This window comes from Diadema antillarum, unplaced genomic scaffold, assembly GCF_040938485.1.
Source record: "Diadema antillarum isolate AM-2024a unplaced genomic scaffold, OU_Dant_1.0 scf00000033, whole genome shotgun sequence".
Taxonomy (NCBI): domain Eukaryota; kingdom Metazoa; phylum Echinodermata; class Echinoidea; order Diadematoida; family Diadematidae; genus Diadema; species Diadema antillarum.
The window spans coordinates 1,032,810-1,093,757 of NW_027270922.1; the positions used below are offsets into that span (position 1 = coordinate 1,032,810).

A 60,948-nucleotide genomic window follows, 5' to 3' on the forward strand; every position below is an offset into this window, starting at 1 on the left:
TGATCTGTGATGTTATTAGGTAATGATAAACATGATTAAGATGTGCAAAACAAGCTATCTGTTTTACAATGAAACTGTCTTCATATTCCAAAGAGCAAAGACAGGTTTCTACCTCTGACCTCTGGAGACCTTTAGAGGTCAATGACCTCAAAATATCATAATATTGATCTGTGGTGGCATTAATTAATGATAAACATGGTTAAGATGTACAAAACAAGCATATCTGTTTTACAAGAAATTGTCTTCATATTCCGAAGAGCACAGACAGGGCTCTACCTTTGACCTCTGGTGATCTTTAAAGAATGTACAAAGCAAACACAATTGTAGCCCAGATGGCTACTAGCACATGTTTATAATAAAGGATAAAATAGAATAGAATAGAATAAAATAGAATAGGATAGAGAGTAAAAGAAAACAGATCACTGCAGTCGTTTTCCTAGACACCCTGTGACACCAATATGCTAAGTATTCTCCTCTTCTAGGAGTTTTTAAAACCGTTTACTAGTATCTTCCTTCCAGCTGTTCGCTTTTTTTTCAAACCCCCCTCTTCCAAGAAAATTCTATGGTGAAAGGAATTTATGAGTTTGACATTGGCTACTTTCCCCGCTAGTGGTCAGCACTCTCCATCCCCAAAGCCCCGCGCCAAATTACGGGAAATAACGTGATGACGTGTTTTTGCCCTCTGATCCCCAAACATAAATGACCCTCTGAGCTGGAAGGTGGCCCTCCTACCAGAATGTATTCCTCTATTCTAGCATTTATTGTTCAGTGGAGTGGGTCAAACAGGAACTCCAAAGACAAATTCAGGGACAACGACCCAGAACAATGATGACGTTGGTTGTTATAAGGACACTAATATCCATTTGGTTTATCATTTTGATATACAAGAAACAATAAGGTCTTTACCAGTGGTAACATAGAAGAAGTGAATGAAGAAACTAACAGACAGTGGGCGAATTAATCAGAAATTGAGATGAATCATTACAAAATTGAATTCTCACAGAAACGAATAGGAGGAGCAAATTGAACATTTTGACCAATAAGGAATTAATTTCTAGTGAACACCACGCCCCAATATAAGATTGAGCCAATGACATGCTCTAGAGAAAGGAAGTTTGTTAGTAAATTAGTTATAAAAAAACATGTCTGAGCCGAGAAATCAGTTATAGTGGCAAGCACAATGGGAGTGGCTTCACACTATATAGTGAAACAAAGGCTGCAGAGCATTTTGGAACTTTGAGGAACTTTGAGAATAGTTGGAGACCACAGAGATAAAGACAGGAGTTCCCCTTCCTTGGTACATCATGCCCTCTCCAAGTCAATCAACTAATCTTTATCGACGCTGTGAATGTGATGAGGATCTGACTGTCGTAACTGAATCCGCGAGCAGCAGCACATGAGGAGAAACTGTGCGTCACGATAAGACAAAACTTTGGTTTACGCCAATTTGGAGTGCAATTACAAACTCCAAATAGTCAACTGGTGTCATCGGAGATGTTAAAGCGCCCTGTCAGATTGATACAAAGTGGACAGTGATGGTGACGAAGAGTCTAATGAGAGCGCGACAGCATACCACTCAACGGACGGCCCAGCCACACTGACGAGATCGACAATGACATGCAGACGAGGACCTCATTCGTCGACCGTACCGATGTCGAGATAAGTGACCACACCTACTAGCATCATTTCTCCCTACTAAATCCCTCCATTTCCCATAGAATAAGACGGTATATGAAATGGTCTCAAAAGCCGTAAAGACGTTCCTAAGTGATGAGTGGAATGCTGAACTAAGTTGTGAGGAAAGAAACTTGTTTGTGAAGAAGTTTTTTGTTTCAGACCTACAGGAAGGCGGGTCGTTGGAATAAATATGCCGTTAGTAGCATTGGTGTTATCCATGTAAATTTTATCATTCTAACGCATTTTGCATTTGGTGTTGTGGAACAATATTTAGTTTCTTCTACTTTTGGAATTTTGGTGATGATTGATGTCTATGTGAGTATTTAACCCCCGACCAGTACAGAGAGAAGGTGACAGACCAATCCAATATCTATCCGCCTCTGTACAATAATTGGTCGCCGGCTTGGAGAAAGTAGTAAGGAGTTTTAGGGAACTTACACAATAATGACGTTGTCTTCAAATATTCCAAAGAGCACATGCAGTTCCACCTTTGACCTCTGATGACCTCGACACTTAAATGACCTCAAATTATCAGAATATTGATGTTTGACATCATGATTAATGGTAAACATGATGATGTTCTATAGAGAGCATTGGATGGTCCTATTTATTAATCTGGTCTGGTGCATACTGAAAACGGAAAAAGCATAATTAAAAAATCGACCATTGACCCTTGTCAAAAACGCTGCCCCGGAGCCCTACCCCACCCCCACACTTAAAACACACACACACACACACACACACACACACACAATTCCGCCGCCCCACTTAAGGTGTACTCTTTAGGAAAATTGAACATGAAATTGTAAAGTGCACATCACCATGTCCCCGGTGAAGAAATATTAATTGCACTGTATAATGCTCTCGCAGATCTGTCAAACCTGTACCGCCCCACCCTGGCAAAAGGCAGCAAGTGACAAATGCGATTTATTTCTTATAAATGAACAAAATAATATTGCGCTGGCGATTCCAATGACATATCTCACAGGATTGATTTCTAAGCCATATTTTTTTTCCAGGAAAATATCACTAAATCGGATTTGAGCAATTTGTGGAACCCCGCCCCCCCCCCCAATAAAGTAGGACATTATGTGTATTATATGTATATATATATATATATATATATAGATAGATAGATAGATAGATAAGAGAGTAATCATTTAAGAGGAATTAATTTAATTTACGTTTGAAGACATTTCAAGAGATGTAGTCTGATTTGTTAAGGGGCAAATCATTCTAATGTTTGCAGTCTTGTAAACATACTTGTATCTTTAGCGAAAACTGTTCGAGTACGTGGACGGTGATAACTAGGCCCCTATGAATCACTCCGTAGAGTAAATTATATATGAACCAAATGGTTTCTTTTGAACATGTGTTGCGTTGAAAAGTTCTTGGTAATTCTTTTCCAGGCAAAATGTGTAAATTACATGAAAATTCCGATTTAAAAGCATGTGATGGGAAATGTAAACAGTATGTGCGAATGCTTCTATGTTTCCTGCTAAACTTATTTGTTAGTGGGGAAAAGAAAACAAAAGAAAAGAGAAGTCTCGCTCTACCACGTCTACATACCACAACGCCTACGGATATCTTTGTTTCACATTGTTAGTGGGGAAAAGAAAAGAAAACAGAAGTCTCGCTTCATGAGAGATGTTCAGATCCCCCTCTACACCACAACGCCTACGAATGTCTAGGCTGAAGGTGGGTTTGATTGTCTTATAGGGCCTATAGAGCACCAACAATAAGTGCTGATTAATTGGCACGCTATCTTTTGAATAGAAACAATACTTTGTTTCACACAAGATGATAGCAGAAAGACAACTGATAATCATCCGCTCATGTGAAATCAGGCAGAACTTTTTTCAAAACATTTCAAGAGGCATCTTGGTGAGTTACAGTCTGTTACACATGCCAATATAATGTGAAAAACAAATTGAAGGCCACGTGCAATACAGCCTCGCATTTTCCGACATCACAAAAACTTTGATCAACACGTTCCATATGTACCCGTGATGGAGAGGGAAAATAATAAACAACAGCATCGCAAGATTGGTGCATTTCTGCCAAGACAACAGACAGGAACTGATTCCACGTAAAATACATAAACATGTATTTGGATTTTTCCATGCATTTTTCCCATATCATTACACACAATCATTATACACGCATACTTGATATGGTGTTCAGCTCACTGTGTGCAGACTGAGCACGACCCGATAATTCAGAACCTCTACCTGAGAAAGGATTGTAGCCTATCCCGCGAATCAAAAAGAAGCTTTCTTATATCATCTCGTGCATCCTGTACTCTATGTGCAATGCACTCATCATAGAGACAAGGTTGCCTTCACCCAAACTGTTTAGATATTGCCACTGGAAGACTCTGATGACTGATCGCATTCAGTGGCTGTGCACCTATAAGAACGCTGGGCTGACCTCAGGATGTCTATCCAGTTAAGTCGTGGAGGAGATCCTGGTGTGCCGATCGCGTGCTTCACTGAAGACGCAGATGCTGCCCTGTCTTGAAAGAGATCAAGGGTATAGATCTAGACCAATTTCAGCAGGTTACACTGAATCATCACTTGCTGGCAGAGAGTCTTAACCGGATCATGCAGGTGATATTACCCGCTGTCAGCGTACCCTGATTCACACATTGGATGCAAACCGGATGGCGGCATATTGGAAACAACCAATATTTGGGCATGGGGGCACAACTCTTGGCCAGGCCCAAGTGTTAAGGAGTATCGAGCATAAAGAAGACAATTAGAGTAAATACTAGTTCCACTTCTATTTTGAATTGAGGGTACCTAAAGAGGTCATTAAAAAAATGCCCAAAATTGCCTGACGTAATGACCCAAACTCAATTGGATGACAATAGCAAGTTGCAAGACACAGGGTTGCTTCATGTGGAATGCATGTTATGCCTCACAGTATGTCGCTTTCCAAATGGTCCATGACGTCACTTATATGCTCCAGGACCATGAGTTATTCATCGGAACCATGCAGCCCACGAGCTTGACACTGACCGACACAGGCCCGCCAGCTCGAAACTAGGTAGCATTGCCCATGAGCTTGACACTTATAGCAGGGCTCCACACTAACTTTTATTTTTGGTGGCCCAAAGGCAAACATCCGACATTTTTTGGTGGCCCGATCAGGCCACCAAAGTCTTCATTTCTGAAATTTTGGTGGCCCGATGTGCGTTTTTAGTGGCCCCGGGCCACCGGGCCACCGTTAGTGTCGAGCCCTGCTTATAGTATAGGCAAACCAGGCCCATAAGGGTGCGACACATGGGGGGAGGGGGAGGTCCACAAGACCTACACTGAATAGATTAAGCTTTCTGATGTAATACATATATTAATCTCGTGGGCCTTGTTTTCGTCGAGTGTCGAGTTCGCGGACCGCTCAGCTTTTGGGCCTATTATATTTGATGTCGAGCTCATTGACCTTGTTCATCTAGTGTTTAGGTCACGGGATGTATGACTCGTGGGCTGCGTAACTCATGTGCTGTACGACTCGGGTTGTTTGGCTTGTGACGTACACCTGATGAGGTGGGCCTGTTGTTTTCTAGTTAGCATCTGTCATCCTTTCATCCAGTTCAAGGGACTTAGTTTGCCATATGCCTTTTTACAAACCATTAAGCATCAACCCAAAATATGGTACTCCTCTCCCCACCTTCCATGTTTAAGCGTACAAATTTTGTCCAGTGCAAATTGGATAATGTTGCACATAATTTCATGCAAGCTAGTCTGCATAACTAACCCTAACATAGATATTATATTTGAGGTCACTGCCATCACTGATGAAGACACGTAAGCTTCATTTCTGAAGTAATTGACCGCTCACATTCCTGAGACCTGTTACTATGAACCAATGCTTTGTGGAATATGCATACATATACTTTGATTATAACGTCAAGGCGTGATTTGTACATGATTAAACATTCAGGATTAAACCAATGAAGCCAAACATCAATATTTGCAGTCCTACACAAATTTTGATATTCTAAAAGTCTGACCTCACATTGTCCTTGGAGGTCAAAGTTGGATATACATAGGGTACCGTAATGGCCAATGTTCTGTGGGATGAGAAGACACTTCTTGTAGCATAAATGCTAATAGCATAATGCATAATAGCACACCAGGTATACAGTTAACCATTGAACATATATCAAATATCAATATTTTGATATTTTGAGGTCATTGACCTGTCACAGTCCTCAGCGGTCAAAGGCAGAGACGTGTAAATAATTTCCCTTGATCTGAGGAATAGGAAAACGATTCAGTTGTAACACAAATGAATGTTTAGGACATCGTTATCATGTTTATCATCAACCAATTGCACCAAATATCAAAATTCTGATAATTTGAGGTGATTGACCTCTGGAGTCATTAGAGGTCAAAGCTAAAAACCTGTCAAGGATCTGCGGAACATTGAGGCAATTCCACTGTTAAAAAACGGTTTTAGTACATCATTGCCGTGTTTATCATTAATCAATGACAAAATATCAATATTCTGATATTTTGAGGTCATTTAACTCTGCAGGTCATCATAGGTCAAAAGTAAACCTGTCAGGGTTCTATGGAACATGAAGACAATTCCACTGTAAGAAAAATGAGTCTTTAGTACATCATTACCATATTTAACATTAATTAATGACGCAAAATATCAATGTTTATCAAATTTTGAGGTCATTGACCTTTGGAGGTAATCAGAGGTCAATTCAGACTTACCTCCCGATCTTAAAATGAATCTTATAACATGTACTAACACTGGTGAAAGTTTCATGCTTTAGTCAAATTTTGCACAATTTTTCGGCTTATCTGCTCTACTAATTTGGCAGCATGCGCAGCTAGGGTTTCTGCAATACCACAACCGTCATTTAGTCTGCAGATGTTTATCCCGCCAGGCAAGGCATCTAAATGATTCAATGTCTTGAGGTTTCGAGCTAGAGTCTCATAGACATCTCTACTTGACTGATTGCTCGCTCTACTTGCATCTCTTAGTGGTTCAGTCTCGGAACGTTCCTGACAAAGAGCGCAAATGTTCCAGTCTATAGGACTTGCCATTGTTGACGATGTCTTCTTCGAGTCCAGTAATTGATAATGAAGAGAAAGAATGTGAAATAAAGAAATTATTGGAATGACAACAGTAATGCTAGATTCTGTTTCTGTTACGGTCTTTATCTTCTCAGTGCCTTTTACAGAATAACAAGTCTTGCGGAATATTTCAACGTGCTTACTGGTACATCAAATATACCCTACGTCTAGAAGACGTACTGAAAATCATGTGTTTATATAAGTATAGATGGACAAGAACATACATGTAGAATATGTAACAGCGTCAAGAGGAATGAATGTCGCAAGACTATTTTGATAAGAAAATCAAAGCATTTCATAGTTATACATTTACAAACTTCATGAAGCAGCTAACAAATAAAAATACAAAATACAAATATAGCTAACATATTCCATCAAAAACTTCGAAATTTTGCAGCGTGCAAACTGCCAGTAACTGACCTTATGTCAACCTTTTAGAGACAAAGTTTGTCTTTATCATGATCATTCTCAATTCATTCTGATATCAAACAAATAATGCAGAAATGCAAATGTGTCAGTAGAGATGCATCACGTACAGGGGTATTTTATATGGTGCAACATGCACAAGGCACAAACGACTGCATGTTCCAGGACATTTGTACCCCTATAAGAACAAGCTGCATCTGACTGAAAACGTCACGACCTTAAACCTAAGTATTATTTTCTTTATATAATACGGTTTAATGAACAAATCTCATTTACCTTTATTTGGTATTATTATCCATACAGAGGATTTTTAGAGCCCAAATAAAAGTGTTATTTTGTCGACGCACCTCATAACCTCCGACCCACTTAGAAGGTTTGTTGTACTCGACCAATAATTTTGGCCGAGGCGACCAATATTTAAAATATTGGAGGGCAAGAGGGGATTCCCCAAAGTTTTTTATAAACTGCACCGTGATTGGTTGAGATATATACGAGATGACCTGAAATATGAAGTAAAAACGTCTGTGATTGGTCAATCATGAATTAACTAGAATATCGTTTCTTCTAAAATTCCGTGTTTATACAAACAAATTTCCTATATCAATTAGTTGAAATTGTTTTTCACACAATTTTTCAAAATATCACTTTCATAACAGGAAGTTAAATTTAGGTTTGATGAAAACAAGTTGCATTTTTTTTTTTTGTGCATGCAGGCGCAAGGCGACGATTGATCTGCAGCTCTGCATGCTCAGCGCTACTGCTAGATAGCCCGCGCGCGATATAATGTAGCCGGCCGCCGCCGCTGCGCTTGCATTTGCATGCGCGATATGCATATTACAGTTACTGTACATTTAGTACGTGTGTACAAGTACGTTATATACAGCACAGTAGGACTAGTTGTGGTAGTAGTAGCCTAATTCGATCTTTCACGATCTACGGTAGATGTGACGTGAATTGTTTCTCAGATCTCGGATACAAATACATCTAATTCTGGTCTAAATTAGCTAGATATCGGTCTAAGAGTAACATGACGGCTACCTTGGATAATAGATCACTGTTTTATCAGAGACTGAAGTGGATTAACTTGCACTGAAGAGTGTACATGTACCATACCCCATGTCAGGATCACTACACAGTAGGAACAACACTCGGAGTCGGAGACAGAAAGGGTAGGCCTAAGTGAAAACTTCCTTTGCTAAAATCCTCTGTAGGATAATAATGATGATATTGAATGTCCTATTTTCGATTAATACAAGGAAATATTGGACTCGCTAAGCAAAATATTGGACTCGTCTTCGACTCGTCCAATATTTGTGCATAGCTCGTCCAATATTTCCTTGTATTAATCTCAAGGCCATCCAATATCATATAAATATCAGTCAACTACATGACGTAGGCGAGTTCCCACGATGACCACGATGTCCGTAGGAATGTATTCCAAATACGGTACACAAGACTTGGACATTGTTTACAATGAATAAGTGATTGAGCGCGCATTTGTAAGTGATTAAGCGCGCATTTGTAATTTCATTGGGTGCGCACTGCTGGAGTATGTAGGCCTACATTATGACGTCAGTGAACGTGAATGACGGCTTTTTGCTGCACTTTTTTTTTTGCACCCCGTGCATGCGGGATCTAATTAAGTCCCGATGTTTGCTTGGGCGGCCATAATGGAATTCAAAATGGCGGCCATGCAGCTTGTCTGGCATGACAAATTTATCTTTTATTTACTTTTATATGTTCACGTACCTTGGAGCACCAAATTTGAGCTCCGTTTGTCATTTAGAACTCAAAATAGGGCTTTTTCAACGTTTCGTCTTGGCGGCCATCTTGGATTTCAAAATGGCGGCCATGAAGTTTGATAGACTTCTAATATCAATCCATTATTGAATTGAGAATGTAGAAATACCCTTCTGTAGCAAATTATCAGTGTACAGGTCACGTGGAACCAAAGATATAGGGATTTCGTCGTTTCGTCATGGCGGCCATATTGGAATTCAAAATGGCGGCCGACCCAGTAGTCAGATCTCTTGGATCCAGCAATTTTTGAAATCAGCGCCCCAAAATACCCCTCTATGCAAAATTTCACAATTTCCGCCGGATGTGAGCAAATTTTTCACATATCTGCCCCACTACATGTGTTATTTTGTATTTTACAGTCACGCTTAATCTTTGGAAATCCCCATTGTTCTATCATTATCATGAGACAACAGAATTATGGTGGGTTTTTTTTATAGATACCAAAGTACATTGTAATACAGTAAGAACACCGATACCTAACAAGTTATAAATGTTACTTAGGTCCTCATTATAGCAATGTCACCTTCTCTCTCTCTCTCTCTGCATAGAGCATACAGACATTCAAAGAGAATGAACACTACATCTGTTTTTTATCTTATTATCACGCCAACACATGGAAAGGTATATATATATAAATATATATATATATTATATATGTATGTATATATATATAATTATACAGTATATATATATATGTGTATATATATATATATATATATATATACAAACATATACATTAGTAGCATGATAGATGCACATACACAAATGTATGCACATAAAGAGATTGCTAGACAAATGAATAGATTGACACAACATGCAAATGAGACTCATGTACACTTTGGTATGTAAAGCATGGTCAATAATTTATTAATCAAATAATGTATATATAACCTAGACATCATGACTAAAAGGGATTCCTCTTTCAAGCGAGACATAGGAAGCTAGAAAAACCTCTGCATGTGCCTGTTGTGGTTATCGTCAAGATTATACTGTAGTATATGAATATTGGAAATTAAACATGTCTGCGACCCCTGGGCGACATCAATTAGTTTCCATGCCTTCACGCTGTAATTTCTTGTCGGTGTTTTGAAGCTTCCATACATTCATGACCACAGACCATAAGTTCTGTATTAAAGTTCTCTGTGAAGCACACCATCTGCTCCATTCCTCCCCTAGGTTCCTCTTTGAGGTGGTTGAGTTTTAACAGCACAAGCACTGAAATAGGACCCTTAAAAAAGACCGAAAAAACCCCCAAACCCACAACAACCTTCCTATAAAAGAACATCTTTCCAATAGACTAATGGAAAACTGAGAGGGAGAGAGGTTACAGTTTTCTTCTTACAAGTCAACATGGACTATATAAACACCAACATTGCCAGTTGTCTTAGCGGAAATAGAAGGCTATGCTAGTACAACAATATGCACACAAAAAAAAAGAGAGGGAGGAATAATGGATCACAGGGGCAATCGCTCCTTTGAGATCCTTTGATTATGCCCAGTGAACAAGATATCTATCACATTCTAACAGAGAATTGCATAAAATTGCAATAATATTGGGCTCAAGAGGCATAGGGTATCACTATTGTCCTCCCCTCCCCCTCAATATACATATATAAAGAAAAAGAAAAAACAAGAATCATTCCTACATAGTGTTATATGACATTAAAGTAGTGAACAGGAACATCTTTTTAATGGTAAAACAGTACTAGTATTTAATATACTTTTTAATCCTCCAATTTTCCTTATCAAAGAAATGTTCATATGCTTTACCAATATGATACAACTGACTCAATTTTCAACACATTTCCCTTCAAAGATTAGTGAACTTGCAATCTTATGAAACACTATAAAAACTTAGTTTCCTTAAACAATCTACAACAACAACAACAACAAAGGGTTCTGGACAATAGATCATGATTAGACATAGCCAAGGTGGACATTTAAGTATAATATTGGAAAAAAGGTGCAAGATTTTATATAAGTAATATGTCTTCTAAATATTTAAAGTACCAAGAACTATGGTAGAAAATTAGGGGGGAATACCATTTCTTTTTCTACCACAAATACTAGTGCCACTATAATTTGAATGTGGAATTTCAGTATTTTGCACACAAAAAAACCCAGGAGTTTGTAAACTGGAGATCTGTTTGTGAGTCACTGTGGTGACAGGAAAAAAGAGTTTCACCTAGTCGGCTTTCAAGAAATGTGAATTCTGATGCAGATTTACACGTTCACTCAATGATGGATACACCTGATCAAACCTGCATTTCAGGGCGGCAATATCACATACTATAAAACAGAATGATGCATTTCAGATAATCGTGAAGCTATTCATTAATACTTCTTAGACACATTTTTCCACTTTATACAGTGCATAATCATTGATCTATGAAAATAGTTTTTTTTTTTTTTCATATTTACAAAATTCTGAAGCAAGTTTATACACACAGGTCCATCAATCCTGATTTGTCAAAACCTATTTCTGTGCCAGCTCTTCAAAGCAACGATTCTGCCTACATACTAGACTATTTGGGCCTACATTCTGAAGTCTGGTTCGACATCAAATGGAATCCAAAGTTCAGAAAAAAGTGCTCATTGCAGTTTTTTGTGAATTTTCTCAGTTTCCTTGTACTGATGATCCATTGATTCAGAAGTAATTTCAGTGCATTTTCAATTTCCCTAATCAAATGTGGGCTTCACCCACCCCTTCACAATTAAAGTGCTGCCCAAAGTTCCATGCCCATGACGGGAAATTATTGGCACAATATTCTGTTGTCTACTTTTGATGTTTGTTGGTTGGCTTGTTTGTTTGTTTGTTTGTTCTCCAGTGAGCTCTCCTGTACTCAAACACAGTATACCCAAATGGATTTAAGTCAAACCAGACATCACAATATAATAAACCTCTGCCTATTTTCGAAGATAGGTATGACGCAAGAAACGCGAGACTCGTCATTAAACATGTTCATCGTACAATCGATTTTTACCAAATCACTACCAAACCTGTTCAACTGAACGTCGAGCATGAACGCTTTTCCAACAAATAAACAACAACAAAAACAACATTTCCTTCTAGTTCTATTCCCAAAACACAGCTGAAGACTTGCATTCATCCATTACGGATGGTTACAGTCGAGAACTACCTCTCCCCATTTTGATTTTCAGACATATTCAGCCACCTACAACTTCTTGATGGTAAAAGGAAAAGTCTGTTTTGAGATCAGAACGATGATAACTTGAATGATGGATATTCCAATAGTCGTATATCTGTGTATCTAATCTACTCTTCCCTCTACATATCTAACATGAGACTAGCTATCTAATTTCTACTTATGGTACATGTACATAATACCATCTGCCGATGAGAAATATATGACGAGTATTTGAGATGAAAGACAGAATTAATCTATGATGGACTATGCTTCTTGCGTTTAATCACCATGTATCAATCGCAAGCCAACAATTCACCTTGATAGCAGAATACTGTATGCAAACTTGACCATTTTTTGAATAATGAGGTGCTTCACTGATATGTTTTTTTTTTTTACATTTTGAAGTTCTGATTGTTTGAAAATTGTATCAAATAAACTTGGAACATTTCTGGTGCACAGACTGTGGGTGCAAAGCTGAGAAAAATGTGGGAGGCATACTTCTTCCGCTTTCGTGAGATCTCTCGCAAAAGTGACAAGCAAAGAGAGGAAAAAATAATAATTTTGTGCAGATACTGAAAATATCTCATCTCAGCTACAAAAAAAATCCCCATGAATATATCACACGTCTCTCATAAAAATCATAATGCATTCACTGTCAGTACTTTGAACACACAATCAATGGTACAACCAGCAAAAATAAAAAGAACCAAAACAAACAAGTAAAAAGTACAGAGTTATCCAAGATGATATGAGCTGGCAAAAGGTGTGAGTATGAACTTTAGTCACTAATCATTTCTGGACTCCGTGCAGGCTGAAACGATAGCTTACCTACCATTTCTTTATGCGCATCAGATAGAGAGTTGCTCCACACATAAACACAAAAACTTTATTTTCCTTTTTTTTAAAGAACACTTTATCTACAAACCATCCACAATTGTAGCTGATCAATACTGCTGGGCTCCCTTTGATAGAAATGCTGCTTCAATAGAAACTCTTGCTGCAGCGGCAAGCGTCATGGTAATGACAAGAATCTTGCTTCCTGATTGGCTGTTGATACAGGAAGCTGCCATTCTAGCATTAACCACTATCTTGATATCTTGTACGCAATGAGGCTCTGGTTATTTGTTGTCTGTGTTGTTGTCACTGCAGTTGTTTGTCTCGTTTCAGTTTGTTTTGCACTGTTTTCAAATTTTTTATTTTTTTTTTAAATAAGCACATATAGTTAATCACCGTAAAAAGAATACGGCTGTTGCTATTAGTGAGATTTAGATCTGTAATGCAAACACAAAGGGTGCGTTCGAGCACTCTAAAGCGAACCAAAGCGTACCGTACCGAACTGTGCCAGTTTTGGAGCGATCGAGCGCTCTGTGGAGAAAGCGTACCTCACACGTTATTCTTAGAAAAGGTCACGCATTTTGTAGCAAGAATGTCATCCACCTGGCGCTTGAACTACTTGCACCTGTCCCGAAGAGAGAGAATGATGTCTTTGCATTGTGACGTATGCGCATGATACGCGCATGCTTTACAACGAACTTTTGGTACGCTTTGGTACGCTTTTGGAGCACATCGGGAAGTGGTCCACTTTTGGCTCGGTACAGTACGGTACGGTACACTTTAGGAGCGTTCGAGCACTCCTCTGGCGCGGTTACGGTACGTACAGTTCGCTTTAGGAGAGCGCTGGAATGCACCCTAAGATGACACTAATTAGGCAAAAGATGGTGTTCTGCACATGCACAACACATCTGTTTCCACTGACCAACCCGGGAGGCTGTGTCGTCTTAGCGTTCGCGTCACATTTTATCTAAAGAGCTCGCTATTCTACACGACTGGGAAGACTTGCTTTCAATGCACACCGAGACAATACGACAGTCCAGGAAGGAAAGGTAAATAGGGACAAAACAAAACACAATACAGACAAGAGACCCGCGGGTCTAGCGCTCACCTGAGTATCGCAAGTTCACCTTTCACGCAGTCACTAATCTAAATTATTCACAGCTCTACCAAAATTTGACGAGGCATTCTCAAGTGGAAGATGAAAATGTACAATAAGGGCCCAATTTTTTCAAGATTCCTTAATTTGGGGGAATTGGGGCCCCCTGGGGCCCTCTGGGTGGGGCATGGTGCCCAGTTTGATAAATTGAGATCCTGACCACCTAGGGATGCTACCTGCCAAGTTTGACAAAAATCCATCATGAGGTTTTCAGGAAGAAGATGAAAATGTACAATTCAGGCCCCCATTTGGACCCTTCCAACCACCCCCCCCCCTACCCCCAAGAGGGGCACCCCTGGATCTCCTATGAACAAACTTGAAACTACAGTCATTAATGTACTCACTCATAGTATTATCTCAGCTCTATAACTTCTGATTCTAGAGAAGATTTTTAAAGATTCCTTCATTTGGGGGGTTTGGGCCCCCTGGGGGCCCCCTGGGCGGGGCATGGTGCCCATTTTAACAAATTGAGATCCTAACCCCCTAGGGATGCTACCTGCCAAGTTTGGTGAAAATGGGTCATGGGGTTCTCAAGAAGAAGATAAAAATGTACAATTTAGGCCCCATTAGGACCCCTCCTCACCCCCCCCCCCCCCCCCCTGGGTCCCAAGGGGGGCACCCCTGATTCTGCCATGAACAAACTTGAAACTACAGTCATCAATGTGCTAACTCATAGTATTAACCTAGCTCTATCACTTCTGGTTCTAGAGAAGAAGATTTTTGCGGATTCCTTAATTTTGGGGGGTTTGGGCCCCCTGGGGGCCCCCTGGGTGGGTCATGGTGCCCATTTTAACAAATGGAGTTCCTAACCCCCTAGGGATGCTACCTGCCAAGTTTGGTGAAAATGGGTCATGGAGTTCTCAAGAAGAAGATGAAAATGTACAATTTAGGCCCCATTAGAACCCTTCCCCACCCCCCTCCCCTGGGTCCCAAGGGGGGCACCCCTGATTCTGCCATGAACAAACTTGAAACTACAGTCATCAATGTACTAACTCATAGTATTAACTTAGCTCTATCACTTCTGGTTCTAGAGAAGAAGATTTTTACAGATTCCTTAATTTTGGGGGGTTTGGGCCCCCCTGGGGGCCCCCTGGGTAGGGCATGGTGCCCATTTTAACAAATTGAGTTCCTAACCCCCTAGGGATGCTACCTGCCAGGTTTGATGAAAATCGGTCATGGGGTTTTCAAGAAGAAGATGAAAATGTAAAAAGTTTACGCACGACGCACGACGGACGACGGACGACGGACGACGGACGACGGACGACGGACGACGGACGCCGGACGAAGGGCGATCGCAATAGCTCACTTGAGCCTTTGGCTCAGGTGAGCTAAAAATTGACTGCTAAGTCTTGAAGCATTTGGAATATACTGTATACGCCAAATATCTCGCGAGGTTTTTATTTTCGCGAATTTCTCGAGTCAGGTGCTATTCGCGAAATTGAAGAAACGCGAAAATATTGATTCTGATCCCGATGTGGATGTGACGTACGCATGTACATTTTCTGTTCAGTACAGGACTCCACGATCGCAAATTTAACCACTCGCGAAATCGTTGGGAATTCCCGATTCGTGAAAATTTAGACTTGCGAAATATATGGCGTTTACAGTAGCACGCCGGGCAGCAGAGTGCAAAACAAAGTTTTTGCCACATTGACCAGATCCTTGCAAACAACAGAAATTGCTGCAATCATAATAACCATAACTTTGCAATATAGTTCTGATAATATCAATGGTAATGATGATTGAAATGATAATTCCGATAATATCGATACTGATCATCATCATCATCATCATAAAAATGACAATTATGATGATGATAACAAAAACATTGTGGATTTCATTGCATCAATCATCATGTCCATAACAGTCATTTACTGTAAAAGTGGAAATTTTCGCGGTGTTGAAATTTTCGCGCATTTCGCGCAACCAGAAACTAGCGCGAAAATAAAAGCCCGCGAATATTTTTGCTTGCCATATGTTCCTGTGCGTGCCGTCTTGATTCCGCGGAATTAAAAACACGCGAAACTCTTCTGACCCGGCCAATCGCGAAAAATTAGTCGCGCGAAAATATCCACTTTTACAGTACATGGTGTAGAGTAATCAGTGTATGGTTAGCAACGAAGTTGGAAAACAGAACTTCTTACAACTTTTCAGTTACGCTGTTTTCTACTACAGTCAGTCATTACTAGAAAAAGGAAAAGTAACTCTAAATTACCCTTCTCCCCATCTTTCTTTTATACATTCTCCTCAACCCCCCCTCCCGCTTTCTTTTTCTTACTCTTTCTGTTAGCCCTTCTGTCTATTTCATCTTTTTTTTGGTTTTATTTTCCATCTGAAAAGATGACTGGATGGCCCATATTCAGCTGCACTAGCTGGTCTTCCCTGGGGTCCAGTTGGCTGTGAGATGGGACCACTTCACCGTGTAATATGCATCATGCTCTTTACGAATGAATGAATGAAGCAGGATCTTTTACACCCATGAGTTGTGACTCTCTCACATAAGGGACCTCCATTTTATGTCCTATCCGAGGGACAGAGTGTTTTGCCTGGGGGGGGGGGGGGGGGGATGGTATGATTACACACAACATTGCTCATCTAGACTCAGATCCGGGTCCTTTGGATCTGGAGACCTGCGCTCTACTGACAGAGTCAAATCCATGCACTCTTTCTACCTCAAGGAAATCATAATGTGTCCACCAATGGGTTTGGTGATATTTCAGTACACTGTGCAAAGCACACAAGATTAGGGATACCAACTCTTGCCTATTCAGATGATATGTATACAGTGCATTACCACAAAATCGGTCTTTTTTATTGCTGTGTAGATTAAGTCTCAACCTAGTAAGCATGGATAAGTTTGCCTATGACAAGTTGTATTAAAAAGACTATTCTCAGAATAATTGAGTTTTTGAAAGATTTGTGAGGATGCGTTTATTGCTAGAACATCACTATGTTTCATTTCTATACCATCAATTGCCATTTCCCACCATACATTGTGACACAATCTTAAACGTTCTTAATTCTTGGTCCTATATACTCCTTTTTTTTGTTGGTTTCATCTTTCAGTTACAATATGGTCACTCTTTCCCTTTCTCTTTGTTAATAGCGGGGTGGTCCACAACTCGAAATTTGAGCATGTTGCAGGCTCTGACTGTGAAAATATTGCGGAAATTGTATGTGCGTGGAGTACACATCACGAGCACATAGCATGTAGTATCTGGTGACTTATTTCTCGTTGTGCTGCAAGCTAACGTTAGATGTTCTGTCTCATATTTTGTTCACAGATTTTCTGAATGGTTTGATGTTTCTCAAATTTTGCACATGTTTTTCTCATGTTTGATTACATCTTATTTTCAGCAAGTCCTCAATTCTCAAGGATGCTGCATAGCATGACACTGGCTTTTGAGGATGCTGCAGAAAAATTCAATCACGTTGCAGCGACATGCTAAAACCCCTCTTGCACCACCCTGTAGTAGGATTTGGTAATCTTGATTCAATGACATTCTGTTCCAAACGTCTGTGTAGATCTGCGAATAAACCGCTGGAAGGGCTAAGGGACATACGCTCACACTTGATACAAGTGCGGGTGAATTACTTGCGATAAATACTGGTAGCAAGGTGATGATCGAGAACATTTCAGATCAAGAGTGGTCATCTTTTTTTTCCCCCCTCAGGTTTAAAGTCAAATCCTGCTGTTTCCTTCTATCATGCAAGGTTCATGCTTCATTTTCTTGTCCAGACACCCCCCCTAAAAAAATAAATAAATAAATAGAAAGTTTGATGCGAAATACACAAATCTTGATGGTGAAGTATGGTGTGATAAGTAAACTTTTGAATGGAAAAGTAGACTTACAGGGTAAGTAGAATCTGCTTGCTATTAAGACACAGCATTGTTGCATGTACACATGTTATGTGAAGGTGCAAGATATCACACACATTCCTTCACACCAAAGAGATTGTTTGACTTCTGTATAATACTGAGCGATCCAAACAGATAAAACGGTTATTAGCTCTGATGATGACGAAGTATGGACGATCAATATTGCATGATCACAGCAGATGATTTGCTGTGTTTCGCAAGGACTTTGAATATTGTTCGACAGAAAGCTAAAAACTTCTCTGCACTAGGCTGATGGGGAGACATAGGACATACCGGCATCATCATCATCATCAATCATCAACTGTGCCCCCTCCCCCCCCCCAAAAAAAAAAAAAAAAAGAGAAGAAACAGGTACCTCCAAGGAATATGGAAAAATACCAGCGACACGTCCTAAATGCAGTATTGCAGCCATTGCCAATATGGAGAGTTTTCTTTGGTTGGCTTTCTTTTTCTTCTTTTTCTTTTTTTTTTTGTGTATTTTTTTAAAAGCAAAATTGCAAGCATCTTTCTTAGAATACCAGGCCACAGCCTTTCCAAATCTTTGTTTGCATTCAGAATCACAGAGAGCCTGGCCTGAAGTTTATAGTTTGTGCAATTAAAGAGCAAGTGTAAAGCGACTTCTTACACTTTTCAAGTAGCACAGTTCATCACAAAAACAGTGTTCCTGTTTAATATAAACATGAGTGACACTGGCTTCCAACTACCAGTTGGTTACAGTTACTCCAGACTTCCAAGACTTTTGACCATCACCATAAAGTGAAAAAAAACAACAACTTTTGACTGCGAGATTAAGAATCACTGCACAATTCCATGGTCATTGATCAGTCTGATTGGAAATGCACTATAAAAAAAACGACTACTTGATTATTATTATCAATATTATTGATACAAATAAAAGATTATACACATGAGATGAGTGTTTTAGACAGTACTTTTGAAGATGTGAGGTGAGCACTGCTTTTCTGTGGGCCAGAGGAGAGGGATGTGAGAGGTGGGTGAGAAAGCCAGCCAAGTGTCGCTTTCACAGCAGTATTAACCCGTTGAGGACGAGTCCGAGTATACTCGGGCAGGTGTCTATGGGAAATGAGTGTTGTAGCAAAATCAGTCCGTCCTCAATGGGTTAAAGGAGATCCACCACTCTCTATCCCTCAGGGTGATATAACATCAACGAAAGTGTACAGAAGTATGCTTGCTGAGAGAGGGAAAGAGGAGTACAGTCTTATGTGGGAAGGGTTGTGTGGGTGGGGGAGGAATGGTACAAGTACTGTGCAGTATAAACGTGACTGACACTATGCACGTTTCACATGTGTCACGAGTGGGGCACTCTCCCTGGATTTAATATACCATTGTTAAATCCTGGAGAAAATGCGATCAAACATTAAAGCAAATGTCCTTCCTCTTGCATCTCTGAAGTAAAACATCTAAAGAATAGAAATAAGTTTTTAGCTGCTTTTTTTTTTTTTTTTTTAGAAGGAAGTGTAATTCTTCTGTCTATTAAGTGTTCATGCATTAATTTTTCCCAATTTCAAATCAATGGAACAAGAGTCTGGAGGAAACTTTATCTCTTTTTCCTGTAACTTTGAATAGCATATCCCACTACCACGATGTCAAATGATCTATTTGAAAAGGTCAAGTGGGAGAAACCTGGGCTTTAGAAGATAACATTTCCAAACAATTTTTGTGAAAATATTTTGTGCTGAGCCCATGGAAGGGGGGGGGGGGGGGGGGGGGGTCAATGCATTTTAATTTCCTCCTTTCATGCCAAAACTAAGGGATATCTATATAATTCCCCTCTAATTGTGAAAGTGGGACAGCTAATGTCAAACATCAAATGAGACTTTAACACCACACCTCAGCTCTTCTGCAACCCTACAACAGCCATGTGTTTTACAGTACCTCTCTGAATTTTATTCATTACATGTTATGTCTGTGCATGGACGTGCTGTGTGTTGAAACAAGCAAGTGTTCTGTTCTGTTAATGCAAAGAGCATGAATTTTATATGCCACAACAGTTAATAAGACTATTAGGGTTAAGATTAGAGAGAAAAAGGAGTGAAACTATGAGAGAGGGGGACGGACAAGAAGGGGAGGGGGAGAACGAGACCAGATGAGATAAACTCAACTGAGTATTTTTGTTATGTCAAATGACTCTTAAATGTCCTGGTAAAACTAGAGTTAACATATGAATATGAGGTATGTTGTTCTTATGCATTTATGATCCTTTAGAGACACTTTCTGTGAATACATGACACTGCGAGAGGTGTGTACATATTATTTGATTTTTCCATGTACGGATTGATATCTAGGTAGATGACAGCTTATTTCGTTACCATCATCTACGACTTGGTTCTACTGTTTGGAACCTCTTTCAGTGACCACACTGTGGGGACAGTTGCCATCGACGAAAACTCTCAACTTTGGAGGAGATTTCCGAGACAGTAATCATACTCTAAGTGGTGGCGTCTGTTTCGAGAGGACTGCTCACTGAAATAACAGACTGAGGAGGTTTTTCCTATTTCTCCTTCCTTGTTTCATTAGGTTCACTCGGAGGAAGAGAACACTTTTACTGGTAAATCTTTTTCGCAAGTATCATGTGTTCTCTTTCGTGGAGGGAGAAGTACGTATGGGGGGTTTGTGTTTTTGTTATCTGGCCATTCATTTTGTTTGTAGTGATTTATAATACTATAACAGTGAAAATTATCGCACGAGTAATCTATCGTGCTCAACCGGGTAAAATGAATTTCTCGTTTTTAGTTCTGTAAAATCAAAGAGATGTAACATCATTACACATGAGGGAAAATATTTGGGGATTTTATATTTGCACTAGTTTCGTGCCGTGCGAATGCCGGAAAATTTCCACACTGCAAAAATGTCAACTTTAACAGTAGATTGATTCATGCAACACTGATAAAACCTTTTAGAAAGTCTGTCTTCAGTTCATTGCAATCTTGGTGTCCGTATTGAAATGATTTGACAGGGAGAGGATAGCCTTTCCGTCATATCTCGTTTGGTATTTGGTTGAAATCCGATGAGCCTTAGGGTTGGTAAGAGCATGGCTTGGATGTAATGGGTTTGACCAAAAGCTTACCAAGGGCTGGGTCAGGCTCCTCAGCTCAAAAAAATCAACAGATCTGCATGATATCACTAATGCAACCTGACACCGCTTCTGGCTACTGTGTCTGAATTAGGCACACACTGAAGAAATCACATGCAGTGTACATCTCGAAAGAGGTCGCATATATATCTCCCATAAAGTAAATAACAAGCAGCATGGATTTTGAATCAGGATTTTTGTTTTACGTGACTGCTAAGAGAGCAATGGCGGCTCGTGTGCAAGCAACCACGGGACTGATCAACCCCGAGGCCACTCATCGTGGCCTCAAGTACCCCATGAAGGACCAGGCTATGAGGAAATTTGCCAAAGAGCACAACTACTGCTGCTAGAGGACTTGACTTAGGGATCCTGCGACTGAGTGATCTCAAAATCTCCCTCAACCAGCATACTCTGCATTAAAGCAAGCCCACAAAATGGAGAATGTTAAAAATATTTGCTGCTGTGCATTGAATCATTTGGAGTGTGAGGATCCAGTCTTCGTTCTTGAGGAGGTTGAATTAATACCTTTGGCTTTTGCGCAAGTTTTCACTTGCAAAGTGTCATGTTACTATGGATAAAATCTTCAGAGAAGGAGACACCACTGAGTTTATGCAGCAGGAGCACCATTACAGAATGCTTTTTGTTTTTTGGTAGATTTCAAAAGCAAAAAGAAAAAAATAACTACAATTTTGTTTCTCATCACAAGTGAGATAGTACATTCAAAGTGCCTACGGTGATCAGAAAATTGCATCTTTTTTCATCAAGCAACCACAGAAAGAAGCATGCTAGGAAAATACTGCCAGTATCATGACTTTGCATTAGATATCTGCCTCCAAATAATTCCCTTGATGTCGTTGATCACCAGTGAGTGCTCCATGTCCATTTTGCGCCCGCTGTGCCGCAGGTCGCGGCACCGCTTGAAGGTTTTCCGCAGCTGCTCCTCGATGGCGGAGGGTACACCTCGGAATAGTACTGGTTCCAGGAGGTTGCACATCTTGTACAGGTTGGGGTAGGTGACCTCGCCGAAGCACTTGCGGTTGACAGTGCCGCACGGCGTCTGGCAGTTGAGGCCGTAGAGACAGTCCTCGTCCACCTGGCACTCACGGTCCTGGAGGTGCCCCTCGACGATGACCTCGGGGTAGAGATCCTCTAGGTGCAGGAGCTTGGCATCGTGTGCCTTGGTGTAGCCGATGCTCTGCGCAGTGACACTGCACATCAGGAAGTTCCCCAGCGGGTTGTCGATGATCTCCTCCACGAACTCGATGACGCCGAGGACGATGTGCGCCCGCTGGGTCCACTGCAGCCTCTCCCTGCTCAGAAGGCTGCTCAGCCCCAGCGGAAAGGCGGGGCCGACGCCCTGCCGGCTCAGGCTGTACCCCTGCACACCCTCGGTGACGAAGACGTCCCCGCAGAAGCCCTCCAGCTTGGGGATCATCTCGCTCTTGGAGAGTGCCATCAGGAGCAGGAACTTGTTACCTCGTAGAAGTGCCCACATGGTCTTTGCTTCGGCCAATGACACTTTGCCGTCGTTGTTGATGTCGGCCACGTCAAGGAGCCGCGACTGGAGGTCCGCATGCTCGGTCTCCCCGAGCCGCAACTGCAGGAAGGCCGAAAGCATGTGGCGCAGGTCCTCCATGGATGAACCCTCCTTGGGTCTGTCGTAATCGCCATCCTTGGGGTCGTGTGCCCAGTGGACGAGGAAACGGTCATGTGCCAAGCTCTTGGGATCCTTGACTTCAACCTCATAAACCTGTTCACACACAAAAAAAAAAGTGCAAAAAGAAGATTGATTACCACATCAGAATGATGTAACATGCGACGGCAAAAGTGGATTTGAAGCGCTATTAATTTCTTGCACTTGGTCAAGGGAGACTAAGTTGGCATGTTTTGCAGCAACAAAATGTCAAGGTATGATGTAAGCAGAACACAAGCACTGAAGAACAAATATGGCTTTAAAAAAATCAAGTGCAACAGCATACTTTTAAGGACAAGACCATGCGTTGCAACAAGACGTAAAACAAAATGGACTCACACAAAGTACTGTTTAGTATTCTTCTGAGTCAATTTAGCATGATGTTAACATTCATGAGCAAACAATTAAATGAATTGAATCTTTCCCCTGGTTCCATACAACACAAAGATAGTGCATGAAATTTTCTGAAGTCAGGAAATGGCCCACATTTACAGCAGTCCTTCTTAATTAGCCAAGCTGCCTATAAATACCAGACAACTTTCTTGACAAAAATTACACCAACACTGGACATAGAGGGTTTTTATTGCCCCAGCTAGCATGGACAATGATTAAGCACTGGCAAGGAAGCAAAAAAAAAATGAATTGTTTTGACTAATAGCAGAGATTCTAAAGCTTTCTACGACCAATTAAACAAGGCGAGCAATGACGTCATGTCAGTCACGTTATCGCATTGCTGAATGCCAGAGAGACAGCAAGAATGAACACTATTAGCACTGCTCGGCAGCTAGTATGCAAAGGATTGGTTCCCTTTCTTGACCTTTGTAGACAGTCTGGATCAGGCGTGACCCCCTCGTGGTTCGCCCCAAGTGACTACATGTAGCAATAGTCAGCAAATGCTATCAACCAGACACACTGTGCCATACATTGTATGCTTGAATGAACGAATGTTCATGTTACAACAGTCCGGTGGTGGTTTTCACACTTACAAAACACGAATTGTTGGTAATCACGTTTCCAACAATTTTTATGTTTCTACAATGTATATGTTTATTTAGAGTTGCCAGGTGTTTACACGCACAAATGAATCTCTCCGAGCAGATCGCTATTTCGGCAAACAAAATTTCATGCTATGGTTCTGTTAACAATGACATGGTCTGTCAATTAAGCGTGCAACACCTTTGCACGCTAGCATAATATGAAGTATCATATGTGCACAAACTGGTTCTATGACATTTGCTCAGGACTGCGACAATATTGCTCTCATGAAATATCTGCACTCTCAGTCAAACATAGATTCTACTTCCAAATATAACCACAACCCTAATCCTAATCCTCACATCAAACTATAGAACCTACAACCCTACTACAACATTTACCCTAACCCTAAGTCCTTGGAGAAAATAAAACCGGAGCAATTGTTGAAGGAGCAAATGTTGTGTCACAGCACAAAACCATAAGAGAGAGTGCCAATGAATTAAGCCAAGTTCTCCACCTTCTCAAACTGTTCGGATTACAAAAGGGTGCCCAAAAAACTAGTATTAACTCATTTGGAATGCAGTCTGTTTCGAAACTCATTTTCAGGAGAAAGAACTCCCGGTGCGGCAGATGGTTGTATAGGTCACACAATCTTGAATAAATGGCTCTCATGGCTACTCAAAGCTATCAAAATGCATCTGTTGTCTACAAACATCATAGCCAGGTAGAGCAAGGCAAATGTATTAGAGAGGAAAAAGAACAAAACAAGCAAAGCACACCTGCTTTGGAGCATTTTGAGACAACCAAATGATGGGTTTAGAGCGTCTGTTATTTAATACAGCAACAACCTGCTAATCGATATCTTTATTGCCCGCACGACATTGTTTGCATTCATTTTGTAATAATATCTCACCAGGCAGGAAAATGATATCACAGAATGATATCACATTTAGATATTCATATTTGACTTTCTCGCAACAGAGTATCACAAATGTTGGGTAAAAAGAGTGCATATGTGTGTGTGTGTGTGTGTGTGTGTGTGTGTGTGTGATTTAAGAAAATGGCTGCCAAATGGGATATACATACACAACCAGATGTGCATGCATGCTGATGTGCTGGTCTTTCTGACAATATTCTGTAGGTAATTATCATTTTCTGAAGAAACATGACTGGCTATTCCTGTTCACATGGTGAACATATCGCTCGGAAAAACAAGACTACAAATCATATTTTCAGGTACAATTTGTTTCACTACGAACAATAAAATATACCATAATTGAGACAGCCTTTACATCCTGTAGAAAACAAAAGCAGTGAAAACTTCATTTTGATAGACCATGTGCTGTTCCAGTTTCAGTTAATAAACGGTCTTGGGCTAGCTGGAAGTCAATTATCTGCAAGTACCAAGTATATGCATAGAAACAGCCAACACACTATTGCAAACAGTGAAAGCTTTATTTCTATACTTTTGTCTTCTGTCCTGATTTCATAACAGATTCAAACCACTTCAAATTTAAATTCCCTGCATGTCTACAAATTACTATGGCCATCACATCCATGGAAACAGTGAGGGTTTTGTCATGATATGTCTGCTGTCCCAATTTTGATAATAGACAGTTTATTAACTACAATATGTATTTCGAAAAATACGTTGGCTGCAAGTTTCTGTATAAAAAGAACAATCGCACCCCTAAAATATGATGCGTCTACTGTCCTAATTCTAATACGGTAATAGACACCCTCTAACTACCTTGAATTAAAAAGCTACGGCAAAGCTATCTAGCAGACCAGGAGAAATGAAAAATCTGTTTGATAACTAAGTTCATTAGTAATTAATCTAATTTTTTAGCCGCCTCTGTGGAATTACTATTTCCGCAACACTTTAATCATATGCTCTGTTGTCACGGTTACGAGCACTAGATTCAGGCCTTGTGTGTCACTCAACCCAGTTGGCAATGGCTGCATGTCAAGCGTCAAATACCTGCCTGAGACTGCAGCTTATTATTTGGGATTAGATTCCGGAACAATGTGGGGTCACTAGCTTGCACTGATAATTTAGCGAAAATGAAAGCGATGAACCATTGAAGCAGCATTAAACTTAATCAGCCATGCTTTGAACTAGTAAGGATAGTGGTGCAGCATGCACTACACATGTACACAGTTCATGAAATATGTAAGTAACAATGCTACTTGCTTCATTGTACCAGTAGAGTCTCTCCCCCTCCTCCCCCTCCCCCCCCCCCCCCCCCCCCCATATTTTGGTCTTCGTCAAGATGAAAAATACCAGAATATAGCTTGGTCAAAACTTTGACTGACTGGGTCGTTTTTAGGAACTATACTCATCTGAGAAAAGAATCTGCATGGTGCACTGCAAACTAGATTCCATGAGCTAAAACTGCTGGACAAGCAAAATGAACAGTTATTCAGTAAAAGAGCAATGCCCAATTATTGACCAGCAGGCATGTTGCAGATACACACATTTTTGGTTATGCCTTTACTGCATATAAGTGATCATTAATCCACAACAACCATTAAAATATTACAGAAGGAACTACTCTTTAAAGAAATGCAATTCCTTTTCTCTCTGTGATCTCTCTCCCTCTCTGTCTTAATTTGCCATCTTTCTAATTCTGAATCTACCTTCTCTAACAATCCATCCCAATTTGTATGTATCCAAGTTTTGTATCTTTAATTTGCTAAATAAAAACCAAACACTGAATAATTCTGCAAGTTAATCATTAATGTATAATCTTTTTTACAAAGAAAAAAAAGAGGAAGGTTTCAAGAAAATAATCTAACCACTTTAGCTTCACATCATCTGAAATCTGCAAATTACACATCAACAGGATATCGGATCGGGTGTCTTGTAAGAATGATGGAACTGGTGGGGGGGGGGGGGGGCAAAATGCTGTTTGCACAAAGTACACATTAGGGCTCTATTCTTCCACAGCCAATATGTCATATGCCGATTTCTCACACATGGTACAGGTTGAAGCTGCTAGTCTCTACGCTCTGGAGCCCCCAATCCCGATGCACCTGCCAGCAGTCCAAATGAATGCAATGATCCATGGTACGTTGGGAAGGGGGGGGGGGGGTGATTTTGTTTAATTTTGAATTCCACTCCAAAAAGGTAAGATACGTGAACAGAAATGATGGATCTGAGTCTGGCTGATGGCATGATTAACGTAGCAGGGCATGTCAATAATATCACAAAAAGAGGGTGAGGTGCAATATTGACTAGCGTTTTGAAATGTTTGGTTTCAGTTTTCTATCTCCTATCTATGACATCTTTGTGAGTGAGCACCAAGTCGTTTAACTTTTAACTATTCTGAAAGCTAGAGTTTAATAATTCTTTTAAGAAAAAGAAGAAAAACTCTGTAGAGAAAAACTGGATTTAATGCAAAATGTCCCATCTGCTAGAAACGTTGAAATGATGCCATAACAATTTACTGCTATATCAAAGCAATTTGTGATACATTTTATTAGTGTGGATGCAAGCACTTGGGACTATGACAAATGACAGTTACTATTTTACACAGGACACACACCACCACTTGACTCAGCTGTTCAAATTTAGGGCAATTAAAATCAAATACCCAATCTAATTGATACATGCCTTGCACACATACTGCATACCAGCACGCCATAATATATTATGGAGTGTTTTCATTTTCATGAATTTTGTGAGCCTATTGATAGTCGTAAAATTAACAACTCCCACAAGATATCGCCACTAGTGGCAGAAATGCAACGTATATCAACTCCAAGGTGTGCAACTGCCAAGTTTGATCTTAAAAGAGCAAATGTTAATTCCCTGGTCGGTCCCTGTGGTTGTCCATCAACCGCTCGCATTTTAAGAGTCTTGCAATTCCCAATTCGTGAAATATTGTGCTCTCAAAATGCTTGGTGTACACAGTATCAATGTATTTGGGTTCTTCTGTTGTTGTATGATGTATGATCATGCAAAGGAGGTGTTGCTAAGTTTCCTCCGATGATTTGGAAGAAATCAATCCTGTCTGGCCTCTACTTAAGTCCAAAACAAGATGGAAGGTTGGTGTTTGTCGCCACCAGTTAATGCATGTTGTGTGTAATCCTAGACCTGAAGGCATGACGGGACACCAGACTCTCACTGCACTGAACTGCCTACGACAGACGCGCGCGCTGTGTTCACCACACGACCGAGACTACCACAGCGGAACCGCAAGTCGACGCTAAACACCCACAGCTCCCTCAGTCTGCAACGTTTATGTTCCTCTTGAGAAATATTTTCATAACCAAACTACATTTATATGTATACATAACAAAAAAAAACACACAAATAAAATCACTGACTTTGCTTAGCAACCATGGAATGCATGTCCAATGAGAAATAATTTATCATTCCCATGCCGCATGTCAGCATTCAGAGTCTACACTCCAGTATCATGATGGCAAAAAAAAAATGAAAGAAAAGAAACAAGTCATCTGCACAGTCCCATGTGTATCATTTCATGCGAGAAGCTGCCAAGGCAAAAGAGCTCACTTTGTCAACCTTTGTGTACCTCAAGAGGTTTTCTAAAAGTTGCCTGAATAAATGAACCTTTAGAAGCACAATCCCCAGCCTGAATTTTGACATTTATCACAAATTCACTGTGATATTGTCTATTATCAAATAGCAGATCTCGATATGCATACAAAAGAAGAAATTCAGTTAGATGGCTGTATGTCCCACATCTCTTGTGAATGATAATAATTTGTTTTCCCACTCAGGCAACAATAGGGTTTAAATGCACTTTTCTTTTTTTCAAACGTGATTATGGCAAAGCCATGTTATGTTTCTTACAAAATGATTTTGGCAAAGCCACCAATGATGAATGTAGTTTATTATGCAAGGACATTTTAATTCTAATGTTTCTTACTTAAATAACAAAAATTTGAATTTATGTGAATATTTTGAAGGATAGGATGCAAAGTATCCTTTTTTTTTCTCTCTTTCTCCAACTGCCTGTATGTTTGCTGTCTGTCTGTCTGTCTGTCTGTCAGTCTCTCTGTCTCTCTCTCTCTCATCAAGTCACTACAACTGGAATTATCTGTGATGCACAGTCCTACCCATTAAGAATTGCATTAGTTGCCTTACCTGGTTTTCTGGACTCCTTGATAGGCACTTGGTGTAGACAAAATCCCTTTCTTCGCAGAGTCTCGGGCACATCTTTCCTGTGATGGTTCCTTGTGAGTAGAAGCGGCACTGAAATACACGAGAGTTGCAACAAAAACACAAAGTTTATCATATTTGTGAGTATTCTGAGCACTAAAACCCTCCAAATTCAGATTTCCTTTAACACGCATTTCCCCTTTGGAGATAGAAGTACGTGCAATGCTTACTAGAAAAACCAAGGTATTTCGTGAATGAAAAAGGTACCAAGTGAACTACTGCGATATCTATTATGGCACTAACAAATCATTCAATATCACTGTGATTTTATTGCAAATGTAATGAGTGAAGAGCTGGAGAACCCAAGCTCAGTGTGTGTCAGCACAAGGGTCTTTTTGAGGTAGACCTGCAAATTGTGATTACATTAATCACAACAGGGAGAAAACCTACCCTGCCCACCATTCCCACTGAATGATTCAATATGTAGCTTTGACCAATTAGCTTGATGATTCCCTAGTGTGTCTTCGCTGTGAAACGTCAATGCACAAGCTTCTCTGGAGGGCTCTCTGCTGATTGGCCAGGATGTTTGCTGCCAAATGCTGGTAGCAATGTCGGTACTTCTACAAAGGCGTATTAAGTCAAGAAACTCAGACACATCTCTAGAATGCCCTCTTATGAGGTCTCGGCTCTAGCCGGCGGCTCGACTAGTCTCGCACAACCACCCTCCGCTTGCTACTCTTGCAATTACTACATTAACTGCAACAGTGGGAGGGTCTTTGACAAAGGCTAGGAGTCTACCTGCAGTGTCCAATATAGAGACTATTCATGAGCAATATCCAAAGTGCTTGCAAATTACACAGTAATAAAATGGGAGGGGGGGAGGTAACACTGGTAAATGTGAAAAACTTGAACAGATTTATTTCTGGATATCCATAGTGTGTTTTATCTGGTAGTGTCAAAACGAGTTGAAAACAAAAGCAATCATCCGACCTGTGCTCGAAACAAATATCACATAAATACATGTATGAGCAATATGAGAAGTGCTTGTAAATTGTCATATCAAACTGATCTGTTCCTGTACATGCCTGTCGCATATTGCAGCCAGAAGCATCTTGAATGAATCAAACATTAATGTAAATGAGCAATATGGCAAGTGGTCATAAATTGACACAAAACCTTGAAGGGGCGGGGGGGGGGGGGGAAGGAGTGGTGTTCTTTAAAAGGTGTCATCAAAACTTAACAGGGGGATACTTTCTTGTGCATTCACAGTGTGTCTGGTCTGATCTGGAAAGTGTCAAGATGAATCCATCACAGGAATCGTCCAAGCTGTGCGCAAAACATGAACACATGCCAGCAACTATGTGTTCAGTCCTTGAAAACTGTCTGAAGCACAAGGGTGGAGTGATCATTGGGCATACACTGATGTGCGATTGAAATTGAACAGATCGATTACGGTGCGTATCTGTAGCACGTTGCACCCAGTAGCATCCAAATTGAATCCACTAAAAATAATGCCAACAACAACAACCACAACAACGACAAAGTTGCATTCAAACACCCAATTCTGATCCCATGATAGACCCTTACACAAACACGCCTGCTGCTGTGAATACTATGTCTTCACATTGAAAATTCAGGAATGGTTTGATCAAAATTGTATGTGTTAAATGTATGTTGATATCTCATTGTTCTTTTTTTTCATCGTATTTATAAGCCCTACCCCTCATTGGATTTGGTGATGGTCATCAACAGTAAAGTCGGCTGAAATAAGCAGAACAACACCAATACTCATTCATTCACCTTGCCACAATCAGGTACTGTATACCAGCTCACAACTAGAAAGACAGGTTTTTATACAAGACATTGTCATGCCCACTCTAGCCACAGACTCAATCCTGGAATATTATCCACATACAGTAGCAATAACTATGTAATCATAATAAATATGTTCTGAGGTGATGGTCTGTGAGACCTATCTTGCTAAATAGTGTCTGTTCACGCACTTAGTCAAGGTAAGGTGCATTGAATAAAGCTGAGAATTGTGATGCTTGTATTGCCTTATTTTCAACATTCATGACAAAAATTACGAAAGGGATGCAGTCACCTTTTAAAGGCAAGGCATGATAGGTGCAGAAAAAAGAAAGCAAAGAAAATGATATGATAACAAATTTGTGATGCCTATTTTGCACAGTTTCATATTAAATTTGTGGTTTGTAGACCTATCTACATCAGCAGAAGTCACAATGAAATTAGAGGTCAGAGGACCTTTATCCCGTTGAGGACGGACTGATTTTGCTACAACATGCATTTCCCATAGACACCTGCCTGAGTATACTCAGGACTCGTCCTCAACAGGTTAATCCTCATATCATTGTGCCAAAGCATTAACATGTATGAGCCACACTAGTATATCAACGGCTCATGTATTATTGTCACAAGAGACAAGGAAAGGTTTCACGCTCGACGATGTGACAGAAATTTGAACAGATCCGTTCCACACTTCTGTGACACTTTGCATCGAGTACAGCATTTAGAAACAAGTCCCAAACACAGGAAACATTTGAATCTAAATCAAGTAAAATATATGCAAAGTGCTTGTTAAACAAAGCATGACGGAAGGGGTGGGGTTTGAGGAGGAGTGGGGGCTAAGGAGGGGCGGGGGCTAAGTAGGGGTAGGGCCTTTAGGAGGGGTGGGGAGAGGTGGTTTGATTACTTGACATTGATACGACAGATATTGCACAAATCCGTTTTTTGCATTTCCAAAACATGTTGTGAATGGTTGGCCCTATACTCCGCTTGCTCATCCAGGCATAAATCAACTGTGATTATTCTTATCCTTCCAATATTTTCCTTTCTCTGTTAAATCCTTTTCTTTTCTACACAGGGTTTCAATCAATCCAATTACCTGCTCAGTCATTCCACGACTGGCAAAGAAAAAAAAAGATGTGGGCCAAATGAGATCCACTCTGGAATTGCAAACTTAATTGGGCTGACATGAATGGAAAGGCAATGATGAATGGAGCCGAGAAAAGCACACAAAGCGACCATTCGATATGCTGGATTGAATGTGGCTAGTTTGCACCACAATCAGACAAGGCATTAATAAGTTATAAAGCCTGGATTCAGCAGTATTTACAAGTTTACAAAATAAACCAAGTAGACGAACTCAAGCCTTGAATAAATCTAAACATTAAAAAGTAATTATATCTATCTTTAGCAGGCTCAGGAAGTTTGTTTGATTTCTTTCTTTTCTGTTTCTTTTTATTTTTTGCTTCCCATTGAAAAAACACTTGGTTCCTAACTAGACTTCAAAAATGAATAAAATAGACACTAAACAAACAAAAAATGTTCTACATGTGGCAACCTACATGTAACATATCAATAAAAAACAAAGTACATACAGTACGACAGATGATAGTAATCAAATACTAGCAAATATGGAGCATATCAGAAATACAGTTCACACATTTTGTGTTATGTTGATTGACACTGAGATTTATGGCCAATTGGTATCACACCCGAGAGCATAATCTTTGTCTACTGGTTACACTGCAATTCTGTCATAGAAACGAATCCTCACAAAACAAACAGGATGAAATGATAATTACATGAAACGGATGCTCCCTCAATAACCATTAATGGGAATCTCCACGCTTGGATGACACTTGCAATGTCCAGGGTTCGTGTGGAGCATGCTTACATTTCATATTCTGTTTCGATTGCTTGTTACTGCCACGCAATGAGAAGTGAAACATCAATTAATTGGACTTGTCTTGGACACAGAAAATGGCTTCAGTGTTTAAATACGAGTGCATGCAGCACATTGCCTCATGAACACTTCTATGATTGGTGTTCTCTCACTCAATCATCAGGTTTGTACTCTATTGAATGACCAAATACCTCCCGCTCTCTTTATATTTTCTCACTCTCAATCTATCATCCATTCCTATCTCTCTTTCTCAACCAATCTCTCCTTCCATATATATTGATATCAATCTTTCCAACTCCCCATCTCTCTATCTCTCTGCTATTAATAGTATCTAGTAAGTTATATTTATATCAGAATACACATATCTCACTCTCACTCTATCATATATTTTTATCTCTTTTTATTCATCAATCTCTTTCTCTCAATTTATCTGTTAATCTATTAATCTACCATCTATCTCAGTCCTTCCAACTACCTACCTATCCTGCTCCTTACCTCCCTCTCAATTTATCTATTAATTCATCTTAATCTATGTCCATGCACATCTCTCTCCCTCTCCCTCTCTCTCTGTGATGTAGCACTTATAGTATTATGTGACAGTTCTTAAAACTGTTTTTATCTTGATGATTTTAGGGATTATATAGTATTCAGTAAGTTCAAGTTGCACTTCTGTCCAGAGCACCCTCAGAAAGAATGAGCAGCACAAGGACAGAACATTTTCCCACATTTGCTGTCTGAAATTTAAAACCCTTACATGAAAAATTTTACAAAGATGACCTATTCACTCATACACACCCAAACAAACACCCAAACACACACACACACACACACACACACACACACACAATCAGATCAGTTTATGTTGTTTTCAACCATTGTGAAGTGAAATATAAATAAAACATTGTTCATGTAACAAAAGTCATTTTAGCTTTCTGTATCATGCCAAACTGGCAAATAACATTAACATAAACATTGATCAATGGGATTGCATAATTTCAGTAGACAATCTGCTCTGAGAGGCATTTCTGCAATCAACTGACTCACAACATCATAGTTTTCAGTTCACTTCCGTAATGGGCTTGGTTACAAAGCAGTTGACGATTTGCTATGCACATGAAGGTTTTCAATATTCCAGTCCTCATTTCAGATTAGATCTCAAAGACATTTTGTCTCTCACACAATTATCATACTTGTGTTTTTCAAGATTTCCTGCAATGTTGTTATTGCCATTACTGTGATTGGTGATCAATCAGGTGAAATACCCTCTCCTGAGGTCCACACTCTCTGCACTGTCACATTCCCTCTTACATGCTGCGACAATGCGGCACATAAGAGAATCATCATTAATCAACCGAAAGAAAGAAAAAAATGACTTCCACCACTCATGCTCCTGCCTGCATATTTGGCAATGAAAGCAAATCAATGAATCCAAGTGCAAACACTCATAGTTCCACTACCTGCCCGAATGTAAATTCTAATCCATCATCATGCAATTTTATAAACACATACAAGTATGTACACGTCATCACACGCACGCCACACACAGATACAATCTACACACATACATGTAATTCTCTCTTTTTCTGTATATCTTTCTCTCCCTCTCTCTCTCTTTCCCTTCCTAACTCTCTCTCAACCTTAAAGGTCCTGTTTTGGAGCAGTGATTTACAAAATGTTCAAGATATCACTTTTGATGCATATGTGTCTGGTCAGGTGTATCACAAAACATCCGACCATACGAAATGTTTGCAATAAAGCCTAAAATATCAGGAGATATCACAATTTTTCCCATTAAACCATAACTGTAGACAGTTTAGTCTGGAAACATTTTAATCATAACTATTTTTCACATTTTGTGTATCTAACATTACTCAATCATCGATTATACTGGTTCAAATTTTCACATTGGTTGTTTCTATCCCTAACTCACACTTTAGAACTATCTTGAAACACTAATGCTGGGTTTTTGTTTCATCTACAAATGGTGAATTATGCCTTTAAATGCTAGCTCTTTCACAGTCTGGTATCGTTGGTAAAATTAGGGAGCAGCTTTGAATGCAAAGCCACCGTTCGAATTACGGTTTTCTTGGAAGTCTACACATTTCCCATTTTCCCTTGATCTGCTTTGCAATGTCAATTTTGGACCAGTGTTGCCATTTCCTCAAGGTGAAGGTCACAAGCACAATATAAATTCTCATAAGATCATATTTGTTTTCTTCTGTTAATGTGGTACGCACTGCAGATACCACATGACTATGGCACATTGAAGCGGTTGGTAGTTGCGATGTCTCGTAAATATTCATTTGAGGAGCCGTAACACATCACACCACAGACTGACTGCTGATTGGTCAGTTTGGTCCCTCTCCTTGACAATAGTGTCGAGGGTGAATAAAGAACATGGTACTTCCAATCAAGCACCAATCAGGCACAAACAGTAGTCATAATTTGATAGGAGATACGGATACTCTAACCCTGCATTTCTTTTTCAATGAGTAACAAAAGAATGGCCTACAAGTATTACCCAATATGGCATGCTTTCTTCACTGATGAAACCCTTCATTATACAAGGATGCCAAACCTGATATTTTGAGATCATCATCAACTTCTAAATTTTGTACTGAGTGGTGCAGTAAGCACTGATGAATGATATCATTTTCATATATACCTAGGGTAGCCTCTTCAATGATGGCAAAGATGCTCTTCCAGAGGGCTCTAACATTATCATTATCTCAGCATTTGTAACATCCTCATATATTTGACAGAGCTACAGCTTTGCCAGGAGTGGATACTGTGTGTAAAACATACTCACTCTAGGGTATACAACAACCAGGCTTAAGCCACACGTTTCACAGGTTAAAGGGTGTGTACAGTTCTGGTTGAGGTGAGGATTTAGCTTTTAACGTTTTGCGAGATATTCAGAAACCATTCTATGAGATGTCAAAGAGTATGCAATTCTAAGGGGTATCAAAAGTTTATTTGATGAAAATCGGTTTTGAAATGGCTGAGATATCCAAAAACAGGGTGAAACAAAGAGATCCTAATAAAAGGCGTGGCCTGTCACCTTTTATTATTATCACTTTTTTGGGATATCTCAGCCATTTGAAAACCAATTTTCATCAAATAAACGTTGAATCCTTCTTAAAATTACATGCTCTTTCATATTTCATAAGAGGATTCTCATCATCTCACTTAGGAATGTTCAAACATGAATCCCCACCTCAACCAGTACTGTTCAGTCCCTTTAAAGAGAATTGTCACCTGCACACACTGTAGTGCTTGCCCAAGTCAACTTTGTAGTTGTCATTTTTTTCTGCTTTCATTTTTTTTTTGTTTTGTTTTAAACACCAGACTGCCACACCATCCTATCTCTTTCAGCCTTACTGCAGGGCCATTGCCTAGACGGTCAACATGATACTTGCACCCCTTTTGGGGCGACATGTTCTATAGGAACCTACTTGACGATTCTGTCCCGCATTGGAAAGAACTTTCTTGGGGCCTAAACCAGCCCACTCCACTTGAGGAAATTAAGTTCATGCATTATGAAGGTTCCCCACCCCCCCCCCCCCACTTTTTCTCCTGCCTCACTTATATGACTACAAGCACGACTGATTTGCCAATAGCTGCACGTCTTCTATTACGGCCCGCTCAGTCGACTGCTCCTTGGCCTATGAATGATATAACAACGAAGATGACTTATTCATCCAACAAGCCACTAATTCACTATCAAACATTCACGATTTTGCACCGCTGCATTTCCACCGACTAGTCGCAGAGTCTTCTCACGGACGTGTCACGCTCCGTGAATACTTGTTTAATGTGGAAGACGGACAGAGCACACATCAGAACACATACACCCACCCACACATGCTGTCTTATTTTGATAAGCTGTCAAAATTCTGAGCAATTTTGAGGCTGCTTATTGAAGCTTGGTTTGCGATTGTAATCTCGACAATATGAAGTACCCCCTGAATGTCTCACTGTCAAGGGCTGAAAGATGTGGCTTTGAAGGGAGCAATCCCCCCACCACCCCTCCCCCCCCCCCAACTAGTTTAAAGAGAAATAATGTCTGTAATGCATAATGCATGCCTACATTCAGATCGAGAATCTTGTGGTTGAGATATAAACCTAATACAGAAGGCTCGATTAACTGCAATTACTTTTCAGTGACACTTAGTATAATGATATCAGAGCCAATTAGCAAAGAATGCCTGCCAGACGATATGCTGATTGGCAAAAAAGGCACAGGTGTAGATGTCATGTGAAACGAAACAACTATTTCGATGTGATGACACCAAATAAAGATCTGCATCCCAATGAGGGGTTTGTAACCTAAACAAGCCTCTATGATGAAGACACGCCTATAAGGCGTGTCTTCATCAGCCCGAAGTTTCAAAATAGCGCGCTATCTAGCGGTTACCAAACTAGTCCGATGTCAAAATAGCGCGCTATCTGTGTAGTGAAGATGCAGATAGCGCGCTATTTGATCGGGAAAATTTCCCCAAAAATCTTGGTCTAGTTCGTCAACTAGAGCGCTAATTCGTGAAATAGCGCGCTATCTTGGGTGCGTCTCCATCAGCCCGAAATTTTCTCGATCCCTCCACGCTTCTGGTTAGCCAGCTGGCAATAAAAAGCGCATGTACAAGCAGCTAGTGATTGTGTATAGTACATTACACGCACGGTGTATTCAAGGGTCACATGTGTGTACTATAGGCCTACTGTTGTTGTCATCTTTAAAACCAGGGAGGTGATTTCGCTCACCTCCCTATTAAAACTCAGTGCCGTGCATGCTAGCTGGTTTTTTTTTGTAAACTTCTTCTTCTGGTCCACTCTACCTTAAATAGCTGAAGATTCTTGCAGATTGTGTGCATTTTGGATTTGTTTAAGCATTGCAATTCGTTAATTTCATATAAGATGCCTCACTGGACAGAAGAAAGTGTAGCGTTATTAACATCCCTTTGGAGAGAATTTGCTGTACTGCTCACCTCCCTGGTTGTAGAATCGTACATACGGTGATATAGGAGATTTTGAGCGGGGAAATCCACTTTCGAACCGCGAGCCAGGCAGAGTAATATTGCAAAGTGCGCATGCGTCAATTTTCGGACTAATTTCCCGAAGCAGGCTGTTCGAGCTGATGAAGATGCACATTCGCTGTATCGGGCTATTTTCTAAGACCGCAAAATGTCCCGCTAGTTTGAACTTCGGGCTGATGAAGACACGCCTTATTTCAGCCTCCTAGCCTCCAGTGTGGATGAGAATGAGGCACTAGGAGAAAATAACTGGTAAGAAATCTTAACACTGCACGCATCAGCATGACGTGGTCGTTTTCAACCAATGAGAAGTTTGACCAATTAATGTTTTAACAACAACCGTTATACATGTATCTGTAAGATTGGGGCAGATTTTTGCTAGCCCTCTCATCTCCGCCCCATCATCTCCACCCCATCACCGAGCAAGGAAAAGGAGGAGAATAGAGCAAGCTCTAAATGATGGTGATTCTAATGCTCTTCACCTGATTAGAGTACTCTTGAATCGAAACAAACTTTCAGCCATCTTTGCTGAATGAGAGCCATCTCGGCAGAATGACAGCGACAAATATCAGAAGGCCACGTCTTTCCTCATCTCTGTTGCCATAGCAACCTATAGAGCACTGCTCAAGCAGAAATGGCTTCCATTGCTCAAAAGTCTTTGACAATGTTGCTAGTTGCTTCTCTCAGGCATTGCACACAAGATATTGAACATGTTAATGTAAACCCTTTCAGAACGAGTTCAAGTCTTGAAGGAAGGTGAAGAAAAAGTATGTGTGACCAGGGAGGTGCTCACCTCCCTGAAGTGACCTTGAAGTTTGTACATTCAACAGAGACTGCATCATCCATGATGAATTAACTCTGTGATTACCAGCTACAGCCTATGGGTACAAAATGTCTATGGCCAGTAGTTTTATGGTGGTAGTCTGAGAGAGTTAGATGACCAAGAGGAATACACGCTCTTTCTCTCTCTCTCACACACACACACACACACACTCTTTGTTGCAATGATGAGGCTGATGAGGTTTTTACTACAAGTCCCAACAATCTCACCCATTATATCTTACATAATTGAGAGATAACAGCAGAGAAACAGCTGTCTTAAATGTGCTTCTGAGGCACTACAGTAATGGACAAGGTACTTGATTGCTTACTGATTAAATGGCTTGATGTACACTGCATATGGGGGCAGCCATCCCATTATCCTATAAGAAGTATCGGACATGTCATGAATTGTAGATCAATAGGAGAACCTTCTGATATCTCAAAAAGATCGATTGTCTGCAAGTGATCTAGACCGACATGACATGGGTTCAATTCGACAAATTGACAATGAATGAAACTATTCAGTAGCTGATGGGTGTCACGGGATATATATCATAATATTCATTTAATGCTTTGTTTTTTGATTGGCTGGTGCGTGCTGCTGGCAAGTATGGTTTGCGTCCAGGTCACGTCATTGCGTTGTGATGCCCACTTTTGGTATCACATACCGCTTTCAGTAACTCATGCATTTTTTGGCCCGCTCCTGGTCCGAGCTAAATTAGCCCGCGCCAAGCAGTAAAAATTGCTTTCAGTAACTGTAGCAGAGCCGCGCTACTTTTACGAATACCCATTCATAAACTCGGTAACGTAAGGGATAACTGCCATGGTAACTGAACTCGTCATGGACAGAGAGGAAGTGCATTTTCGCGCGATAATTGATGTGGATGAGCTGAGCAGCAGAAGCTGTGACCTTTGACCGTGAAAGGAATTTTGGTCCGCGCCTGGCGCTGCTATCGTTCATAAACTCTTTGATCAGTGCCAGGCTCGCGCCTGGTCCTCGCCTGGTGCTAGCTGCAGCAGCGCCAAAATAGTCCGCAACTGGCGCGTAGGCCACTTTGGCCCCCACCCATTCATAAACTCAAAATTTTCGACTTGGTCCGCTCCTGGTCCGCTCCTGGTCCGCTCTTGGTCCGAGCCAAGAGGGTTACTGAAAGGGGTATAATATCATGCTCTGGCATCGCTTGCTCACACCACTCTTCCACATGATCATCAATGTTTGAGAAATAACAGCGGCTTTTCTATTTTCCTCGCAGAAGTATACTGTTCTTTGTGATTTCCAATTAATGATGGTAATAACAATTAACTTTTCACTCCCACAATTAGTGAGGCTGTGCCTCTTTTTTGATTATCCTCCGACCAACACAATGCTCCATCACAGCAGAACCCTGCATGACGAATAGTGGCCTACTTTGGTCACTTTCACTTTCTGCTGCATAATGTTGAAAGTCTGTCAATGCTTGAATACCATTCAGCTTTGATATTAGAGAACAATGTTAAAACAGTTGTACATAAAAAATAAGGCACTAGAAAGCAAAAGCCACAAAGAAAGTACAAGCGATTCTGTACCGGAAGTAGCCTGTTATAAGATCATGTTAGTGCCGCCCTCGTGGAAGATCTTATTAAGCTAAAGTGACAATCCCCTTAAATCAAATCCATGTATGAAATTTCCATCCTTGACGCATTGTGGAGGCTGATCGATTGTCAACATCCAACAAGATTTTGTCTTCATGTACATCGACAATATACAGGACTAGTGAAAGATCTAGGGCACAATGTGCACTGTTTGGCTATGATTCACAGCACCAGTAACCCTTTTATCTCCAAGATTTTTACAATATTTTGACTAGTTGATGTCAATCATGCAGCAGTTGTAAGAAACATCTACTGTACAGCGATGCTAGCTGTCTCCACTCAAAATACACCAAGGACATCACGTTCCAAACTGTACATTGCTTCTTGGAAAAGGAATGCTGTTCAGAAAGTTAATGATTCAGCTTTTACTCTTTTATAGAGGCCAATAAACAAACTTTTAACAGTTGTGTTAACCACCTGACAACGATATTGATCAATTTGAGTTATCCAAAGGATGTCACTTACAATGCTTTTGCTGTCGCTCAGCAGTCGTTCCTTTCATATCTGTCATGTTTACCGAAACTCCGTGCTGCCTACATCTCACATTTCTGACATCACTGCTTCTCTGCATAGAAATACCTTCATCTGCATTACAGACAAGCCTGTTATCCTCACTTGATTTGGGATTATCAATTAAACATTTTTTTAAAAGAGAGATTTGCGTGTGTATGTGTGTGTGTGTGTGTGTGTGATCTAAAAGTGGTAATGGAAACAGTGACAATGCCCTTGCATGACACACACTCATGTCAAACTGCCACTTTGACACAATAAGCACTCATTCAATGTACATGATGCAAGATTTCAAAACTTTGTTCTGGTACAGTTATGAAAGTGACAGTGTGTATTTCCTTTCATAGTATTTTCCTTTATTATAATGTTACAATGATTTTGTATATGAACTTAAAGTGTATATATGTATTTGTGTAAATGTTATACTTGTAATTCATCTTGCTGGAAATACAATAAATAAAATGAAGTGAATGAAAAGATATTACATATCTCTCTTCCTTGCGACCAATTCTGTTAAATACAAACTTTGTATTGAGTGCTTGCTGCACTGTACACACAGATTACTCACATACCAGTCAACAAAGTCACAACATGATCAAGTGATAGCATATTTTTGTCATGTCCTCGCATCAGCAGAACATTCTCGAAAATGTTCCCCAATGGAAAAACATTTGCATACAAATGTATGTGACCATGCACCACAAACCCAACAAAACGTCGCACATCCCAATTTTACATGAGGACTCAAAACGGGTAAAATAGGTCAACCTTGTCAATCTTCAGTTTTTCATATTTTTCAGGAAGAGCAACTTTTCTTCTACATTTTCCAAAATCTGGAGATCATAAAATCAACAGGAAACTGCATTTTTGGCAGTTTTACTACGACACTATTTTCATCATACTGATATGTAACACATACTATGAAGTGGAGTGGTTCTTGCACTTGCAGTGGTGATGATGAGGTGTGCTTGCTTCTGGCAAACCACATAAAAATGTGGTTATGTGCTGAATTGGTTAAAAATCACTGTTTTTTGTCAACATGTATGACTTATGATTTAAAAAAACATTTTAAAAAGTTTTTTCCACTCTCTGTAAATCCCGTCTTCAATTATCACCTCAGTCTGCTCTGTCTATTTTATTTTTAGCTGATATCGGCTTATACAGTCTTGGGTTCACTATCGATGTAATATCTGTAAATATATTCTGTTGTGCAGTCTTCAAAGTTATTATATTTTCCATTTCCTGTTTACTTTCTTATATACACATGTATGTTAAATTACATGTACATGTATTACATGCATATATATATATATGTATTTTATTTACATGTAGTTGTTGCCTGTCATTTACAGATAATCTTATGTTAACACATATCTATTTGAAATTTTGTACTTTAATAGAAACACCTGGTGAATGACTTTCATGCCAATTTTATTTTTTATTTTTGTGCATGACCAATAAATTGTTTGAATTGAACTGAATTCTAAAACAATTATTATAAGTATTGAATGCATATAGATATGTGACAAAATGGAACAATTGAATCTAAATGCATTGCTGCATTGTTGATTTTATTCAGTTATTGGTGTCCTAGGCCTACAGCTACCAGAATTAACGGTCCTCATATTAAATCAACAGCATACCCCTCTCAGTTTCAGAATTATAGACAGAGAAAAATAATTCAGGAAAATGCACATAAATATAAATTGTGTAACCTTTTGGGCATGCTGGCACATTTGAACCCATTGAGGACGAGTCCCAAGTATACTCGGGCAAGTGTCTATGGGAAATACGTGTTGTAGGAAAATCAGTTCATCCTCAACGGGGGAAATAGTGAAGGGACATAACAATGATCGATCTTATTATTTGACTTTGCAAGTGACAGCAACCTACAGGTGTTGGTAAAGAGCACCATGATTTATTTTGGTGTTTTTGATGTGATAGGTTATGGTCTATACACAACAAAATGGTTCCCAAAGGGAAGTTTCCTGCTGTACTACAGAGGAAAGATTTTGCAAGCCACAGAGGAAAGATTTTGCAAGCCACAGAGGAGGAAGAAGAGTCAAACATGGAATAAATGAAACTAAATCTTTTATTTTGAAACACAGAGGCATTGATTACCAGTAATTGTTGATAGACTATGTCCTGCAATAAGGTAGTCTCATTTACATTAGATTTCAATCAAGATGGCTATAGGGGAAAGATTGTTGATTCCAAATATCAGATGCATGTTTAATATAAGAAATATGTTTTGCTTTTACATTAGTATGACATCTCTTCATATGACAAAAAGTGTTGCATTACCTATAGTTGACAGTGTGAATAAGTTCCATTGCCAAAGTTGTTTTATTTAGAGTAAGCAATAATGAGATTTTAAGAATAAAGAGTACATGTTGAGTATTAAAATGCACTTTTGTAAGTAAATTTATAACTACCTGGATTTTTATACACAGTGGCAGGGTCCTTGCCAGGAATTTCCTCATGCTTGTTGGGGATCAATATTTATATCGGCACATATACGCGCTTTTTTGGGGGGTGGGTACAGGAGGGGGGTTCCCCCCTCCCGCGCAAGGCACACGGGACTTTGATAATGCTCAATACAACACAGATAAATTGCCGCTAAAATGCCACTAAATGATTCATTTTCACATCCCATCCCCTTCCCCAATTTATTATTTCATATTGCTGTGGTACCCCAAGCAATTGCTTCTCTCCATGCAGTGAGATTTCATTAAATCCATGCTCATTAGAACAGTACTTAGTTGATAGTTTCTATTTTGTTTTTGGTTTCTGGGTGTTTCATGACATTTTAACATCTTTAAAAACATTTCCCCTTCATCAGTGATCTGCTGTATTATTGTAAAGCGCAGTTTGATTGCAGAACGATCTGGGAAGGGAGAGAAGCAACGCCTGTGGTGATCAACATCACACATCCACATAAACACCAGCACAACACAGGATGCAAGAACTACCTCCACTTTTTCGGCTGGCGCACGATGGTTGTTAGAGAATGGGATGACTGACTGCCTTATGGAACCTCATTACCCAGTCATGCGTGAACTGCCCTTCTGCATTCTGGGCAGGAGAGGTACTCGAATGCGGACTGTTTGCCTTGAACAGGTAATGAATGCAGGTTGTGACGAGAATACCAGAAATGTGCCTCTAGCATTCAAGCTTTCGTCCTAAACCCGAAATTATGCAATATTTCAGTTTAACTTGCCACCTGCCCCCTAAAAATAACTAATAAACAAATGAATTTAAATCAAGAGACAAGGATATGAATATTTTTGAAGATCTTGTGGTAGCTCATATTTCAGAAATTGTCAAACGTTGCCTACTGAGCCATAACATGATGTCCAAATGTATGTAAAATACTCTACAAGCATGTACAGAAGTTTGATAGATATTTGGCTACCATTCAGAGATCTATGAAAAAATGCCCCCATGATATAACAAACGACTTTCTCTAAGGCATTATTTACTCTTTGCAGATGAAACAAAACTCAGCTTTAGTGCTTCAAAATAGTTCTAAAATGTGAGCTAGGGATAGAAACAACCAGTATAAGAATTTGAATCAGTATAATCAATAATAACTTTCGTATGAAATATGAACAATGTTTCAAGACTAAACCACCTACAGTTTAAATATGGTTTATTGAGAAAATAAATGTGATATCTCCTTATATTTCAGGCTTTCTTGCAAACTTTATACATGGTAGGATGTCTTGTGATACAACTGACCTACACATACAACCTGTATATGCATGAAATGGGATATCTCGAACATTTTTTAAATCACTGCTCCCAGTAGTCAACACTACCTTTAATTGTCTCTTCTAATATTGCTTTTCATGGGAAAATATTGACAATAGTTTAATGCTCACAGATTTTCACTTTTTGTATTTAACATTTAGCATTCATTTCCAATCTTATTAAACATTTATTTTTTTTTTTACAGGGTGCATTTATCATCAAAGACTGGTGGTAGCATGCAGGACATTTTAACTCTGATTTTTCAAACTTGAAACATTGCTAACCAGTGCCTTTAATGAAAAATTACCCCTCGACAGCAGGTTTCATACCATGCCCTTTGCACACAAGACTGGATGAGGGAGGCAGAGAATGTGTGCACGCGGCAGGACTCATATTCATGACCTCTTTTACTATAATTTAACTAGAACTAGGTCAAGTTCCACTGGGTCTTCAGGGTAATGGAGCGTGAGTGAATCAGGTATCCCTAGTCCACAAAAGATTTATCATATGGACATAGGTTAAGCCCCCCCCCCCCCAAAAAAAAAAAAAAGAAGGTGAAAACTAGTTTAACAGACTGGAGGGTGGGAATATAGGGTTCTTCAAGTTAGTATAGGGTTCTTCAAGTTAGTATAATATAGTATGTTGTTAGCTAGGCTACCAAGGATTTGGCTGAGGTTCTCCTCTTCCAACGGGAGTAAAAATGGATCTTAGTAAGACCCTTTTGCCTCAAACACCAGCTCGTACATGTTTGCTACCCCCCCCCCCCCAAAAAAAAGACATAATCATAATAATACATAAGGTTCCATTTTTTTTTCATGCCAAATAAAAGAAGAAACATCCTTTCATGCACAGTTAGAATTTAAAAGCCAAAGACAAATATTTTGAAGACATTATATTAATTTGACATTTGAAGAGCTAAAATTAATGACATTTTTGAAAATTGTCTAAATCCATTTAATACCAAGCTCAGAGTGATAATATCAGCATGTGCAATACAGCAAAATGGACATTTTTTTTATACTGATTACCGCCCAATTTGTACAAGAGTCTATGCCAATTTTTAAAAATGAACATGGAGAAAGCTCTTCTCAGAATCATTGTTGGATATCAAAATTACAATGCATCAATCAACAATGAACAACGATGGTTTGTATTCTTGGATGAAGAGTTTCCTTGCTCCTACATGCAGACAGTGGATGTTAGAACACAACTTAATTTTCACAAATATACACTCCTATACACTGTTTGTGTGTATATAATTTGACTGCTGCCTGCTTTAGGAATACAACATAATTTACTTACATTAACATACTTGTACATTTCATACTTTCCACATATCTGCACACATATATTTGCTTTTCATCCCATCATATGTCCACATTGCTAGTTATCACACTCTGATTCTCAGATATTGAGACTCTAATTCAAGGCGACACAGACAATGAGGGATCAATTTCACCCTTTAAACTATCAGACGGATGGCGGGATTTAAAGACCTTGGCCTTACCCCCAGCATTTCTCTCCAGGGCTTTATTCCCACATATCTGAATTCCCTCCCATCTGATCGATTTTGGGGTTGGGGATGTTACAATACAGTAGTTACGTTCAGACCACAAGCCTTAACCTCGAGGTTAGGAAACCTCGAGGTTAGAGCTTGTAGTTAGGGACCGTGAAGACCGGACTCATAGTTAGCTAACCTTGAGGTTAGCTCGATGTTAAAGGGACTGTACAGTACTGGTTGAGGTAGGGATTCATGTTCTGAACATTCCTAAGTGAGATAATGAAAAGCCTGTTATGAAATATGAAAGAGCATGTAATTTTAAGAAGGATTTAACGTTTATTTGATGAAAATTGGTTTTCAAATGGCTAAGATATCCAAAAAAGTGCTAATAATAAAAGGCGACATGCCCCAACTTTATTAGTATCTCTTTGTTTCACCTTGTTTTTGGATATCTCAGCCATTTCAAAACCGATTTTCATCGAATAAACTTTTGATACCCCTTAGAACCGCATGCTCTTTGACATCTCATAGAGTGGTTTCTGAATATCTCACAAAACGTTAAAAGCTAAATCTTCACCTCGACCAAAACTGTACACACCCTTTAAGAACCACAAGAAATCTTATGGTTAGCGCTCTAACCATGGGGAGGGGGGGGGGTCCCCACTCGACACAAAAATCAACGCACTCAAAGGGGCAGGAATTTGACCTCGAGGTTTCGCAACCTCGAGGTTAGGGCTTGTCGTCTGAACATAACTAATGGTGCCTCGTCCAACATGTTCTGTCATCTGGACGCTTGACCACAACCACAGAAGCAGCTGACCAACAATCGCAGGTGTTTCAAAGCATGGCAGAATAGATTACAAGACTGGCTTGCTTCTAAATGTACATTTGGGCAATTCCACAGTAACTAGGACACAGGTGCCAAAAATTCAAAATGATATTTGTTTCAAACACCATACATTTTCAGACAGTACTTGAGTTGAAGTTTTAAGAATCATTATGTTTTTTGATAAAAGCGGCCATTTTGATTTTCAAAATGGCTGCCAAAATATGCCTATAACTCAATGGTGAAAAGAGTGTATTGTCGCATAACTTACTCTCTGTATATCCACTTTATTAGTACTCTAAACAACAATCTTTCATATGTATGCAGTTACCAGAGAAGTCTTTTACCACATGATAGAAAAAAAAAGCTGGTAGCTTTAAAGAATTTGATAAAAACTGTTCATTACTTTGATAATGATGGATGTAACGTCAGTTACCAAAAACAAGGAATTTTTAAGTTTATTCATCAAAGGAAGTGAGCTGTATGATGTAACTTGGGATTTCTAATGTATGCCCATATGCCTTTATTTTAATACCAGAAATAAGGATACTTGGCATACTGGAGAGTCAAAATGAACACTACAAAATGTGTAACGTCAGTTACCGAAACGTCATACACGAGTATGTAACGTCAGTTACCATGACAGTAATTATAACTGAGGCAAATTTTTTGACTTTTGGCCATTTCAATACATCTGGGAAGTCAACTTACAACAAAGAGCACCAATCCCTTTCATAGGAAATGATGTCATTACCATGGTATGTCCATGGATATTTTTTTTTTTATTATTTCTAAATTCATTTATTCATTCATTTACCATGATTATCTTTTTTTTTTGGGGGGGGGGGGGCTTGAGCTTTCGATTTTTGATTCAGCACAAGTTTAAGGTTAAATCATCTGGAAGTTTAGTTTGCCACATGCAGTATATGCACTCAAATTAGTACATTCCCAGCCCTACGGGATGATAAAGCTACCAAAGTTTGTAGGCCTAATCAGTGTCATGATTGCATGTTAACCACATTTTCTGTACAAAAAAAAAAAACCAACAAACTTCTGCACAGCTGTATACCAACAGTTTAACAATCTTCACCAATGTTTGCTTTTGCTGGCATTTTTCTTTTTTTTTTCAGGAAGCTTAGTCAAGTTTCTACCTCAAGGCAAATGCACAAACAGATATTTCTTCTCTTGCACTTAAATGTGTGGTGTAGTTAACATGGCTCATCTTGTATTATGGTACGTAAGGCATGTACTCATTATTGTTTGAAACTTAACACTGATGTTGCTCAAAGTGAGAGAGGATTCTATAGGGTTTTAAAAAAATTGTTCATACAGTGTGTATTTGTTGATTACTTTATTCTATTCATGCAGGGACATTTTGTAATACAACACATGATAATTATGAACAGGAAGAGTTTTTTATATTGATTTTAGTATTCTTTCGTTGCAAAGTCCGATTTCTTGGTATCTTGAATGTATTTGCAAGCCGTGATATATCAGTGAAAAGGAAAAGAAAAACAGTTAAATTACTTCAAGCTAGGAATAAAACAATAATGCTCTTTTAACAAAAAAAAGCATTTATTTTTCTTCTTCACAGAAAAATATTAAAAGTGTGACACTTTTCATTTAAATCAATTGATGATGGTGATCATCAGGAGTAAAATAAAGAAAAGAAGGCGAAATAAATCACAATAGATTTCATACATATTTATGCATATTTATGAGTTGATACATGTTTTTTTCCCCAAGATATTTTGATATTTTTTTCAAGCACAAAAATATCCATGTTTTGTGTAGTACAAGGTATCATGGGTGGAGCACTCTATGTACAGATAAAAACTTTCCTGTTCATTAAAAAACAAACAAACAAACAAACAAACAAAAGAGCCCTTAGTCATGTCAATATATTTATACTTGGAACTGCTTAATCTACTAATGACTCTGTGTAATCATAAATGTTGAATAAAAATTAAATCTTCAGACAAATGTCAAGAAATATCCTCTTGTGCATTTACATTATTTTTGCCCAACTGTGCTATGGCATGGGGGGGGGGGGGTGCCCCTAAGGGCCCACCCAATATTATTTGTGTCTTTAGATTTTGTTTTAATTTGTTGCTGTAGTTGCCTGGGATTGTCACTGGTACATTGCAGCAGTATAATAACCTGTTAAATAAATTAGTTCTCTGTAAACCCTACGGCAAAGTATGTGTAACGTCAGTTACGTAACGTCAGTTACTGACATATTTACCTTTAAGTTTTCATAGAACACAAAGAAAATGGACTACTGTTTCATTTCATTGTGTATTTATGACTGATGAACCAAGGTATGACTCCATATCAACTAAATCATTCTGAATGTTCAGAATTATGAAATATCACATAGCTATTCCCAATCATGATTTTGCATGTGTAAACCCTATGGCAAATGTAAGCGTAACGTCAGTTACGTAACGTCAGTTACCGTCATGCCTTCACTGAAATTGGCATGGTGGTAAAAGGAGGCAACTAAAGTGCACATTATTTTGCACACCTGTTCCTAAGAACCTAGGTGTATTGGCATATTAAACACATAAAGGCTAAAAGTCAGGGACATGAGATATTTCCATTTACATCTACACCATAATTTCCCATGTCCTTTTTCCGTAACGTCAGTTACCGACACATTTTCACTTGCTATGTGATAAGAAATGCAGTTTGAGAGAAAAACTTTCCACCTATTTCTTCATTCTCATGAACCTATTCATCAATGCTAATTGCAAGCCCAAGGTGCTTTCATTCACAAAACTACAAGGTAAACAATTTCATGAAAATCCTTACGTGTAACGTCAGTTACCGTGGAATTGCCCATTTGTACACTATTTCTAATGAGGTTTATGCCTGCCCCTGCAACAGCAGTAATATTTCTGATAACTGTGAAAATTGCCCAAACACTTGTCTGACATGCCACAAATTCTGATTCATGTACATGCATGCAAACTAAATAACAAGTACTGAAATGTGCTTTAATGGTGGGAATAAGTTAACATGAGATCCTAAATGCAATATCTTAGGCAATGGGGAAGGGGCAAAATCAATGAGTTTGAATACATTCTCACATAACCCAGAAGCTGTTTCACAAAGACTAAGTTCAACTAGTATGGGTGGCCAATTGTGTCCCTTCATTAGGTCTGTGCCTGGCCAATGGCACCATTTGTTTACAGGGGGATTTTCCAATCTTAATATGGGCAGTGATGGCCATCCATAGATTATGTGTGATTTAAATGGAACTTAATTTCAAGAGCATCTTATGAAACACCCCCCTCAGCTACACCTCCACTGTTCGTTTGACAGTGTACTGAGCAGACACCTGTATCTCAGAACTAACAGGGTGTGGTCTAATTTGACCCTTGTGGTATCAGAACTTCAGGGGTAATGTGCATGATGCCTGCAGGGCATCTGAAGTTGTGGCTGAATATGAACTCACCTATATGCTATTAAAAGAAAGCTCCCTCTCAAAAGCAACACGAGTGCAAGAATAGGCTTTGTAACATGTTTTTATTGACAGTATCTTAGATGTTAAACTTCATCTACAAAAAAAAAAGGAAAATATTAGTATTACAACTGTTCAAGCCCCTACAAAAAAAAAAAAGAAAGTACACACAAATGATAACAGCAGTCAAAAGCAAGTGTCCTCTTTTGAGGTCACAGGTCTAATTCCCAATTAAAGACAACTGTATGCTGTGGGCAATTTGACCCCTCAAAGCCAATCCAAGACGGAGACTCGATCATCAAAACTCTGACACAAGCAAGGAAGGCACACATTGTCAGCAAAAAAATCCCATATTTTTCCTTGCAGCTCTCCAATTTCCCAATCTTTCCAAGAGGTTTAAAATTGCAAAAGATGGACACAACTCGCACTGTTTGGCCTACAACTCCAGATACGCTGGTGCTGCTTTGAAGTGCGACGTCACGCTGTCAAGTCGACTTGGGAAAATGAGCTGTTACAGGAGAATTGTCGGGGCACGCTGAGCTGACCCAAATCCTGATCACAGCCTGGCCTGTGCACACCCTCCTCGTCGAGAAAAGTGCGAGGTTTGTGTGACAGATGATCCAATCGGAGAATCCCTGTTGGTCCCGCTGAGGAGTGAACTTGTTTGTCCCTCCCGCTGTTAGAGAACAGCTCTGCCTCCAGGCAATGTTTTCATTCTCTTGAAGTTAGCGGCAATGACACGCTGAAATTACATCGCTATTGGATGTCACGGTCACTTCAAGGGTGATTTGGTCACTGATTCGGAAATTGGAGTTCTCTCCTCAATACTTAAATGTACACAATGAAGAATAGGATGCCCTCCTTTAGAAGTACTGTGCCTGCACCTTCAAGTTTCATAGTATCCATTTTCAGTGACAGCATACATCACTTTAACCCTTACTGTGTGCTCTAATGGACAGTAAACACAATCACTGGATTTTTTTTTTTCTCCAGATATAGGCACAATGTCACAGAACTAACTTTCAATTGACAGCAGTGACATAATCCTCACATTTTTTTTTTTAATTACTATGGCCTTTTAAGTGGGACTGTTACATTGTTACAGCTACCAAAGCCGAGGCTTGTCTAATTTTGGAAGAGTTTTACAGAGGATCAACAGAAAAACCAACAGAAAAGATAGAAAATGTAGCAATTTTTAACTATGAAAACATGCAAACAAGTGATCAAGAATCATAACTAAATGAAGGGGATAAAAAACCTCACATTTTCAGTATATGACTTGACATAACTTGATCCCATCTTACACTGTAGTTTTCTGCTGTGGGTGTGACAGGTTCTGGGGTAAGCAGCAGACGGCTAGAATGCCTAACACCTATCCTCCACGTGACCCTGTTCAGTGGGTCAATGAAGTAGAACATTTGCTATTCCCTCTGTCACCGTTATTAAAATACAACTGTTTTTGAAGTTTCATTATGAAAGTCTTTATTACAGATTTGCTGTCGATGGGGACAGCTTTGAAATTCACCGCCATGTTCAAATTTTCCTAGAGTTCATCCACTGTGACTTAAGAATGGTTATATATTCCTGTGAGAAGTGAGACATTACATCTAATACATCTTGATGATGAGACTTGCGTAAAAAGGGCTAACATTAAAATGCTTGTCATGCACTTGTTGTATCATGCACATTTCACAGCCCGCCTCCCACATTATAATCACCCAAATATCTAGCAAACAGTGTGATATTTTTCTCCTTTTCAAAGCTCCAGCTATAAAAAGTAGACCCATTCAGTTTGGTGCTTGGAACCCTAAAAGAAGGAGGAATTATCAGCTATCAAGTTGCCATTTGTAAGTATTTGCGAAGTTGATATGTGCCGAATTTATGCTAATGAGGAACATCTGTTGAAAATTTGAAGAGATTTTTGTGAGTCTGTTTGTAGATGGTTCCCTCCCCCCTACCTCCCCTCCACTAAGATCCAGGAGTTGCGGCTTCATTCCTCGCATGCTCAATAGCTACCTGTGTGCACACGCGCTTGGTACCCTCGGCCCCTTGAATATCAAGTAGGGCATATTTAATGTCAGCAACCCTGAAACACCTTCTCATGGTCACATATTGATTACAATCTTTGGCAACATTGTCAGCGACAGTTTCCCTTTCCTCCTCCTTACTATTCCTAGCCACTTCCTCACTCCCCTTTGATATCACAATATGCATATTTCTGTCTTGGAGGGCCCCCCTAAGACAGAACTCATTTGGGCACATGTATATGAGTTGCAGTCACCCAGGACTGACAACAATAATGCCCTGTGAAATATCAATGTCAATTTTGAATACAGCTTGCCCAATTCTCATACTGGGGATTGGTGATTTGTCAAAAATGTGAATTACGCTGCATACATAAAAGTCAAAGAAATATCGGAATGATGAAGGCTGCAAATACCATCATTCCGCTCCCATCTCCTCCGCCCAAAGAAAAAAAAAAAAAAATAGAGAGAGAAATGGCTTTGCTCCTCCTATCTTTGAATTTTGCAGATTTGCAGACATTTTCTCTCATTACCTAGAGTGTAACTATGCACAAGATGCATGATGCATTCAGCTCCCCGCTCTGTATTTTGCTGAATAGATGACCCAGAAGGTTATCTCTTCAAGGGCCGAGGGGCGGCGGCTATGTGGGCCAATTATTAGATGGCACCAATTTCCTCCCATCCCCCCATCCCCCCCCCCCCCCCCCCCATGTGCTAATGGATGAACCTTTACTAGGTCAAGGCTCAGAATTGGCACTCTTTGTTTAGTCAAGGTGTTACCTTTTGTTTGTTTTGTTATTTCTTGGGGGTGGGAGTGGAGAGAGGAAGCGGTTCGCTGGAATAGAGGGGTAATTATGTGCCCACTGGAAGAAGCCAAGCCATGACCCTACCACGGATGTAGAGAAATATTAGGAAAGAAAAAGAAAAATTCAAACAAATCTAGAGAAACTGACCAGAAACCTGGATTGAATCCTGATGGTACCCATTCTTTTTGCTCATTTTCATTCATACTACCAAAGAAAAAGAAATGACACATGAATAGAAGTGAAATTCCCATCTTTGTGTGGTAGGGGAAAGGGACATAAAAGGGGGAATAAAGAAGGGAGGAGAAAGGGATGGGAAGGAAGAGGAGGAGAAAATAGGGCAAGGGAGGGGAAAGGATAGTCTAAGGGTGAGGGAGGGGTGGGCAGAGAGGAAAGAAAGCAAGGGGAAGGGAGGGGTTAAGTGAAGGAAGGAAAGGGGAGGAGGAAGGGGCACACAAAGGGAGGGGAGGAGGGAAAAGACAAGAGAAGGGAGGGGTATGAGGAAGGGGGTATGAAAATAGGTACATAATGACATTGAGAAGGCCAGATCATAACATTCTGAAAGAAACGTGAAAAGAATAGAGAGCATCAACACTTCTCCATGAAAAGCTAACAAAAATGCTATCATCCACAGCAAGAGCTTAAAGGAGAAGTCCGGACGATTTTGAAAAAAATTAACCAAAATCTACATAAATAAAGGACCATAATGACTAAGTTTCATTGAAAAAGACCCTCCCAACTCGCCACAATCGATTTTTTAGCATCACTAATTTTGAATCGTAACCGTTCGATTTCTGTACGCCGGCGAGAAAGATCACGTGACAGCGTGACGTTTCCTCCTCACATTGCTTTTTGCTTGGAGCGTCAGCTGGCTCGGGGGAGCCCTGCTTGAGCAACGGTGATACGGGCCAAGCAAGCGGTAGTAGCGTACCGCTCAACAGTCTCTGACCACACAGCGGATGCACGCGGCATGATCTATTGCTTCATTAAAAAAATGCCGATGTGTCAAGTGTTAGGGTGTTGTCGATACTTCAACTTTACTAGTAAGTCTTCAAATTGAAGAAATATTTCGATTTTAAATTGATATCTATCCACGATACTACCTTTACATGATCCTGAATGCTACAACACGCAGCCCGATTACGCTGTGTGTATTGTGGGCTGCTGGTCGTAGTTACCGGCGCGGCGCGGCGGCGGTACCAAGCTGGCGCTGGCGTTTCTTCCTCGGTTCAAGTTACATGTATACTGTCGTATTTTATCACCGTCAGACACACTTTTCAACAGTCTCGGACAACAAAAGAGGCAATAATTCTGACATTGACAGACTGATTTCAGATTGTTCACACTCAGAAGTCGAAAAAACGATCGCGGATTGTGATAGCACTTGGCAGCAGCAGACGTAAATGTATGCCTGCACAGCCCGACAACAGCTAATGCATTGTAAGTGATGGGGTGGACACTAATAAGTACGGCAGTATTATAATACACACATATTTCAATTTAAACGAAAATGTTATAGCATTGCAACTATTTTACATTAATCTTTGAAGATTTTATATAGATATATAACGAAGATTATTTGAATAAAGGAATACAGCGTTTGGCAACAGCACTCCTAAATCGGTGTACGGTCTCCTGCAGTAGCGCCGACAAGGCACACGTCATGCAGATACCGCCCGCAGTCAGCAGTGCAATGGGAGATCGATGCGTAGCTGGGCTTCGCTCGCGGTGCTCTCAGCTGAGGAAACTGCGCCCGATACGTCACGCGCAATGCATCCTGGGACAGATAGTACGAAGGGCAGCTCGCGACGGATTCGAACATGAAGAATTACCTTATTTAAAAAAAAAAATCATAGTAAATGTATCTGATGGTCTTTTCTCGTCGGGAAAAGGGTAATAGGTTCATGAAATATTGTTCTTTACACACGAAACGGCTGATAATCGTCCGGACTTCCCCTTTAAAGGGAACACAAACCCAAAGAGCAATGTGGATTGAGTAAAAGCAGTAACATTAGTAGAACACATCAGTGAAAGTTTGAGGAAAATCGGACAATCGATGCAAAAGTTATGAATTTTTAAAATTTTGGTGTTGGAACCGCTGGATGAGGAGACTACTAGAGGTTATGACGTATGAGAGGACCACAATATAAAGAAAATATACAAGGAATTCCACAAAAATTCACTTTTCTAGCAAAATGAAAGAGTTCTTGACTAACCACTTTCAGAAAGCAGGGGGAATAAGTGCTAACCCTAACATATGTCAGTATCAAGTTGATGGAATGTGTAGTTTTCATGAAAAATGAATTTTTATTGAATTCCCTTTTTATTTTCTTTATATTGTAGTCCACTCATCATACGTCATAACCTCTAGTAGTCTCCTTACCCAGCAGTTGCAACACCAAAACTTTAAAAATTCATAACTTTTGCATCGATTGCCCGATTTTCCTCAAACTTTCACTGATGTGTTCTACTAATATTACTGCTTTCACTCAATCCACATTGTTTTTGGGGTTTACTTTCCCTTTAAATCATATACTAGATGTAGGCTCAGTGCTTAGTGTGAGCATGTGGATGTGTCCGTATCTGTGGGTATGTGTGTGCATGTCTGTGTCTGTACATCTGTCTGTTTGTAGGAAGGAGAAAAGATTATGCAAGGGGGGGGGGGGACGATTGGGGAAAGGTGAAATTAGACTATAAGAGGAAGGCTGTATTTCAAGACAAGACCTTTTACTTTTACAGTTTTCATCATGGCTTTTGAATGAGATATGACAAGTATTGCATACATTGTTCAGATGATAGCACCACTACATGACAAAATATAGGGAAGGAAGTTTGTTCTTTCAATCAAAATGCACTGGGTTGAAAAAGCCATTTCCACTGCTCTGCACACACACACCCAGCAAATTCAATGTTATACACAGAGACAGATTTATACTACTATGTTACTCCGAAGTCCCTTGTTTAGATCTGAAGTTAGTGGTGTGAACAGGTATCACGCACCTAATAGAAAAGTACCAGGGGAGATTAATTACACCATGTTTTCTTTTTTTTTTTGGTAGTTGTTGTTGTACTTCATTTTGTTTTGTTTTGTGTGTGTTGCCTTTTCAAAAAAAAAAGGGAATCACAAAATATGTTTTCTGCAACTTGTGAACTTACAATTGTATACCCCTATGAATATGACGCTTGGCAAATATTTCACCCAAGATCTCCTGGTAACTTGCGGGTGAGGCTGTAACATGAAAGGCATTGCAGGGTAAACTCAAGGGTAAAAGGTGGTGTGACTTTTCAGAAATTTTATCCTTGAACTATCCCTGGTAAACTCGTGGGTGTCCCCGCGAACTCCCGGGTGACACTGTAGCATGAAAGGCATTGCGGATAAACTCCCGGCCGAAAAGTGAAGGTCAGCATACAATGTACCAAACAATGTCCTGCGGGCCATTTTCATGCATGCACTGTGATGTGTAGTTGCATTGCCGTTCAAGAGCAGATGACAGAAATGCAACGAGGAGCTTGTTCACAGGTATGACCAGGGGTCGCACTTAACTTTTTTTTTAACTAGCCAGGCGGACTACTTAGAATCAATTTTGACACTGAAGCAATATTTTGGCTAGCCAGACGGACCAGTTACTTCAGAATTTTATGATTTTCAGCTAGTCCGACATGATTTTGGGTGGCCAATGGCCAGCGGACCATCGCCAATTTCGAACCCTGATGACAGAAATTTCTCATGGGTGTTCTCATTTGATGCCCTGTTGAATATTGTGGGTGATTCCCAAAGAGACTAGCATGAAAGGGGTACTGTAAAACCCAAAATGTTTGAGGGCATTTTGATTTTGAATTTACTGAGAGCCTAAATTCACGAAGTTAAAATGCTTGCAAAAGTTTTTGCCTACACTACAATGCATTAAATGCCAGTGGCAATTTGCAAAAATTGCATGCCACGAAACGGGCTGTCGGCTCAAATTTGCGAAATTTTCATTCCGCAAATATTTCTTGCTTTACAGTATAAGCTCCACAGGAGGACTTGAAGAGATTGTCGGTATTAACTATCTATGTTCCATGGTGTAAACCCCTTTCGTGCCACATTATTCTAAGAATGCAATGCAGGCATGCATTGGGAACATAGTAAAATTCTCTTTTTCAGATCCACATAACTTTTCATAGATTTACGTTATCCTGGACATGTAATGAACAAAGTTGTGAGAAAATGCCAAGCTTTGCTTTTATGTTAATTGTATGACAAATCTATTACTGTTTTTTTCTTTCAAATAACCAGAAGCTGCATTATTGTACAAGCATAACTTTTGCCCACAAAACAGTGACAGAAACTTTTAATTTACTTGCAAATCCAGTAGGGAGCACCAGTTGGTAGTCAATCACCACATCAAATGCAAGTGACACAGAAACGGAATCGCGAGAAACGCTTTCATTGTACTGTGGCATTTTGGCGATTTATCAATCGGTTTAGGCGGGCTTGTGTGTTTGAGCAGAATATGCGGCACGCCGTCAACTGAGTCGGGCACGGAAAAGTGGCACATAAAGAGTTAAATGAGAAGAGTCGAACTTGGTAACAGCTGGTGATTAGTAGGACCCACATAGGACTGACCCACTGGGCTGCTATCTGGCTGGAAAAACAAACAAACAAACAAACAAACAGCGACAAGACTCACCACGTACTCCAGCATCTCATGGTGCCGACAGCTCTGGGGCTGGTGGTCCGTTGCCAGGAAGAACCAACCGGAGAGCAGGACCACCGCAAACCAGAGCACCACTAGGTGTCGGACGGGTATGTGGCAACGCCCCTGGTGGTTGGTGGTTGGTGGTTGGTGGTGGTTGGGGAGAGGTGACAAGAAAAACAAGGAATGAAAATATATTGTGGAGTGTGAATTATAAGAACAGGTAAGATATTTAACAGAAAAAAAAAATACTAGCATGAAATGTACAAGCAAATAATACTGTAAAAGTGAACATTTTCGCCTGGGTAATTTTTCGCACTCGACCATCTATAGATGAGTTTCACATGTTTTCAATTCGGCAGAATCAAGACGTCAACTCTCACTGGAACATATGGCAAGCAAAAAAATATTTTTGTGCTAGTTTCTGGTTGTGTGAAATACGCAAAAATTTCAGCGAGGCCTAAAATTTCCATTTTTACAGTACTAGTACTAGGTATATGTTCGATGTGTCTATGTTATTACAAATGAATGAAAATTGACATTAGTTTCATTCTCTTTCTCTCTATATTAGTCAATCAGTTTGGTTTCTGTATTTGATAAGCAGAGCTTCATTTACTATATTACCTCCTCCTCTCTCTTTCATTTGTACTTTTCAGTGTTAGGTTTACCGGTACCTATTAACTATACTTCTAATTCTCATCTTACTTCATAATCAAAATTCAACAAAGAAACCGGAATTCAAAATAAGGAAAGATATAACATAGACCTCATCGGGCACTGAAAGCTTGAATTGCTACAACCATGACTCTTTCAGCAAAATGATGAGAGCCACAGTAATGTGCTAGCTACACAGTAGAGAGAAAAATCGTGAAATTCAGAATTTCATTTCTGACGCCAGGCATTCCAATATAAGATAAATGCTTATTCAGCACCAACCATAGGAACATGAGCATAATACACATGATTCTAAAAGTTTTCACGCCATCTTGCCACAGTACTGTTGCAAAGTGAGATGCAATACCACGGAAAAATCGTTTTCTGGTGCGGAAGTTTAGAAAATAAACTGGGATGAACATGTGTGATGCACATTTCCTCTCTCCATGAAAAACTTTTGTTCAGTTTTTCTGTAAAAATTGTCTGCAGTTAAATTACCTCTGAGCCCACTTCCTTTGTGACGTACTCGGGCACATTACATTGAAACCAGAAGAAGGGAAAAAATAACCCCAAACTGAATTTCCTCTTTGATTCCCAATCAGTCGATATCTGTTTTTAATTTGAAATGATAACTTTCTAGTGATCGACTTTGCCACTGGCTCTATTCATCTCAAACTTTCAAACACAAATCTACAAACTGGCGCTGCTTAAATGCGAAGTCAGAAGGCCATACAATGGGCTTTTAAACTTTACTTAAAGGCACAGTGTTGTACTTGTTTCAACAACAGAGGAGATAAAAGGATTTGTGACATTGTATGCATTTACAAAATGGACTTTCCTTAAAACAATCTGATAAGAGGGTACTATAAAAAGCTTTGTAATTTGATAAAATCTATAATATCCTTCATGAAGTACACTTTCACTTTTCTAACAGAACAAAAAATATATTGATGACGCCAAGAGAAACAAGCACTCTATGCTCATAAACAGATCAAGGAAACTAATGATGAGAACAAAAGAGCATATTTATATCAATCAAGTTTCCCCTTTCCCCTGGGTAGGTTTTCACAGACTTCAGTACAGAACTCCTGCCAAGCTACACTTGTTTGGACTGGACCATATTTCTACTGAGGTATCATGTGTTTGTCACATTGTAATTAAGCACACTGATGCATTATCTTGATGTCTGAAAACAGACTTGAGACTATTTGCTTCCTTGCCTGGAAGGCAAACGAGACGGATGTTGCTGCTAAAAAGAAAGAAAAAAAAACAGAGAGAGAGAGAGAGGGAGGGGGACACAGACGCATCATCCGTTACCCCAGCTAACCACCGGCTGCGGCATACTCACCACGTGTAACCCCCTCATGCTGACTCGAAGTGGCATCTTAATTCCGTCGGCTCCGTTTCCCGGGCAGGGCGGCACGAATTCACACCAGCAAGCATTGATTGAGCACCCATGCTACGCACCCCCACCCTCCGCAAAGGAGCGAGTAGAGTCGCACACGCAGGCGGGTCGTTACTGACGTTGGTGGCGGCGTTACAACCACTTCATTCGCCTACCTCCGGCTCACCTGCACAAATGCAATGCAAAGAAAAAAAAAATTATAGACAAGATACAAAAAAATCAAACACCCTGGTATTAACCCGTTGAAGACTAGTCTTGGGCTAGGTTAAATGGGAACTGCATGTTAGGAAAATCAGTCCGTCTTCAATGGGTTAACAATAAAGTTCAACATAAGATTAAATTTGGATGTCCGCTGTGTAAACTGAGATGGATGATTCTCTCCAAACAATAAATATACACTGGACTGGACACCAGTCACATGATCTGTATATCAATTACGAGTAATGAGCAGTCGTGCGAGACTGCGACAATATTTGGAGAGCTGCGTCGTCTCCCGTAATAGCCAGCCATCTCAGGTTGCCACTCCAGCAACTTGAACATCAGTGAACTGATACGAGTCATAAGCTCCTGCACCAGCGCGTGAATACCGTCTAAGCCTAACACTTCTCCATATTCTTCTGTGCTATAGTCACTGGTCAGAGCATCTGCTGGAGTGTGTCCTCTTTTGCCACGCTTCACAGATGTTCCAAAATTAAGCCCAGATAAATAATGATCGCGTCATCCATTTTAATTTTGAATCAAGCCCCAATATGTCATCTAGAAGTACTGACCAATTGTTATGCCTGCGCAGGTTTTTATACTTACATAAACTTGAATGATACTGAAGGCAACTTGCTCACATACAATGCCAATTGTATGATAAGACTACAGGCCTGTGAGGATGAAGTCAATACTGGTCACAGTTTGAAGTGGGCCTCTTCTGGACAGCTCTCACCAAAGTCAAGTGAACAAGTCTTGAGATGCACTTATAAGCATTTAAATTTATACCATTTCGGTTTCCATCAAATGCCCCACTTAGTCGCTCAAATTCGCACTTATGCAAAACACTTTCATGTTGGCAATTATCACACGACGCATTCTGAAAATATGAAACAAATCTGCATCCACACGGCCGAAAAGATCAGAAATGCGATGATCCCAACAGATCTACGACAACATCCCACCGGGCAACAATGGCGGGGCTCTGACCGATCGAGATGGTTGACCTGAAACGGCGCGGCACACTCACACCG

The 60,948-nt window shown here is 39.8% G+C and overlaps 1 protein-coding gene across 1 annotated transcript; it reads right to left on the reverse strand.

Annotated features, from left to right (window-relative positions):
• Positions 1-20,945: 20,945 nt before the first annotated feature.
• Positions 20,946-60,156, reverse strand: LOC139742668 (divergent protein kinase domain 1B-like). The gene is made up of 4 exons (XM_071653202.1): positions 59,660-60,156; positions 57,652-57,783; positions 28,894-29,001; positions 20,946-22,859 (listed from the first exon to the last, which is right to left on the reverse strand). The coding sequence occupies exons 1-4, from the start codon at positions 59,693-59,695 to the stop codon at positions 21,915-21,917; spliced, it is 1,221 nt and encodes a 406-aa protein (XP_071509303.1). The 5' UTR covers positions 59,696-60,156; the 3' UTR covers positions 20,946-21,914.
• Between the last annotated feature and the right edge of the window lie 792 nt (positions 60,157-60,948).

Excerpts from the sequence above, each read along its gene's own strand:
- LOC139742668 (XM_071653202.1), bottom strand. The coding sequence starts at position 59,695 with ATGCCACTTCGAGTCAGCATGAGGGGGTTACACGTG. Across the intron at positions 29,002-57,651 it reads ATGAGATGCTGGAGTACGTG|TGCCGCTTCTACTCACAAGG; the intron begins GTGAGTCTTGTC and ends CGTGTATTTCAG. Across the intron at positions 22,860-28,893 it reads CAAGGAGTCCAGAAAACCAG|GTTTATGAGGTTGAAGTCAA; the intron begins GTAAGGCAACTA and ends GTGTGTGAACAG.